At 44.7% G+C, this 71,168-nt stretch overlaps 5 protein-coding genes and 1 long non-coding RNA gene across 8 annotated transcripts in view; 1 reads left to right on the forward strand and 5 right to left on the reverse strand.

The window, feature by feature from the left end:
* The window catches only part of LOC125524239 (thioredoxin-like protein YLS8), a 2,309-nt gene extending 380 nt beyond the window's left edge, over positions 1-1,929 (reverse strand). Inside the window, exons 1-3 of one of the 2 annotated variants that reach the window (XM_048689326.2) lie at positions 1,637-1,841; positions 591-638; positions 1-142 (exon numbers count right to left, since the gene is read on the reverse strand). The exon at positions 1-142 is cut by the window's left edge and continues 380 nt beyond it. In XM_048689326.2, the coding sequence (XP_048545283.1) occupies positions 1-142 (142 nt within the window). In that variant the 5' untranslated portion in view covers positions 591-638; positions 1,637-1,841. Of the gene's footprint in view, positions 143-590; positions 639-1,636 lie in introns of both variants that reach the window. The other variant, XM_048689318.2, reaches the window with a different exon arrangement.
* Positions 1,930-8,484: 6,555 nt separating this feature from the next.
* Positions 8,485-13,995, forward strand: LOC147992124 (uncharacterized). Its single transcript, XM_087527955.1, has 2 exons — positions 8,485-10,484; positions 11,747-13,995. The coding sequence occupies exon 2, from the start codon at positions 12,147-12,149 to the stop codon at positions 13,380-13,382; it is 1,236 nt and encodes a 411-aa protein (XP_087384081.1). The 5' UTR covers positions 8,485-10,484; positions 11,747-12,146; the 3' UTR covers positions 13,383-13,995.
* Positions 13,996-20,172: 6,177 nt separating this feature from the next.
* On the reverse strand, positions 20,173-22,832 carry LOC125524263 (uncharacterized). Of its 2 annotated transcripts, none has more exons than XR_007290645.2 (2): positions 22,159-22,832; positions 20,173-20,505 (listed from the first exon to the last, which is right to left on the reverse strand). It is a non-coding gene; the product is annotated as an uncharacterized LOC125524263 (long non-coding RNA). The 2 variants fall into 2 exon arrangements; XR_007290647.2 differs by lacking the exon at positions 20,173-20,505 and adding an exon at positions 21,404-22,058.
* Positions 22,833-28,791: 5,959 nt separating this feature from the next.
* LOC125524280 (lipoyl synthase 2, chloroplastic) lies at positions 28,792-31,820 on the reverse strand. The gene is made up of 7 exons (XM_048689365.2): positions 30,894-31,820; positions 30,610-30,791; positions 30,443-30,533; positions 30,210-30,367; positions 29,746-29,917; positions 29,511-29,621; positions 28,792-29,328 (listed from the first exon to the last, which is right to left on the reverse strand). Exons 1-7 carry the CDS (start codon positions 31,212-31,214, stop codon positions 29,242-29,244), a joined length of 1,122 nt encoding a protein of 373 aa, XP_048545322.1. The 5' UTR covers positions 31,215-31,820; the 3' UTR covers positions 28,792-29,241.
* Positions 31,821-32,018: 198 nt separating this feature from the next.
* On the reverse strand, positions 32,019-37,606 carry LOC125524273 (protein PAT1 homolog 1). The gene is made up of 5 exons (XM_048689355.2): positions 37,379-37,606; positions 36,957-37,132; positions 35,599-35,655; positions 34,895-34,964; positions 32,019-34,652 (listed from the first exon to the last, which is right to left on the reverse strand). Exons 1-5 carry the CDS (start codon positions 37,443-37,445, stop codon positions 32,569-32,571), a joined length of 2,454 nt encoding a protein of 817 aa, XP_048545312.2. The 5' UTR covers positions 37,446-37,606; the 3' UTR covers positions 32,019-32,568.
* A 4,812-nt stretch (positions 37,607-42,418) lies between these two features.
* On the reverse strand, positions 42,419-45,004 carry LOC125524292 (putative anion transporter 7). The gene is made up of 2 exons (XM_048689371.2): positions 44,676-45,004; positions 42,419-44,024 (listed from the first exon to the last, which is right to left on the reverse strand). The coding sequence occupies exon 2, from the start codon at positions 43,885-43,887 to the stop codon at positions 42,577-42,579; it is 1,311 nt and encodes a 436-aa protein (XP_048545328.1). The 5' UTR covers positions 43,888-44,024; positions 44,676-45,004; the 3' UTR covers positions 42,419-42,576.
* Between the last annotated feature and the right edge of the window lie 26,164 nt (positions 45,005-71,168).

Genomic DNA, 71,168 nt, shown 5'->3' on the forward strand with positions numbered 1-71,168 from the left:
TGTTGCGGAAGAAAAACATCACCGTTGATGGGTCGTACAGCTCGTACATGGTGTTGAAGTCAGGAACCTCCGTGATGTCGACGAGGTAGATCACCGCAAAGTTCTTTATGGTCTCAGCCACCCCTGACAGCACTTCGTCCATCTAAACATGAACAAGCAGATAGTCAGAAACTCATGATGAAGTCAACAACATACAACCATGCTAGATTGATGTAGAACCAAAGACTAATAAAAAAAAGTTAAACTGCAAGTTTGCAATCAATAATTTAGAACAATTGGCCGTCAATAAAAGAAGAAAAGCACACATCGCTTAACTTCCGCTGAGTATAATGGCTAGCTCTACTTCAACAGTTCAACTCAATCAAGCAACCAGTAGTGAACTACTCCAAATATATATGTGAAACGCAGCAAAATATAGAGGTGAGTTCCAACCTAGCTCTCAGTACACGTAGAAGCTTTACTTCAACAACCAAAAATCCTCCAACTTCTACCCTACTCCAAATCGACCAACTAGCTTCTGACGGTATGAGCTTATGATAATGGAAAGGCTGAATGCAAAATCACTTGTAGGATGTGTGGATAGTACATACGGAGAATTAAAAGCATTTGCTCCCATATTAATCAGCTATGTAGCAGCCCTGCACCAGTACACCAAAACAGCAGTTAAGCTATTTGTATTGACACCATCAATCATAACCAGATCATTAACAAAGCTAACATACAGACAATAGATCAAGGAAGCACTCCAAAGTGCAAGAAATCATCCAAGAGCAGCAATAGCAACCACATATAACATAACTACAGATATCCAGATTTACTAGATTGATTTAGAACCAAAACCTAACAAAATTTGAAGGTCAAACTGCAACCAACAACATAAATGAAAAAGACTCCAGAGATGGATTAGTTTGAACAACCATCAAAGAAGTTGCTGAATGAAAGAAAAGGGCAAATCACTCAATTTCCTCAGAACTTTGTGTTGAGGTACATGATGTCAGTACACAATGGCTAGTTCTACTTCCAACTTAACCAAGGAACCAGCTTGAATTACTCCAAATATGTTACAGGCAGAAAAATATATGTGAGTAACTATCTAGCTCACCAAAAATTAGAAGCCATATTTCAAGAAAAACAGTGACACGTGGACTTCCTCCACTTCTACTGCATATCCAAATTAACCGACTATCCTCTCAGGCAATGGAAAGGTGCCTGCAGGATGCGTGGATACTACCTTGGGAGCAGCACAATTGCGAGGCAGTGAGAAAATTTGTTTAACATACTATCAATCATCCAATTAGCAGTGCTGCACCGAGATTCCTAAATACCAAGGTCAGATAATTTGTATCGTAAACATATTGCCACTAGTCCTTACCAGAGCTTGCCGCTACTTGTTAACATGAGGATGAACTGCTCACAGAGACCAGCATGAAGGAGAATTTCTGCCCCATATCCCTAAAACTAAATCTAGCATGATCTAGCGCGTACGGCGAATCCTTGACCGGTTTTAACAAATCCCCGCCCGAATCCGGTGTGCGGGCGCCCCGCACCGAACGACCGGAAACAATCAAACCAAACAGTTGGATCGAGCGAGAATCAAGAAGAAGCTAGGGTTTCGTTGGGGGGGTGAGCACCGTACCTGCATGCACGTCTCGTCCCAGTCGTGGCCGAAGCGGATCATGACCAGCCGCTCCTCCTCGGCGAGGATGGCCTGGTCCACCGCCCAGCCGGAGTGCAGGTGGGGGAGCAAGTAGGACATCTCCGCCCCTCGCCAAGAGTCGAGTCGCCGCCGCCGGAGAGAATAATGTGGAGACGAACTGCCGAGGTGAATCAGCGGCGTGCGCTGGTGCTGGGCGCCTGGGCCTGGTTAAAATAGGGCGGCCTGGCGGAGGTGCCAACTAATCCGAGTCGGCCTGCTACCCGAGTCGGCCTTTTTAAGAAGGGACTGTCTATTCTACATCCGGATGAAATCTAAATATTCTTCAACCAACCAAAGAATGACAAGTGTCCTCTGTCCCATGTCCCATGTTTGCTTTTCTGTCCCGCTTTTATAAACAGGCTAACGGGTCCACACTTCAACCTCAACCCGGACATGCATGGGAGCAGCTAAAAGAGAAGATCAAAGAAGCACAGCGACATAGCCAAAGCTTTTCCAAGATGATGTCACCTAAAAATTACATGGACGAAGAAGTATATTACCATAATATTACCACTGAGAAATTCAGTGTAAATCCACTAAAAACCACAATAATTTCTATCATGCCCACTAAGAATTACAATGTAAGATGCATTAAAATGACACTGTAAAATCCACTAAAATGACACTGTAAATCCACCAATGATCCAAATGGTTTGCACTAAAAAAACTGCTAAGATTAAACACTAAGAATTACAGTGCAAGAGGCATTAAAGATGCAACTGTAAAATCCACTAAAAAGGACATTGTAAATCCAACAATAATCCAAATGATTTGTACTAGTGGTTCTATGTTACATTCTACTAAAAATGAAAACTCATCCACCAATTGAGCTAGGACTGCACACATACTGAACCTCATTTGGCATTGCCTCCCTACACAAAAAAATTAAAGAGGCCATAATAGGTAAAGAAAATAAAAGGTAAAAAGAAGAAAAGAAAATGAAAATGAACTAGAGGACAAGGAAAATAAGAACATACATCGCCAAAGAAATCAGTGACAAAAGATTTGTCGCAGATGCTGAAAAACATATCATTCGCATATTTGATCCTAAGATTTGGAATGTCTATATTGGAGAAAAGATTTGTCATCTGAGTTCTTGGTGTGAAGATCTCCGTATACTTCAGAGCCAAGACACCACAATCATGCCTGAAAAGTTACAAAGAACACAAAAAATTAGAAAAGAAGCCCACAAACAATCTATATAAAATTAATCAAAATCATGTCAGGCAAAAAAACATAATACCGGTTCTCTTGCTTAGGAACAGCTGGGTACAAGACATCAAACTCTTCGAAATTAATTCGTTTGTGCATCATAGGAGTGATATACTCATCCCAAAGCCCAATGAAATATGAATCTGTTTTGGAACTAAAAAATCAGGAAAGTATACCAAACTAATTTACTGTAGAAAACAAAATTAGGTGTGCTGTAGACGATAAGGAGGAGCTATCAGTACAATTAAAGTGCTAGTTACACTGAAATAACTAACACTAAATGCACTAGGCGCAAAGTGGTGAATACAGTACAATGGCACTAAGATTCACGTAGTACAACAACTAAGAATTACGGTGTAAATCCAATGATAATTACACTGTAAAATCAAATAAGATAAATTATAGTGTAAATCCATTGAGAGTTACACTGCAAAATCCACTAAGATAGTTACAGTGTAAATCCAATGGGAGTTACACTGTAAAATGCACTAAAGATAATTACAATGTAAATCCAATAAAAGTTACACTGTAAAATGCACTAATCCAGTGAGAGTTACAGTGTAAATCCAATGAAAATTACACTCTAAATTGCACTAGAGATAATTATAGTGTAAATCCAATGAGAGTTACACTGTAAAATGCACTAAAGATAATTACAGTGTAAATCCAATGACAGTTACACTGTAAAATGCACTAAAGATAATTACAGTGCAAATCCAAAGAGAGTTACACTGTAAAAATGCACTAAAAATAATTACAGTGTAAGTCCAATGAGAGTTACACTGTAAATCCACTAAGATAAAAGGAGAAAACAACTGAAATAAACTAAAAATACATGGAAAAAATGCACAAGAACAGAGAGCGCAGAATTAAAAACTATCTGTGTAGTACATGAAAGTTACACAACTACAAAATCTCACGGAAATATGCATGAAAGCTTACAGAAAAATTACCAGCTCATCACGGATATCTCTGTGCTACGTTGAGTTCTCTCCAAACGCCGAGTCAAGAAACACAAAAGCTCTATCTTTGATACACATGACAAACGAAAACCAGCGACCATCGAGACCAATAGGGAAGTACAACTGAAATTATAAAGATAGAGAGTAAAAAAAATCAGTAACAAATCATGAAGAAGAAATGTTTCTTCGATTTAGAAGGATGACACTTGTTGAAAAGAAATCAACAGAAACATAGAATCAAGATTTTATCTACGTGACCATTTGGGCATAGGGATGCAAGAGAGCGATACGAACAGAATGCTCTATCATATCTAATAGCTTCGTATCTGATAAAAGAAAATAAATGAAATAATCAATGAAAAATGAAAAAAGATGAAGTACACAATCAGCAACAAACAAAAAAAAATGAAAGGTACAAGAGAAAAAGAAAAATCATACTTGCACCAAACATCATGGCTGTCAATGTGATTCATTGCAAAATAATGCTTCCTTTCTTGCTGAAAGAACATGCGGTGCCCCCATTTTTGGTTTTGGTAATTGATGACAATCTTTATGGACTAATGGTTTCCTTGAGTTATATTTGAAGGTTTTGTCCATAGGCTTTTCTTGGAGTACATGTGTTGGTTTCAAGGAGAGTTTGTGTCGACCAAGGTGCTATTCAAGGAATTATCCAAAGATTGGTCATTTGAGAGTTGAGCTTATTGCAAGTATGTCTTGAAGAAGAAGATTGTGTGATCATTCATGTTTACCTTCAAGACATCATCCAAACAAAGAGAGTTGGAAAGATTCAAGGTTGATCAAGACTAAGTCAAGAGTAAATCAAGTTGATCAACTCACAAAGAGTAGAAGATGTACCGAGAGGGATCGAGTGATCCCATGGTATGGTAAGCATTGTTCATTGCACTTTGTGTACTAACCCATGGTCTATGTGAGAGTCTATGTGGGGTTAGGTATGTGTCCATGGGCTTGCGTCAAGAGGATGATGTCATACAACCCATGGGAAGGATGACATCAAGTGGTGATCGTCATCAAGATTGCCGTGTGCAATTTCAAGTGGAGAATCACGAAGAGATCAAGTGCTTGAAGCTGCCATCCATTGTGGTGTCAATGGACTTGTGAAGATGTGCCGAAGAGTGGCTCACCCATAGTGGAGTATGGGGGAGCAATCATCTAGTCTTCATCGACCCAACACAATCAAGAAAGGTGGTCCATCTTGAGGAGGACAAGATCGTCTTCATCTAACTCAAGTGGATCATGTGCAAGGCAAAGGTTTGCCCTTGATAGGTTTTCTATTTTACCGGTCTCATGGTGGTAGTTGGGAGACCGGGTTATAGGATCGATAGCCGTACTATCAAGGGGGGCTCTCAAGTGAGTAGCTTGATCGTATCGTTCGTCGAGAGCTCAAACCATTGCATCCTTGCATCATGTTTCTTGGTTCTTGTTTGGTTCTCTTTGTGAGTCTTAGAGCTTATGGTCATCTTGATGACAAGCTTGGTTTCATCGAAAACGGAGTTCGCATGCGTCTTCTATGATGTTTTCGGTGTTGTAGGTTTTACCGGTCTTATCCGAGGAAGGGTCCTCACCATTTTCTTATGGGCCTTCTCTAATTTTCTTCTTATTGATATTTATTTCAAGATTGTGTTAGCCCTTGTCGCTAGCTTTCCAACAAACTTGGTTTCATCGAATTCGGAGTCCGTTTGCAAAAGTTCTGGCAGTTTTGGTGTTCTGAAAAGGCTGCAGCGGTACTACCGCGAATTGGAGCGGATGTAATTTTTTACTACCGCTCCAGAGCAGTACTACCGCGGCTCCTACAGCGGTAGTACCGCTCCGGACCAAAAACTCGTCCCAAGTCTTGCGGTGGTAGGCCCGGATGTATTTTTTTTAGTACCGCTCGCAAGCAGTAGTACTACTACCATTTGCGGTAGTACCGTGAGATCGAGCGGTAGTACCGTGAGGACGAGCGGTAGTACCGCTCCGGCGGTTCTTCTGGCCTTTTGCCTCCTCGCTGTTGTTTTTCAAAGGGGTACTTCCGCCCTAGCGGTAGTACCGCTCTGTGCGGGCTGTGAGCATAACGGTTGGATTTTTCCCCACCTATAAAAGGGGGTCTTCTTCCCCAATGAACCTAATCTCTTGAGCTCGTTTTTGCCCCCATTGCTGGCCTTTTTTGAGCTTGCTAACTCTCAATCCCTCCATGGATTCTTGCTAGTTTTTGAGGGAAAAGAGAGAGGAGATCTAGATCCACATTTCCACCAATCACTTTCTCCTCTATGTGAGGGGAACCCCTTGGATCTAGATCTTGAAGTTCTTGGTGTTCTCCTTCTTGTTCTTCCTCTCATTTCCCCCCTAGCATTAGTTGCTACGGTGGGATTTGAGAGAGAAGGACTTGGGCACTCCGTGTGCCCTTGCCATTGCATTTGGTGCATCGGTTTGAGTTCTCCACGGTGATACGTGGAAGTGAAGTTTGAGAAGCTTATTACTCTTGGGTGTTTGGGCACCCTAGAGCTTGTTCCTCTTGGGTGCCTTGGCGCCCTAGACGGTTGGTGTTGTTCGGAGCTCAATCATTGTGGTGTAAAGCTCCGGGCAAGCGTCAGGGTCTCCAATTAGGTTGTGGAGATCGCCCCGAGCAATTTGACGGGTACCGGTGACCGCCCCCAAGGGTTGCCAAAGTGTACGGGTTCGGTGGCCGCCCCCAAGGGTTGCCCTTTGTACGGGTTCGGTGACCGTCCTCAAGGGTCCCTTAGTGGAATCACGACATCTTGCATTGTGCGAGGGCGTGAGGAGATTACGGTGGCCCTAGTGGCTTCTTGGGGAGCATTGTGCCTCCACAACGCTCCAAACGGAGTTAGCATCCGCAAGGGTGTGAACTTCGGGATACATCGTCGTCTCCGCGTGCCTCGGTTATCTCTTACCTGAGCTATTTACTTATGCACTTTACTTTGTGATAGCCGTATTGTTTCTTGTCATATATCTTGCTATCACATAGTTGCTTATCATAAGTTGTTGGTGCACATAGGTGAGCCTAGTTGTTTTAGGTTTTGTGCTTGACAAATTAACCGCTAGGTTTATTCCGCATTTGTTCAAGCCTAAATCGTAATTATTTTAAAATGCCTATTCACCCCCCCTCTAGGCGACATCCACGATCTTTCAATTGGTACCAGAGCCTCGTCTCTCTTTATTAGGCTTTACCGCCTAGAGAGTAAAGATGTCGACTAGGGGATTAGGATTCTCTGACACTCTTAGTTTCGATGGCACAAATTTTGATGTTTGGGTAATTCGCATGCTTAATCTCTTTAGGGTCATGGACCCAAATTTAGAACGAATTGTAGATATGGGTTTTTCTCCTCCAAAGGATCCCCTAAGATTATCTTTAGAGGATGAGAAAAACTCTTATCTCAATGCTCAAGCTTCTAATGTGCTTTTCGATGCTTTGAGCAATGTAGTTATATTTCAACTCATGCCGTTCCGGGATGCTCATGAGTTGTGGACAAAGCTTCAAGATAAATATGGCGTGTCCAAGTTTTGTGGGGATGATTGTTCTCCCTCCACATCCGGCCGTATAGTCTTATCAACTTCTTCTACTTCACCTACATGTGGTTTTCCACAAGGTAATGATATGGTGAGTAGTGTTGGTCATTGCAATGATGATCTTATTGTGGATGATCCTTCATCACTATCTTATTGCAATGCTTCTTCTTTGGACTTTAACACTTCGAGCACCATACATGTTTCATATGCTTGTGTTGATAGTCCGTGCATATCTTGTAGAAATTGTTTGACTAAATCTCATGATGATATGCTTGCTATATCTTGTTGCTATGATAAAAATGCTTTTATTTCCTCGAGTTGTGGTGCTAACAATGTAGAGGTGTAACGCCCCGAGACCGATGTGCCAGGTGTCTTCCAGTTATTCGCTGCTGTTGCCAGGTCATTTGCTTGCGTGTTGCATTTCATCATGTCATCATGTGCATTGCATCATCATGTTTTCAAAACTTGCATGCGTCCCGGCCTCCTCGTTCTCTCCGTTGTCCGTTCTGAGCCCAGACACACTTGCACGCGCCCGCGGCACGTCCGAAATATTATTTTATAAGTGGCCGGAAAATGTTCTCGGAATGGAATGAGAGTTGACGTGTGGTCTTATTATAGTGTAGATAGACCGCCTGTCAAGTTCCATCGCATTCGGAGTTCGTTTCATAGCCCAACCGTTAAACTATAGCGACATTATAGTCGGTCTAACGTCGGACGTTTTCGGTCTCCGGAAACAGATGCCGGGCCCTCTCTCTCTCTTCTCCCCCTCGCAGTCTCGCACAGCCCACCTAGTCCATCCTCCTTCCCCTCTTCGCTTCCGGAGTTGTCCGATGCGACCGCACGGTCCGAAACCCTCTCTGCACAGTGCATCGAACCCCTCACGTGCGCGTCCGAAATTGTCTCGGACCCGACCCGGGCTATCGCTACCGTTGTGTCCGGATCATCCCCAAACATCTATAAAACATCTCTGTTTTGTTAATTGGACACCCTCGCCTATTTTTCTTGACCACCCAATTTCGATCGGAGGGTCCAACCTCAATCCTATTTTCATATATATAAACCAACCACCTACCAAAACAGATCAACCCCTAACCCTAGGCTATCCCATCCACTCCTCCCCAATCCCGAAGCCGCCGCCACCCGCTCTTCCTTGTTGTTCGGGAGTTTGTCCCATCATCGCCAGATCCCTTATCTATCGGGATCTTCTCTCGATCCACCCAAACCGTAGCCCTCCACCTCTCGATCTCTCCCTAGTCTGCACCAACCAGCGCCTCCCCTGATCCCCTTGTCCACCTCCTGCAGCCATGAACGCCTGGGGGCCCAACAGCCCGAGCACCGGCCGGCAACCGAAGCTCCATCACCTGCGACCAGGACCGACCTCTTCTGCTCCCCTTCCTCCTTCCCATTTCCTTCTCCTCCTCTCTCTCAACTCCCTCTCCGTCTCTGTACCAGGTACGAACAGGAGAGCACCCGACTCCATGGATGGCCTCAAGTTTTTCCCCAACGCCAGCCATCTCAACCACCTCGCGTCACCACCGGCAGTTTCCTCGCCGGAGACCCACCAGCAGGTCACCAACATCGTGCCCCGCCATCTCCAGCCTTGTGCGTCCAAGCCCGTGGCCGCCGCCTTGCCTCGTCGCCGGAGTCCCTCGCCCGCGCCAAGCTCCTGTCGCCATCATTCCCGGCGCCTTCAGCTCCGCCACTGGCCAAATCGAGCTGCCCCAGGGTCCCTCTGTCCCCTGCTATGTTCGATCCGGAGGATCCCGGCTGGAGCTGCCTGCGTTGGCCCGTCCCTGCCCGAGCCTCCCCTGCATCCTGTTCGCGCCTCCCGCACCTGAGGCCCGAGCTCCTCCTGCGATGCCCGCCGCCGGAGCTCCTCCTTGCCCGCGCCTGGAGGACGCCGAGCTGTCGACGCTCCTCCCCAACCCTCTGCATCGCCTGGATCCGGCTGGGTCCATGCTTCCCTGCCGCCGGCGTCGCCAAGTCCCTGCATCGCCGCTGTTTTACCTGTCGCTGCCTTTCTTCTTCAGAAACGAGCAGCAGTGACTCGCTCGTCCCGAGCATTGACCGCCTTCTCTGCATCAAACCGGGCCGCCCCAACGACCGAGCTCCTCCTGCAAGGCCCAGCGCCGCCTCTACGTCGCCATCACCATGGGCCGCCGGATCCACAAGCCTCTCCGCAAACGGGCCGAAGCCCATGGGTGAGGCCGCCCCCATGCGCCCTTATTTTTTTTCATGTTGGGCCAGCCTGCCAGTTTCGGCCTGTTCATTTTTTTTCAGTTGGCAGCGAATTATTAATTTTCTCAGAGCATCGCATATTTACAGAACGGCCCCTATTTTTTAACTGCTAATAACTTTTGAACCATGCATCCATTTAAAACATGTCATATATGTAACATGGCTAAAATTTCATCTAGTGTAATAATTTGCAACTTTCATCTATGTTTAAAATGTTTAAGCTGTTGTTTGCTTGTTTTTGCATAAATGCCATGCTAAAATGATTTAATTCATAACTAAATAACCGTAGCTCCAAATTTAATAAACTTTATATGTAAATGTGGTAGAAAAATGCCTAGATTATCATGGTGGCTCTACTTTGCATGTTTAATAACTCTAAAATTGTGTTTAGGGCAGAACAGTACCAAACCTAATATATGCATATAAGGAGTTTCCGGACTTGTGGTTTGTTGTTCCGGCCTCATTTAAACTTGCCTAGATAGGTAGTTTTCTTTTGCTTCACCCTCTTGCCATGTTTAACAACATTTAATATTGTTGGGTACATAAACAAGATCGAACTAAATAAATCACGTGGTGTTCCGTCAATATGCAACTCGTTGCATATTGAGCTCCACTTAACTTGTAGTGTTGTTTGTGCACTTTGCCATGCCATGCTTCATTAAACCGGACATGCATCATACTTGATTGTGCATCATGCCATGTCTATGTGGTGGTTGTTTACTATGTTGTGTGCTTCTTTCTGGTGTTGCTTCTTCGGGTTGGTTCCGGTAACGTCGCGTTTGTGAGGAACCGTTCGACTACGTCCGTTTGTCTTCTTCATGGACTCGTTCTTCTTCCTTGCGGGATCTCAGGCAAAATGATCATACCCTCGAAATCACTTCTATCTTTGCTTGCTAGATGCTCGCTCTTTTGCTATGCCTATGCTGCGATACCTACCACTTGCTTATCATGCCACCCATATTGTTGAACCAAGCCTCTAACCCACCTTGTCCCAGCAAACCGTTGTTTGGCTATGTTACCGCTTTGCTCAGCCCCTCTTATAGCGTTGTTAGTTGCAGGTGAAGATTGAAGTTTGTTCCTTGTTGGAACATGGAGATACCGTTCCTTGTTGGAACATGTTTACTTGTTGGGATATCACTATATATCTTATTTAATTAATGCATCTATATACTTGGTAAAGGGTGGAAGGCTCGGCCTTATGCCTGGTGTTTTGTTCCACTCTTGCCGCCCTAGTTTCCGTCATATCGGTGTTATGTTCCCGGATTTTGCGTTCCTTACGCGGTTGGGTAATAATGGGAACCCCTTGACAGTTCGCCTTAAGTAAAGCTCTTCCAGCAATGCCCAACATTGGTTTTACCATTTGCCACCTAGCCTTTTCTTTTCCCTTGGGAGTCGCGCTCCTGAGGGTCATCATTATTTTAACCCCCCCGGGCCAGTGCTCCTCTGAGTGTTGGTCCAACCTGTCAGCTGCCGGTGACCACCAGGGGCAACTCTGGGCTGGCCTACCCGTACCTAAGACAATCTGAGTGTGAAAGAGATATGTGCAGCTCCTATCAGGATTTGTCGGCACATTCGGGCGGTGTTGCTGGTTTAGTTTTACCCTGTCGAAATGTCTTGTTGTACCGGGATACCGAGTCTGATCGGAACGTCTCGGGAGGAGGTCTATTCCTTCGTTGACCGTGAGAGCTTGTCATGGGCTAAGTTGGGACACCCCTGCAGGGATTTGAACTTTCGAAAGCCGTGCCCGCGGTTATGGGCAGATGGGAATTTGTTAATGTCTGGTTGTAGATAACTTGAACCTTAACTTAATTAAGATGAGTCAACTGCGTGTGTAACCGTGATGGTCTCTTTCCGGCGGAGTCCGGGAAGTGAACACGGTGTTGGAGTTATGCTTGACGTAGGTTGTTCTAGGATCACTTCTTGATCATACTTTTATCGACCGTGCTTTGCCTTCTCTTCTCGCTCTCATTTGCGTATGTTAGCCACCATATATGCTAGTCGCTTGCTGCAGCTCCACCTCATATCTTTACCTTACCCATAAGCTTAAATAGTCTTGATCGCGAGGGTGCGAGATTGCTGAGTCCCTGTGGCTCACAGATACTTCCAAAACCAGCTTGCAGGTGCCGATGATGCCATTCCAGGTGACGCAGCCAAGCTCAGGCGGAGCTCGATGAAGATCTTGTCCTTTATGTCGTTTCGTTCTAGTTGATCAGTAGTGGAGCCCAATTGGGGTCGATCGGGGACCTTGTCGCATTTGGGGTTCTTCTTTTATTTTGGTTCCATAGTCGGACCTTGATTGTATTTGGTTGATGTAATGCTTTATTCTTGTAACTGTGTGAAGTGGCGATTGTAAGCCAACTATGTATCTCTTTTCTCTTATGTATTACATGGGTTGTGTGAAGATTACCTCACTTGCAACATTGCTTTCAATGCGGTTATGCCTCTAAGTCGTGCTTCGACACGTGGGAGATATAGCCGCATCGAGGGCGTTACAAGAGGAAACCCAACACTCAATGGAACAAGATGTGATTTTAAATGGTGCTTCAAGGGATCCTACATCATCATCTATTGCTTTTTGCCTTATGGCTAAGGCTTCAAAGGTATCTCCTACTTTGAAACCCAATATGTCTCTTGATGATGATGTTGATGCTAATGATGATAAGGATAATGATGAAGAGAATGATAATGTTGCCTCCTTAAAAATTAAGGGGGAAATGGTTTTTAAAGCTCTTAATAAAAATAAAATTGCTCGTTCCAACTTCATGGAAATCATATCCATTGCCATTGAGGGCAAGAAATATATTGATGAGTTGGAATCTTGTCTTGAGGAGCATGAGGTCACCATTGATAAAATGGAAGGTCATGAGCGTGATTACACTAATGAGATCGCAGACCTCTCCCAAGCTCTCGAACTTGAACAAACCACCAAGGAATCTCTTGAGGAGACTTTTGCTCTAGAATTATCTAGAGTGAGGGAATCTCGTGACAGAGCTCTTAAGGTGGCCAATGATTTTGAAATTAAACATGAGGAGCTTGAAGTTGCACATGCTAAACTCCTTGGGGACTTTGAGCACCTCGAAAATGGCTCAAGGGTCATTAAGAGTGAGCTCATCAAACTCACCGGGTCTCATGCTCAACTTAAAGCTTCGTATTCAAAAGAGCTTTGCAAGGTGTCCTCTCCTCTTGTTGTTAATGATGATACTTGTGCTACTAACTCTATCTCTTGTGAAGCATCCATTTTGAAGGAGAATGTTGAGCTAAGGGCTCAACTTGAGTTGCTATCTAGCAATTATGGGATGTTGGAAGAAAATCATGTAAAGCTCACAAGATCTCATGATGATCTTCTAGTATCCCATAATGTGCTAAAGTTAGCTCATGAGGCCATGCTTGCTAAGGTAACATCTAGTGAGCCTCATGTGGATACTAGCACTACTTTTATTCAAAATGTTATATTGCCTTGTGCTAGTCCTCGCGATTCATCCATGCATAATGTTGGTACATCTTGTGATGAATTGCTTTCCTTGCCTTGTTGCTCTAACGATGAAGCTTATACTTCCTCTAGTACTTGTGTTGAGACTAACCATGTAGAGGAAATCAAAGAGCTCAAGGCCCAAGTCACTTCTTTGAAGAAAGACTTGGAAAAGAGTCATGAAGGGAAATTCACACTCAACAATATCTTGAGTGTGCAAAAATCCCCCAATGACAAAGGTGGACTTGGATTCAACTCCAACAAGAAGAAGAAATCCTAGGTGAACAAAAAGAAGGGCCAAGAACAAGTCAAGAATTCGGCCAAGATTGTTTGCTTCAAGTGCAAAGTAGAAGGGCATCATGTTAGATCTTGCCCATTGAAGAAGAAGCCCATTAGTGACAAGCAACAAGGGAAGCGGCCACAAGTTCACTCTCATTCTCAACCTCAAGTTGAAGAAAAGCCTCTTCCCAGGAAGACTCAAGCTTATGCTTCTCAAGTTGAGAAATCAAGTGAGAAGAAAGTGAAGAGTAGACGTTGCTACCTATGTCGCGAGAAAGGTCACCTCGCTTATTCATGCACTAGTGGTAACTTATGCAACCCAATTATTATTGATGATGTCTATTCTTTTGGGAAGGATAAGGTTGGCAATGTGGTTGCCAAGTTTGTTGGTACTCAAAGTGATTTGAAGCAAAGAACCATTTGGGTAGCCAAGCCTATTGTGACTAACCTCTTAGGACTCAACTTGGTTGGGGTCCAACAAGCTCAAACTTGATCAATAGGTGATGTTGGAGGTCATTGGAGACTTGGCTACATTATGAAGAATTAAGGGGACTTCATCATTCTTATTGTCTCAAGCCAAGTCATTTGGATTATCAAGTTTCTATCTTATATCCAATGTTCCTCCTTGCGGTAACTCGTGCTTAAATTGTTTACATTGAAATTTACTTGCCCCTTTGCATGTTTGGCTTTGTTCCTTGCATGTGTTTGTATATGTTGTGCTTCCAACTTGATTATCTTGAGCAATCAAGTATGTGTGTGTTGGTTTGCACATCATGTACGTGTGTGTCATGCGTTGAGCCTTTTGCATCTTGTTTATTTCTTAGTTGGCTCTTGTGAGAGATTAATGGAATATCCCATTATGGGGGAGTGATGTGCTTTGTGCACTTCACAATCCTATAAAGGTGGGTACATGGGGAATACCACTTAGAATTTATATTGCAAGCTTATCTAGTCGCTATGTGGTATGTCTTCTCATGAGAAATTCAAATTCTAAATAGTCCATTAATTATCTCTTGTTGGATCCTTTAATTGCCTCTTGTTTATCCTTAATTGGTATCACATTATGGGGGAGTAATATGCTATGTGTATATTACTAGCCTAGAAAATGTGTACATTTGAGATATTGTCACCTAGAGTTGATATTGTAAATTATCTTGTTCCTAGGTGGCATGTTAGCTCTACAAGTTACAATTTTCTTTTTGTTTGGTGTGAAGATGATGTCGGATATCCTTGTTATCTACCACCGGGAATTATTTCCAAATACTTCTTGTCTTTTGACAATTGGTACTCACTTATGTGTGGTAGAAATTATTGATCATCTTTACATTGGCCTTTGCTTTTATTTGCTTTATCTCTTGCCTAGGATTGTGTCAACTCCCTTTGTCTTCCATACCACTTGTGGATCTTGTTTATTTCTTGATCTTGTCTAGTGTTTTCTAGATATAGTGAAAGTGGTGATCCCCCCTTGTTCATTTTGTATTCAAATGCAATTTCTCTATAATGCACTAGTCTTGGGGGAGCTATCCTATTTTCTCTAAAACACTCATCTTGTGATCCTTATCAAATGTGTGTCGGTGAAAGGCAAGTCATTTCTTTTGGGTACTTTGTGCCATCATGAAACTTTGTAGAGAGCTCGGTTTGTTTGGAACCATCCTCTCTTTTGGGAGTTTGACATCTTTCTTTTTGAGTGTAGCAATGGATATCTCATTCCTTGATGTATCTTTTATGGATATCCTCCAAGTGATGATTTATTCATTTGGTATCTTCTCTTCGCTTGGTATTTCTTTGTCTTTTGGTCTCGGTTCTTGAAAGTCTTGAGCATGCATATTTACTTCTTGTAGTTTCTTTGGCATGTTTTCTTTCTTTGACCCAATATATAGGGGGAACTCCACCAAGTCTCAAATTGGATGAGATGTGCATGAAATTCATTTTCATATCTATATGCACATATTTATGTGGAGTTTGTCCTATGTGTTGTTGGTTCTCTAACTCTTTGGTCCCAATGAGTTTGGGTACCATTTTGTTTGTGTTGTTGTTCTAGGAACAAGTGGAGATGCATTGGATGCTCGGCTCACTCACAAGGAAGGTGGTGTCACCATGTGCTTATTGGAGTCAAGCTAGGATGATTAATGAACTACTATCTACCTTTAATTGGCATCTACTACATCCATCCAATGGTATTTCGGTAACAAGTATCATCATCTACTTCATGCACACATTTCTTGCATCAACCTTTCATAGGTTGTATCATGGCATGTTATCCATTCTCTCTTGTGATACTTGTTTCCTTTCTCAAAGCATCCCAACAATGATGTCTTGTTGCTAGTTGTGATGTCTTTGATGTTCGTGTGGTTGGAATTCATTTATATGCAATAAGACCATATCTAGCCTTGTGCTATGCTCTCAAGCAAATATCTTATTGGTATATGTATGACTTCCGTTTGGATATCTTGTTCCTTCATGTTGTAACTATTTCGGGTGTACATCCTTCTTTGTAGATATATATCATCATGATTTCGTCTACCTAGAACCTTATACACTTGAGAGAAATTACATCTCTAGATGATATCCTTTCTTTCACGCCCACCTTGCCTTTCTTATGTTATTTCTTTGGTGGCTCCGTGAAAGCTTTTGCCTTGAGTGCGTATCGTATCTCGTTGCATCTTGATGCACTCTTGTGTGGTGAAGATTATTTTCCTCATGCTTATCTCTACGAGGCTTTTTTCCATCTTAATTGGTATCCCTCGTCTTGATGAGGCTTTCATCTTCTATCTTCGCCACGGGTTGTCACAAGCATAGGTTCTTTATATGCTTATTAGTTAGCTTGTGAACCCATTTGCTAGTTGTATGTGGGAATGATAGGCTTTGCACTGTGTTGCCTCATTTTTTCAAGACTTTATTGATACTTAATGCTCATCCGTACATTAGTCTTCTCAAGTGCATTGCCTTGACTCACAACATCATTTTGGTTGAGCCCATTCTTAAGTTGCCTTTTTCACTTATTGCTCAACCATGTGTTTGTTACATGTACTAGGCTTGGTTTCCTATATGCTCACTTGCACTTGTTGTAAGTTTCTATTGATTTTGGGGGAGCTATGATCCTATTTTGTGCACTTTGTATCCAAATACAAAAATTCTTATGTGTGCACAAATCATGGGGAGCTTCTCTAGTTTCTTTAGAACACTCCTTTGCTCTTATCATAATATCCTTTATTCATGTAGCTCGTAGGATCTTTGGCCTAGTTGGTTCAATTGGTATCTTTTGATAGCTTGCTTCAATTGGTATCTTTTGATTGCTTGATTGCTTGTTTCTCTCTTTGTTATGTCCTTGTGGCATATCATTCCTTTAGCAATCTTGGTGCCTCAATATAGTTGGTCTTCCTCCAAGTATTACCGTTGGATATGTGTATTGCATTCCACTCTCTTGTTGAGAAATACACAATTTATGGAGGAACACAATTTATATTGGCCTTCTATGCTTTTCGCCCATTTTGGCAATCAATGCCAATGGGGGAGAAGTTTCAGAGAGTTTTGTGGAGAAGTCTTCAGAGTTTTCTCCTTGCTTTGGTTTTGTTCCTAAGCATTTGCATCTCATACACATGCATTATTGGTTGTTGCATTGCTTGGTGATGCATAATTCCTTGTATAAACTCTTGTGAAAGTGATTGTCATCAATTACCAAAATGGGGGAGATTGAAAGAACATGCGGTGCCCCCATGTTTGGTTTTGGTAATTGATGACAATCTTTATGGACTAATGGTTTCCTTGAGTTATATTTGAAGGTTTTGTCCATAGGCTTTTCTTGAAGTACATGTGTTGGTTTCAAGGAGAGTTTGTGTCGACCAAGGTGCTATTCAAGGAATTATCCAAAGATTGGTCATTTGAGAGTTGAGCTTATTGCAAGTATGTCTTGAAGAAGAAGATTGTGTGATCATTCATGTTTACCTTCAAGACATCATCCAAACGAAGAGAGTTGGAAAGATTCAAGGTTGATCAAGACTAAGTCAAGAGTGAATCAAGTTGATCAACTCACAAAGAGTAGAAGATGTACCGAGAGGGGTCGAGTGATCCCATGGTATGGTAAGCATTGTCCATTGCACTTTGTGTACTAACCCATGGTCTATGTGAGAGTCTATGTGGGGTTAGGTACGTGTCCATGGGCTTGCGTCAAGAGGATGATATCATACAACCCATGGGAAGGATGACATCAAGTGGTGATCGTCATCAAGATTGCCGTGTGCAATTTCAAGTGGAGAATCACGAAGAGATCAAGTGCTTGAAGCTGCCATCCATTGTGGTGTCAATGGACTTGTGAAGATGTGCCGAAGAGTGGCTCACCCATAGTGGAGTATGGGGGAGCAATCATCTAGTCTTCATCGACCCAACGCAATCAAGAAAGGTGGTCCATCTTGAGGAGGACAAGATCGTCTTCATCTAACTCAAGTGGATCATGTGCAAGGCAAAGGTTTGCCCTTGATAGGTTTTCTATTTTACCGGTCTCATGGTGGTAGTTGGGAGACCGGGTTATAGGATCGATAGTCGTACTATCAAGGGGGGCTCTCAAGTGAGTAGCTTGATCGTATCGTTCGTCGAGAGCTCAAACCATTGCATCCTTGCATCATGTTTCTTGGTTCTTGTTTGGTTCTCTTTGTGAGTCTTAGAGCTTATGGTCATCTTGATGACAAGCTTGGTTTCATCGAAAACGGAGTTCGCATGCGTCTTCTATGATGTTTTCGGTGTTGTAGGTTTTACCGATCTTATCCGAGGAAGGGTCCTCACCATTTTCTTATGGGCCTTTTCTAATTTTCTTCTTATTGATATTTCTTTCAAGATTGTGTTAGCCCTTGTCGCTAGCTTTCCAACAAATTTGGTTTTATCGAATTCGGAGTCCGTTTGCAAAAGTTGTGGCAGTTTTGGTGTTCTGAAAAGGCTGCAGCGGTACTACCGCGAATTGGAGCGGATGTAATTTTTTACTACCGCTCCAGAGCAGTACTACCGCGGCTCCTACAGCGGTAGTACCGCTCCGGACCAAAAACTCGTCCCAAGTCTTGCGGTGGTAGGCCCGGATGTATTTTTTTAGTACCGCTCGCAAGAAGTAGTACTGCTACCATTTGCGGTAGTACCGTGAGGTCGAGCGGTAGTACCGTGAGGACGAGCGGTAGTACCGCTCCGGCGGTTCTTCTGGCCTTTTGCCTCCTCGCTGTTGTTTTTCAAAGGGGTACTTCCGCCCTAGCGGTAGTACCGCTCCTTGGAGCGGTAATACCGCTCTGTGCGGGCTGTGAGCATAACGGCTGGATTTTTCCCCACCTATAAAAGGGGGTCTTCTTCCCCAATGAACCTAATCTCTTGAGCTCGTTTTTGCCCCCATTGCTGGCCTTTTTTGAGCTTGCTAACTCTCAATCCCTCCATGGATTCTTGCTAGTTTTTGAGGGAAAAGAGAGAGGAGATCTAGATCCACATTTCCACCAATCACTTTCTCCTCTATGTGAGGGGAACCCCTTGGATCTAGATCTTGAAGCTCTTGGTGTTCTCCTTCTTGTTCTTCCTCTCATTTCCCCCCTAGCATTAGTTGCTACGGTGGGATTTGAGAGAGAAGGACTTGGGCACTCCGTGTGCCCTTGCCATTGCATTTGGTGCATCGGTTTGAGTTTTCCACGGTGATACGTGGAAGTGAAGTTTGAGAAACTTATTACTCTTGGGTGTTTGGGCACCCTAGAGCTTGTTCCTCTTGGGTGCCTTGGCACCCTAGACGGTTGGTGTTGTTCGGAGCTCAATCATTGTGGTGTAAAGCTCCGGGCAAGCGTCAGGGTCTCCAATTAGGTTGTGGTGATCGCCCCGAGCAATTTGACGGGTACCGGTGACCGCCCCCAAGGGTTGCCAAAGTGTACGGGTTCGGTGACCGCCCCCAAGGGTTGCCATTTGTACGGGTTCGGTGACCGCCCTCAAGGGTCCCTTAGGGCATGTACAATGGTTCTATCTTAAGAGTGCCACGTAGGATAAATGATGAGTTGGAGGAAAGAGAAATCATAAGAGAAGGCTTGTCTTCTCTTATTTAAGAAAAGACAAGAGATGATGTCTTAGCACAATTTGTCTCACCACGTTTTTAGGAACAACTAATTATTGAAGATAAGACTAAGAGATGACTCATTGTAGACTTGTTTTTTTGTCATCTCTAATTTACATGCAAAACTTAAGATAAGACTATCTTATCAACCATTGTACATGCCCTTAGTGGAATCACGACATCTTGCATTGTGCGAGGGCGTGAGGAGATTACGGTGGCACTAGTGGCTTCTTGGAGAGCATTGTGCCTCCACACCGCTCCAAACGGAGATTAGCATCCGCAAGGGTGTGAACTTCAGGATACATCATCGTCTCCGCGTGCCTCGGTTATCTCTTACCTGAGCTCTTTACTTATGCACTTTACTTTGTGATAGCCATATTGTTTCTTGTCATATATCTTGCTATCACATAATTGCTTATCTTGCTTATCATAAGTTGTGGTGCACATAGGTGAGCCTAATTGTTTTAGGTTTTGTGCTTGACAAAGTAACCACTAGATTTATTCCGCATTTGTTCAAGCCTAAATCGTAATTATTTTAAAACGCCTATTCACCCCCCCCCCCCCTCTAGGCGACATCCACGATCTTTCACTTGCAAAGTGACAGGAAAACAATTCAACTGTTGAACATAAGGATCTGAATTGAACCTTGCTGCTGCAACAAAAGAATTAGATTCCTTTCTAAAGCACTAACAATTACAGTGTAAATACATTTAGGAAATACACTGTAAATCAACTAAAGAATTACATTACAAGAGCACTAAGAATTACAATGAAGATTCAGTAAAAATTACAATGTAAAACCACTAAAAACATTGTAAATCCACTGAGAAGTACAGTGAGAAAATACACTGTAAATCCAAGTAGAATTACAGTACAAATCCACTAAGGATCCACTAAGAATAACACTGTAATTACACTGTAAAAAAACCACTAAAATACACTAAGAATTACACTGTAAATCCAATTAGGAATACAGTGTAAAATCCACTAAGAAAAGGTAATTCCTGAAAATTCTGAATTAGATTTCATGAATGTACATGCACATATTGAATGGATTTTCCTGAAAATATATACCAAAATGGTTTGGCATTAGATTAACTGAATGAAATTGCACGGAGGAGCATACACATTTACAAAACTACTTCGCTGTAAGTAACACTAAAAAATACTGGAAATAGCAGTACAAATCATTGCAAGTTACACGGCAAATATTACTATAAGTTACACTAAAATACTGGAAAATTTAGAGAAAATCACGGTAAGTTGCACATTACTGAAATTGCAATGAAAATACATTGAAATTACAGTGTAATTATACACTTTAGTTGCTCAAGGTGGTGGTCGTGATTATTAGTAATACCATGGCAGTGGCAGTGCTAGTTCATTCACCAGAAATATGCTAGAAACAATAAAGAATGAGTAGAGCAGAAGGTAGGTGATAGACTAAAGGGAATCACAACCCAATCCCAATCCCAATGTGCAGCAGACTAGATTAGATTGGAGAAGGAATAGAGGGAAAACAGTAGACTAGTTTGGTTGCTAGGTAGATGATGTTGAGCGAGGAAACAAGTCGTTCAAGCAAAGCAAAGGGATCTGAACTGAAACAAAGAGCATCACATCCGATAGGGACATCGACAGGGTCATTGACATGGACAGGGATCTGAACTGAAACAAACAGCACGTTCAAGTGCATGACACCTAGCCGAATTCAACCACAGAGTCTAGACAGTCCCGAACCACTTTAACTTAACTGGAAAAAAAATCAGTTCACGAACGAGAATGACACATTAAACTAGAAATTTGTCCACCAAAAAACATCAACATGAGACTCAATTGACCAGGTGACTCGGCATTTGCATTCAAAATAACGAAGGGTTGTACGTCTACAAAAGCTAGCAGAGGATAAAAGGGGGCATACAAACTTATAGTCCAGAGTTAATTCACAATACAATTCAGACTGTAGTTACACTGATACTCAGTGTAATAGGTGCTGGAAAAAGAGTGGGAAATTTAGAGTAGATCACTAAAACTTAAACATTACTGAAGTTACAAAGCCAGAGAAAAAAGCACTCGAAAGTTACAGAGTAGATCACTGAAACTTACACATTACAGAAGTTACAAAGCCAGACACAAAAGCACTCGAAAATTACAGAGTAGATCACTGAAACTTACACATTACTGAATTTACAAAGCCAGACACAAAAGCACTCAAAAATTACAGAGTAAGATGGACTAATAAAACCTGAAACTACAGTCCAAAATCACTGACGCTTAACTGATAAAATTCAGTCCCGATCACTCCAAATCTGCTCAAAGTTATAATCCAACTCACTGACAAAAACAACCGGCATCATACACATATACAGTAAACATCTAGGAGCTAGATTCAACATTTACATCCACACATCTAGGGGCTGTGCACATATAGGGGCACATGAACAACTACAGAGACATTCGGGAGCAGAAATCAAAAATAGACATGAGGGAACCACCCCTACAACTACATCAAACCAGGCGTTGTTGCATCTACATCTACTAGATGTTGCTCCATCTGCAGCAAAATCGGACATCTAGGAACCACCACAAACAACCTAAAAGAGTTGGGATCCACCACTACACATGGGAACAAACACACCACTAAGCCAGATCTAGCAAAGTCCTACAGAAATTGCAGCGAAATGAAGACATGGGGAAAGGATACTGGCAAACCAACCTCGTTGCGTGAAGAAGGGAGGCACAGGGCTCGAAACACCACAGCAAAAGGAGGGGCGGGACGAAATCAACAGAAGCAGATAAGACACCGCTGCCGAATCACCATGCATCGACCTCTCCTCTGCCTCAACACACTTCAAGGAGAAGCAACAGGGGATGGGGGAGGGGGAGGGGGAGGAGGACCGGGCGCCTAACCACTGGCTCGCTCTCCAGAGATCAGCGACAAAGCTAACCTACCAAAATCGCCATGGCTCTCTCCTCTCTGCCTCCAAGATCTTGCCGCTCCAAATGGGAAAGGAAAACAGACAAAGTCAGCGGAGAAGATAAAAGGAAATTCGAAAATAAAAGAAAAAACCGGCTAGTACACGGACCCGCCAGGATTAACGGGTCTCCAAGGAGAAGATTACGGGCCCGGTAACGAACAAAACAACCCCGAGTCTGGAAAAGAAAAGGAAAAACGCGAATCTTGACACCAAAATCCGACGGGTAGAAAAACGGATGAAAGCAAATTATTTTCATACGGATGAAAATGAGCAATCCCGTTAAAGAAAGTCACTGCTGGCCTGCTACCCGAGTCGGCCTTGAGGGGTCCTGTTTAGTTGGATCGGGAGTCGGACGTGGAGTTTTTCCCTTACGTGTTCGCCGGCAGAAATTGAAAAAGAATCTGCCGCCCTATTGACCATTGGATAGGCATATTAATGACCGTCCGATCTATTAATTTAAACAACCATCCTTTTTGACAACAAGAGTGGTGTTTCCGCAACCGCCTACTTGTTGCAATCACCGAACGTGTTTTTTTTTGCAACAAAGATCTTATTGCAAGAATTTTTCGCAACAAAGATCTTGTTGCAGAAATTTTAAAGATCAACTATGCCTGTCTTTTTTTGATTTTCTGCAACAGAGATCTTGCTTAAGATTTTTTTCGCAACAAAGGTCTTGTTGCAAAATTTTAAAGATCACGCGACACGAGCATGTACTTTTTTATTTTTTGAAACAGAGGTATTGTTGTAATTTTTTGTAACAAAGGTCTTGTTGCAAAAATTTAAAGAATTGATTGGTGTGCTACGCGTCGGCCGGGGGATCCTTTTTAAAGATCCGCCGCCTCGCGAGCAGTCAAATCTGGTGTAATCCTGAGTCAAGGGTCGCTCTTCATTTTTCCCATTTTTGCAACATATGTTTTGTTGCAGAACTTTTTGCAATAGGCGTCATGTTGCACAAAACATTGTAACAAAGGTTGTGTCGTAGATTTTTCTTGCAATAAGGATAATGTTGCAGAATTTCTTTTTGCAACAAAGATTATGTTGCAGGATTTTTTTTGTCTGCATCGTCGCACCGTCGTGTTGCCACTGCAACATTCCCATGTTTCAGAAACATTGAGGTTGCTGCAAAATCATAAGACATACAATGGGTGAGACTAATCGACATGTGGTTGGCTCTCGAGGCCGTGTTGCCACTACAACATTCCTCATGTTTCAGAAACATGGAGGATGTTGCAGAATCCTAATACATATGGTGGGTGGGACTAATCTACACGTAGTTGGCTTCTAAGGACGGCAGATCGCGAGGCGTAGAATCTGTTGGAACACGTGGTTTGTCAGATCAAAAGTGATCCAACGGCTCCACGCACGACGGACGCAAGAGCGTGATCCGTCGGCTGAAAGGTAACATTTCCCTTTTCCCTTTTCCGAGAAAACTTCTATTTTCCTAAAAAAAGAGACAACTTCTATTTATCAACGGTTAAGATGATTCTCAAAAAATAAATCAAAGGTTAAGATAAGATAGTGCAAAGAAAGTCATAAGTAAAAAGTTACATCCAGATCCGTCCTTAGCTCGAGATCACACTGAGGGACTGCGCTACGGTGACATGCACGTGACATGTGCTACGGTAACATGCGGCCCAAATTCAAATTTAAACATTGCGAAAAAATCTGAAAAAGAATCATGCATGTTCACAACACATATTAAAATAACCCCTAAAAATTTCAGATCAAAATTCGAAACATACATCCGAGAAATAAAAAAGAGAAACTCAGATGTGAATAGTCTACAAAGAACCATTCGGGAACTATTCATGACAGATTTCTCTTTTTTGTTTCTCGATGTATGTTTCGAATTTTGATCTGAAATTTTTAGGGGTTATCTTAGTATGTGCTGTGAACATGCATGATTTTTTTCAGATTTTTTCGCAATGTTTAAATTTGAATTTGGGCCGCATGTCACCGTGCATGTCACCGTAGCGCATGTCACCTGATCCCAGTCCCACTGAGCTCTGGAATCCAAAAGTAAATCTAAAAAAATGTATGTTTCACATGCTTCAAAAAGACTGTTTTTCAAACATGTGAAATAAACATTAATATTTGTTGCAAAAAAAAGAATGCACATACATCATTATTTGTTGACAAAAAATACATCATTATTTTTTGGATTTTACTCTTCATCCAAGCTCACGTGAGGTCCGGCTAAAAAGAGGACTTTCAAGTGCAATGCAATCCTTAGGATTTGAATCATACAAATTGAACAACATAGGTAGGAACCTTACGGGGGAGTCCTTAGAAATTCAATCCTACAAATCAAATGATGTACGATAGGAAAAAAATTTAGGTAAGCAAAAATCTGCTAAAAATCATATGAATATCCTTGAATCAAAGGGGCAGTGGCGGATGCACAACTAGGGGGGCGTGCGCCCCCTCCCAACAGTGAAAAATATTTTGAGGGAGGGCTTAGATGAGATTCATTTAGCATTGTGCACTCCCTAGCAGTTTCTACCTCGCTTCGCCAGTGCAAATAAGCCCTTAGACGTGATGGTTGAGAAGTGCAGGTCATACACCGTTCAATGCATCAGGTGACAATCGTGTGCTTAGACGTTGCAGCACATCACAATATCGTTCGATATGTCTGGTGCAAATCACATGTTTGGACATATTGATAATTGTAACACCCTGGATGCAGCGACGCTAGAAGAAGTGCCGAGACCATGCCAAGGCTAAGCGTGCAGCAGCAAAACAATAAGAAAAGGAGAGCAGACTGAAGGTGCTAATTGATGAAACTGGAGAAAGTGCAGGCAACACTTGTGCGGGACAGGTCACTGGATCCAAAGAGAAAGAACAAGATGATGCGCCCCACAAGTCAAGGAGACCACCAGCCTCATCCAAGCGATACGCCTCGCGAGGAATGGATCACATACTGACAGTGGGCCATTGTTGTAACTTGTTAGTGTGTGCAAGTTGCAACATAAATGCCTTTGATTCGTCTATTCTCGGCATCCGGTTGGATCACGAAACTGAACCGACGGACCGTGACAAGGGAGGCTCCTCCTCCTGCTCTCTCTCTCTCTCTCTCTCTCATCCCTCCTCCCTCTGTTAGTTGTTCATGTGATTCATCGGAATTGTTCCTAGTGATTGAGAGAATTGTTCCCTGTAATTGAGAGAAGTGCTTCTGCGGATCTAAGCAATAATAATCTGGAAGCGGCGATGGAGGACATGCATGTGTAGACCAGAACCAGATGGAAATTTTAGTTGAAAAAGAACCAGATGGAATTTTTAGTCTCCATGTTTCGTTAACCTTCTTGCCATTGGATCCGGCTTGCCTGCTCCCTCCCCATGCTTCCATCCGTGCTCCCACTTAATCCTACGGTTGTCTTTTTCCCTTTTCTTTCTTTCTAATCTAATCATCTCCCCCCTTGATTTTAAGGGGGTGGGGCCGGGCCTTATTTTATTCCAATCAAAATAAGCCACGTAGACAGGAGCACGGATGGGCACATGACGGGGGAGCAGGCAAGTCTCGTCCCTTGTCATTTGGCACCTTGAGATGCTACATCATTTTGTCCCGGTCATTCGCCCTCACTTACGTCAATCAAATGTAGACTCGGGCCCCGCCGGTCATTCTCATGGGAAGGACAGATTGTGAGAGTGGAAAATACAATGGGCAAATGATAAAATTTTCCCACAAATAAACTGCATCTTCTGAATGTTGGGTGATTTTAATATTCATGCTTCTCGTCTCATAGTCTTAAACTCTTACGCCCTCTCTAAACTAATATAAGATAATTTAGATCACTATACATTTAGATAACTAGAGTAGTGATCTAAACACTTTTATATTAGTAGTGGTCTATACACTATTATACTAATTTACAGAGTAGTTTTGTACGGTACTCTTCAGGCCTTGCTCTTTGCTTCACTTTGATTGAAGAACACAGGGGATACTGCCTGAAGAAGTCTTTTATGGACTAAAGCAATCAAATGTTGTTTTGGGTTAAAGAAAATGAGAGGACAATTGTATTCATGCAAAGTTATAGAATGGGAAATTCATTTCCTAATCATGTGCATGTGGATGACATCCTACTTGCTAGTGGTGATGTCAACCTACTGCGGGAGGAGAAAAGAAGTTCTTATCCTCAAAGTTCAAAAGAATGTTCTCGGTAGAGTATCTCTCGTTATAAGTATCGAGATTCACAAAGAAAAGAATAAAATGGGGTATTAAGGATGTTGAATGGACATGCTAAGAAAGGTCTCTAAAGTATGCATGCGAGAAACCTACGCCTGTTCTTATAGTCAAGGGTAATGGAACAGGAAACTATGGTGTTCCAAGAGTTGATGAGAAAAGATTCAAAACGGATATGGTACCATATGCTTCAGTTGTTGGAAGCTCATATATTACCCTGACATAGTTCACGTATCCAGGTTGTTTTGGCAATGTCCAGTCCATGTATAGATCACTGGAATGGAGTCAAAGATATCAGCTTCATGCTGAAAGAAATAAGTGTTCTCAAAAGATTGTGAGTACAAAGACAGGACTTGTGAAATGTATAGCGAAATCCACAATTGTCGCTAACTTTCATACTTGGAGATTTTTGTGTGGAAAAGCTCCAAAGAATGAAACAGTTATCATCAATATGATGCAAAGATATGTTATAGCTTGATATGAGGCTGAGGGACAGGCAAAATGGTTATGAAGACCTGTACCCGGAGTTGATAATGGTTGACAACAGCGATAACCATTTTAAGTTTTTCTCTCCTATGACAACGAGTCAAGTGTTGATGCCAAATACACTGACACAGAGTTATGCGTTGTAAAGGAGAAAGTCCGGAATTATGAAGAAATGCTTGAAGCATAAAAGCAATAGACAAGTATTTGCAGATCTGTTTATTAAAGGCTTACCGCCCAGTGTGTTCGGAGAACACACAGTCGACATGGGTTTTATGGTATAGTCTAAAATTTCCGGACAATAAAAGGGCCCAAGGTTAACGAATTTGTTTCAAAACAGAGAGGTATGTTGTGGTTGTCTGATTCTATCGGCAATTGAGTTGTGACGATGAAACATGTTCTATGTATTGATCTGTTATGAAACGAGTAAAGTAAAAGTATAAGATCAAAAGTAAAGTTGAGATCAAGGGGGAGAATGTTAGGATGATCTCCACCGTGTGGGCCCAACGGCCCACCGGACCCTTAGATCCGAGCCCTGATCGGGGGTGATCAACCCACTACGGGTGACGGGCCCCTGTCACCTGCACTATATAAAGAGGTGGGGGCCGGCAGCTCGCATCACGAGGTTCGTCGCAACGCCGTACTCCCACCACATCCCCTACCGATTTAGGTTAGTACAGTGCTGATGGGAAGCACCGCCACCACTACTCTCTGCCATCACTGACACCATGACCGGCACCAGGAGCTCCTCGAGCCACAAGGACAAGGTAGGTTCACCGGATTAATCTACCCTACCCGATCCCACAGATCTAACAGGCCTCCCATACCGTTAAATATGTACTCCCTCCGTTTACAAATATAATATTGACACGAAAAAAAACGAATACTTTTGTAGCTCATCATTTATTGGCAAGTATAGAAAAATAGATTTGCCAACTACTTGTTTCATGGCTTTAATTTAAGCTCCATGCAAAGTCGTAGGCAACACCTAGGATAAAAACACGTCTGAGTCACATGCAGGGAAACTTGCACACGTGTGGTTCTTGACACTGTTATGAGAGAATTATAGAAATTATGGGAATCCAGGGAAGAAAATATGGCGGGGGACAAATTTCTTATGATTGTGAACTGGATAAATATCCTTGGAAGCTAATCCTCTGGAAAGTGCGGTAGTAGCATCCAAATGTACAAATGTTGTGGCAGGGTCGGTCAAATCGAGAGAGGGAATGTGATGAATGCGGTTTTGAATAAGATAACCTTTGCATTTTAGATTTGGGTCTTTGTTGCATTTCAAACTAATGAAGAAGTCAAATAAGAGGTATTCAACTTTTTATGATTCTAGCATAGAGCTATTTTGCCGCTCAGGGTTTTATTTGAAATCCAAATTGAAATGCCTCAACTTGACAAATTGGCGGGCTCTGGCAGGGTTCTAGGTAGTGACCCAAACCGATACCAATAGGGATGAGGGAAGGCTTACTTATTAGTTTCATAATTTCCCTAAAAATAATAGTTTCATAATTGATTATATTCCCCAATTCATAACTACAAAAGTAAGAGGTCAGAAATCTTGGTATCCAAAGGTCCCTAAAGGGTATTCACTCTTTGCTCCTTCTGGATATTTCATAATGGACTACATATAGGCTGAAATGAGTGAAAAACACACTAAAACATGTCTATATACATCCGATTCAGAAAAAAGTACCAGCAAAAAAAAAGAACATATTATATTTGTGAACAAAGTGAGTACTCGGTTTGCAAGGAGCTGGCACACACCAGTGCAAGTGCAACAAATTTTTCAGTTTAGGCACGTAATGGCAACTCTAAGGAACTCCAGCAGACATGCCAAAACACACTGTTTCAGAAACAATCAGGACACCACTATATATAGCACTATAAATCATAGACGAAGCAGCAGATGCAACATCTGCCGGATTTCCATACAGGCACACAACTATCTGTCTAAGCAAGTGATACAAACAAAAATATTCGACACGCGCCAAAGTGCCCAGAGAAATTGAATATCAGGTGTAAGCAATCATAAAACTGACGAGCGCGAAACTTTGAAGGATCAACATCGCCCTAAGCTCTGGAGGCCTCAGAACTAACTCTTCCTGTGTAAAACTCTGGCACGGAACAGAATGGACTGACGAGAATCAGACTAGGATGCAGCAGATACAAGCTGGGCCTTTTTCTGTCTGACAAAATTTTGGACAAATATCTCCCCCGCACGGTAGGAGGACCGGACCTGAAAAAAGTCCAACAATACAAAAGTGAGTTCCTGTAGTTTGCTAACAGCAGCAACCACAAAACTGCAACTAACAAGATGAGTGAGAATTGGTAAAACGTTTGTCTTCTAAAATAAACATTGGCATTCCTTGTCTCAAATATTATTATCTAAAAACATAACCAGCTATATGCAATGCTTACCAGAGGTCCACTAGCAACATATACAAATCCTAAAGATTCTCCATACTCCTTCCAGAAATCAAACTTCTCAGGAGTCACATACTCTCTGACTCTCAAATGTCTTTCTGTTGGCTGTATGATCAAGGAGATTTGGGTGTTACAGCATTTACAAAGGCAGCAGGGTAGTATAAACTATAAACAATACACTGTAAAGTCGATAAACATTCTCCTCAAAGAACTGGGCTAAACATCAAACCTGTAAGTATTGTCCCAAGGTCAGAATGTCAACGTCGATGGCCCTCAAGTCAGCCATGGTTTGCTTTATCTCCTCGTCTGTCTCACCCAGACCAAGCATGATCGAGGACTTTGTTACCATGCCCTTTTTGCAAGCCTTTGCTTGCTTCAGAACCCCTAAGCTCTGATCATATCTGTAGAGATAACGGATTGGAAATAAGGTAGCAGTTGCATCGCCAGATGCAAATATGATGACATTAATGATTTCCCTTCTGTAATTGCTTCTAAAATTATCAGTGAAGATGCAGGTTTTGAAATTACAGATGTCATGTTACCAAATCATTAGAGTACTGTGAATGGGTGTGATGGAGTCAGAGGAGGGTATTGATGATATAGTGCTTTAGGGGGCTCCCCTAGTTAGTATGCACAATGGTGGGAGCACAATAGACTGAGCAACGTACAAAAGAAGTCGGATAATCTTATTACCCTGCTCGGGGATCTCTAACTATTCTCTGCATACTCCTCACAGTTTCGATGTTGTGCGCATACACATCTAGACCAGAGTTTGCCAGAGACGCAACTGCCTCCAGGTCGCCTCGAAAATCTGAAGTTAGACACTCCACCAATATCGTAGGCTTCAACTCCTGAACAGAAGACCCAGAACTATCACATGGTAGATTCACCAACTTAATCAGCAAGCTAAGGCGCCAGAGACAAACCTTGAGAGCCCTGACTGTTTCGGCGAAATGGCCACTTCCACCATCCGGGATGTCGTCTCTGTCGACGCTTGTCAGCACGACATAGTCCACTCTGCAAAGAAACACCGTTTATTATCAGATACTAATTTGTAACATCTTAACATGCCGATAATTGTCAGTGATTGTACCCCCAACTCGCAATCGCGATGGCCGTTTTCAGAGGCTCGAGGGCGTCAGGCGGCAGGGGCTTGTTACTGGTCTTGACGGCGCAGAACCGACAGCCCCGGGTGCAGGTGTCGCCGAGGAGCATGATGGTCGCGGTGGCGATGCCGTCCCCTTCCCCGCCGGCGCCACCACCTCCGTTCCAGCACTGCAGCAGCAGCAGGCAAACCATCACCAAATCGCTGAAAGCATTCGCCCGAGCCACGAACACGGCGGCTCCGTGGCAAGAGGTTCGATGGGCTCCACCTACCTCCCCGATGTTGGGGCACTGGGCCTCGACGCAGACGGTGTTGAGCTTGAGCTCGCCGAGCGACTCCCTGAGCCGGGCGTACTTGTCCCCCTGCGCCGCCCGCTGCCGCAGCCACGCCGGCTTCTTCGCCTCCGGGTCCCTCCCCGTGAACGGCGTCGGCGGGGCCCATCCCGACGCCGCCGCCGACGACGACGCGGGCTCGCCGTGGCATCTCACCGCCGGCAGCGCCTGCCTGGGCCGAGCGAGGAACCTCGCGCCCGCGGAGCCCCGCGCCGAGGGGGGCGGGGGCGGGGGCGGAGGCCGGGCGAGCGAGCTCTGCATTGTGGCGCGCGGAGGGATCGAGGCGGGTTGAATTGAACCCTAGGGCGCCATCGCTGCCGCTGTGTAGCGCGGCGCGGGGGCGATGGTTCCGAAGCTGGGGGGAGAGGGCTTCTGGCTGTGACGGATTTGCCCCTGAGATCTGGTGGACTGCACAGGGTGGTGGGGAGGGCAGGATGGGTATCTCGCGGGAAGACGGCGATCGCACCAAAGCCAGCCTCGCCGTGTTTTTAACTGAAAACACAGTGGTTGGTAAGCTGTTTTTGACCTTGTGTGGTGGTGGGTGCGACGGTGCCAACGCCGTGGCGTGTTGGACGCCGGCGTGGCGGGTGGGGAGAAGGCGACGGCGGCTCTGCGTCGAGCTCCGGGGGACCTCGCCGGCCGGACTGGAGGAAGAAGGTTTCGGTGGCGGTGAGATAATCCGACTGCTGTCGAGACTTCACCTGTGAGTAGCAGTCTGCTGTTGCTGCCAAAGTTCTTCAGTCATTTGCTCTGCTTGCACATGATAAATTCACCTGTACATACAAATTTCCAGGAACAAAAGCCGTTGCTCTGCTTGCACATGATAACAGCGTGCCAAATCCACCTGTACATGCAAATTTCCAGGAACAAAAGCCCGGCTTTGCAGCGCAAAGCGAATGAAATTCGCCTGTACATGCAAATTTCCAGGAATAAAATCCCAGTTTTGCAGCGCAAAGCAAATGAAATTCGCCTGTACATACAAATTTCCAGGAACAAAAGCCCGGTTTTGCAGCGCAAAGCGAATGAGCACAACACTAGATGAAAAAATGATGCAACAATACGAAATGAGAGAAGGCACGAATCATATAACCAAGCTTACAAAGATAAGATCTCACACACATGTGTGGATCCATCTCATATCACACCAATGCATATAGAAATATAGATAAAGCAAACTGAGCTTCAACACTGCCACCACTCACACAAGATCCCCCACCCCACCCATCCAACACCAAGAAGCAGCAAACACAAGATATAGCTTGTACAAACTCTACTTGCACAGCCATTGCCACCCCCCACCACCTTGTTTTTCACCGGGAGAAAATAAGGGTTAAAACTAGGTTTCCATCTGGTCCATCACTGCACAGTTACAACACAGGGTACATACATGGACAATCTGTCATGGATATATAGCCATCAGGCGGGTATTATACACCCACCTGAAGGGGAATGCTGGTTCTATTAAATTAACCTCCATCCTAGTCACAGCCTCACGAACGCTAACTTTGACATGGAGCCAACGGAACTTCTCCAAGCTCACACATCTTGCGAAACAGGAAGCTTGTCTATCCCAATTCTGCAATCACCATCTGAAGGACAAGCAGCACATGTAGTTTTAACCGGGGACAGGTTCGGAAGTAGTAGAATGCCCGCCGCTAGCGCCGGAGTGGTTGTAGCTGATCACAGGCATAGATTTCCGAGCAAAGTCAAGAAGCATCTGGCGTTGTTCTTCGCTGGTGTGCGGAAGGCTTGCACGTAGTAGCTCGACGGGCATCTCCCTGCTGACGGCCTTCGAGGCTTCAGGTCCAGCCATTGAGTTGGATCCCTGCATGCTGAACCTCTGCAGAATGCTCCCATACTTGCTGTCGCAGTATTTCGTCAGAAGCCCAAAGAAGGCATCGAACGACGCCTGCCAAAGAGAACGGGTTGACCTGCTGTAGTTGGCTGCAGAATGGGGGTCGGCCAGTAGCTCAGTTGCTCTGTCCAGTACTGATTTGATGATTAGAGCAGCACCGTCACCAGCAGAGCTGCCAAGAGGGCGGAGAGGTGGCTGCTGCGACGAGCAGACAACAGCTGCGAGGCAGGCGCTGAGGGCACTGAGCTCCATGTGATGCACGCAGGAGGACACGGTCTTGGCAAGACTAACTGTTGTTTCTGCAGCACCAGAATCTGACGGCAAACCCCCAAACAAGCTCCTAAGATGCCGAAAGATAGCCATGCAGACTATGCGGGTCAGCTCACTTCCAGGGGCAAGAAGTCGGAGATACCGTGCCAAGAGCTTGCGTCCTTTAGGGAGAGAAACAATACGGAGAAAAATAAGGTCATCCGTCGGGGCCAATCCAGATGAATTGCCAGGTTTGTTGGGGCCAAAAGGGTCGACAAGCTCAAGTGATGTAGCTAAGCCTTCAAGGAGGACCTGTCGCCTTCGCCTCAGTTGGAAGCTGCTGTCCTGTGCCTGGCTAGACTGTAACACACGGTCAATATCATTTACATCTAGAAGAAGACATATACCATCCTCAACGGTAATTCTTGCTGCCAGCATTGGCTCTTTCTCCAGTGGCCTCGTAGATGACTTGTGGCCATCACCAGATGCAGGAATATCAACTTCAAGAAGAGGGCGAGGCCTACGTATGGAAGAGAATGACACTCTTCCAAGAGAATCAACCTTCAGATATGAATGCTGATCACCACCAGACCTAGACTTTGAGTGGGAGTCTTTTATTGATGCGGGGGAGAAATTCACCTTCCGCTGAGAGTTGACAGATCTTTTGGCTATACAAGCTTGGTGGTAGTAGTCATCGACGTAAGGATCACTGCTGTGACTACCAGAGTGCTGCATTCTTAAAATAGTATCAATCTCTTCAGATGACATATACTTTGATCTGAATTTTGTTCCTCCAGTGTCAACATTCTGGCCAGCTGTATCAGATTGTTGTTGAGAAAAGCGCATACTGTGTTTTCCTCTTCCTGACCTTGATCTCTTGTCCCTTGGTGAAGGCACACTAGGAATATGATCAAACCTGCCTATTATCTCTGGGGAATGATGGTGATACAAGTGAGGCTGCATGTTTAGGTAATTGTGATGAGGCGGCTGAACTAGTGACAACCTCTGCTGCTGCTGTTGCTGCTGAGAAAATAGCAACGAAGACATTGAACTACTCGGAAAAGATAGTTGTTGCTGCAATAAACTGGGCTGTAGATTAAGATGCTCAAAAGCATGCGAACCAGCTTGACTTGGCCATTCATTTTGTAGGAAGTTGTTCGCGTATAGATCTGCAGAAGTGTAAGACATGCTTCGCCCCAATCGCAGTCCATGAGGTAGACCAGGCATGTTATATGGAGAACCAGTAAGCGACGAACTTGGAGAACCCATTTGGTAACCAGCACCTGGTGATGGAATGCTCGAGTGCCGCGTAAGACCTTGTGCAGGATAAGATAATTCACCACCACCTGGTGGAGGATAGGATGTAAATGAAGGAGATCTATGTCCCAGAATAGGTTCACTGGAGCGGTGTTGTAGTGGCTCCAGGGGATAGGATGATGTTCGGCTCAATGGCTTCGACTCTCCAAACTGAGGCAAATACTGTGGCTGTGGACACAATTGTTTGCTGTCCTGCGATTCATCGCTGCCCAGTATATCATGATCTACCCAATTCGAGAACTCTGCTTCCTGAACCCAGTCGGTGGTAGTCAAAGAACCTACAGAAACACAATATTTAGCTCAGGAACTCAGGCACATTTTTAGGAAAATAAAGAAATGAAAATCTAGACAGATGTATGGACAATATTTAGGATTTGATTTATCATCTTTCATATTAAACATGTCTAAGTAAGGTTGCCAGCACAATGTTAAGTATACCTATGTTTAGACTGCATGTAACATAAATAAACTTTTCCAATATCAAGCTTCAGGAGTAACTGGAGGCAGAAATGCAACTTACTTTCCCTGGAAATCGATCGTCTATCACCAATAACACCAGGATTCCTTGTTCCGCTAATACTTCGGTTCAACTGAAGACAAGACATTTTTTTTCAGTAGGCACTCCATGATAAATAAAAAGGGAAAAACATCAGGTGGCCCATGACGCCAGGGCCTAAATTGAGTTTCAACTCACAAGGCTCAAAGATTTTGACAAAGTACTATACCTACTCCATTAATTTACATATTGGTACATTTTAACTTTGGTATTTAGTAGATATGTAAAAGTGCAATCCCGAGATTCATGACATATTAACTTGTGTGACCAATTAAATCTGGGCATATGGTGTGTTTTTATCAATCTATATATGAATGGCTGAAACTGGAAAAGGAAGGAGCGCCCCCTAGTATATAGTAACACGGAGTACTCCAAAATCATTTTCAGGATTGTATAATTTGACACGATAGATCATCTTTTTCACAACATATTTTTAATAGGTTTTTCACAATATAGCAGTTGACTATATTATATGTTAGAAAGACTCATGAAATGGTGCGGGAAAAGAACTGCATTGAGCATGAAGTAATAAGCCTTCAAGAGCATAATCCTGGACATACTAAATCATTTGAAACTATAGATGATAAGATGTATTATAACCAAAGGTATAAAACACATGAAATATAAAACAACTAACTGAAGTAATGGAGTTGGTATAGGCTGCTAACCTTTGCAAACGTGCTTGCAAGATCATCAATTTCAGACAAGTTACTCATGCAATCAATCTGCAAGAACATAAGAAGACGGCAAATTTTGATCATGAAAAATATAGGGAACATGACTACAGGAGTCAAAAGAAAGCAACGCTGAAAGAAAAGTGAGCAAAGTTACAAAGTAGGCAGGAAAAAACTTGCAGAATAAGGAAATCTAGGAATTACTTATGAAACACTAAATATGAAATTGGTGGAAATTGAGCTATTTCAGAATGTAACGTGGAAGGTTTGACAGGTCAGTCCTATATCATTATACTTACTACGAAAGTCTATAGTGGGCAATCAACTACAAAGAAAGAAAATAGAACATGTTGATCTCCAGACAAGCCTGGTAGCAACAGATTCTTCATTCCAGTATAACAGCTACAGCCTATAGGCCTGCACACTTATAGGCACTGACTACAAGTAGCAATCCCTTAAGTTGCACTTGGTGACCAGATCTTCTCGATAAATGGATGTGGGTACTCAAATCTAAGTCCTGATGGCAAAAACACTGATAGTGTTTGTGTATGTGGTGTGGCGTAGTGCAGAAGAAGAGAAAGCTTGTACCAACACCCCTCAAAGGTCCTGGTCTGTAATTTTAAACATTCCAGAGAAAAATATAACTTATTGATTACTAAATCCTGATTCCACGGCGAAACGCATTTCAGCTACAGAGCAATGGAAGCTGAAACTAAACAACAGGAAGGCAGCTAAAAGAAGGAATTTTATTCGATCCAAAGACACATCCTACCATCACGTCTTTTCCGGCTGACAATTGCCCAATTTACATTTCTCAGTACTGAGTTATTATTATAAAAAAAACACTCATAGTTGACAATGTATCCTCCATTTTCTAAGAGAACAATTTTGTTCAGTCAAGTCCTAACCAGTTGGAAAGACCAACTAAAATAGTTTTCTTAGGTACATTTTGGGGAGATCATAATGCTTAGGGACGCAATTTACTATTTTTTTATCATATTAAATCAGATTCACCGCCCTCTAAAACTAGAGGGGCAAATCTCTTTCTATTGCATCCAAAGTCCACGATCCCTCCTTGCAAAAAAAAAAAATCGAATGTACCTAAAAAGGACAGAGCTATCATCCTACTGCACAAAAGAGCATCCACTCATGAGCCATGACTCATCCAACAGTGGCAAGCAGCAACAAACACAGTCAGGACCGTGTGAAACATGCAATGCGCATAATTTCACAGCTTTCGAACAGTAGCGAGCACCAACTCACAATCAGGACTCTACGAAGCATGCGGCAGTGCAGCACACAATCGATAGCAACAGCAGGGAGGCCGGATACAAAGCCGGTGAGAACCGCACCTCTTCCCCCACAGGAGACAGCTGGTAAGAAGCCCCGTCATCGTGCCCACCGAACCCGCCGCCGCCATAGCCGCCGTCCAGGCCCCCGTCATCCGCCAGGCTGCCGCCGAGCTCCAGCCCCTCCAGCGGCGCCTTGCCGAAGAAGGAATACTGCCCCGAGTCGAAGCGCGAGCTCTCTGGAGAGGAAGCAAAAAAAAAACACATAAATCTCCATTGGTGCCACGCGAAAACGAGAAAATCTGCCAAGGCCGCGCGCGAGGGACACGAAATTCGGCGGAAGCACGCGGAGAAGCGTCGTGTGCAGCACAGATTCGACGGTGAGGCCGCTGGGGTCCGAGCCCGGGCAGGCGGATCAAACTCAACAAACTACAGCCCGCCAGAACATCACTAGGCAGCGCCGCAGCGGAAGGAATCGCGATCACCTGCGGTGGAGGCCGACGAGGAGGAGGATGCGCCGCCGCCGCCGGCGTCCGCCCGGAGGCCCCTCATCGCAGGCGGCGCTGCTAGGGTTTGGATTCCGGGGGCGGGCACGCGCTTGGGTTTTGGATCTGGGGGGAGCTGCGAGGCGGGGCGGAGAGGGGTACAGCCGGGGAAAGCTCGCTCAGTAGACGCGCCTTGGCTGCTTTACTTCCCTTCCCTTCCCTCTTTGGACTCGACAATAATAAAAAATATAGGCCGAAAATGATAGTCCCCGCATTATTTATATTTATTGATTGATAGATAGATAGATAGATATTGATGTATGGCGTGCCGGTGTGGACAAAGCAACTGCTGGATGGCACCGGAAAAAACTGGCGGAGTGATCACAGTGCTGCGCTGAGAGGAGACTTTGGCTTGGCTTGGCGTGTGTGCTACTCCACCTGCCCCTTTAATGGCCCCCTTTCTGTGTGTTGATGTGGCGATGTAGTACCTCATGTCTTCAAATAAAGCTTTTTTTTTATTTAGCTTTGCTTTTGTTAGTCTCCAATGATCGTTTGCCACGTTGATGGTGCCCTTTCTGTTGGTAACAACTGGCGGAGCATGACGGCACTATTTCATTGGCTTAAGGCTAGGTGTGTGGTATGGTTGTGGAAAAGGTTTTGCTAGGCATATATTCCCACAGCGAATTTTATTAGAACAATGGTCTCACATGCACCGGTCATCATCATTGTGTTGTCGGATGAAAGCAAGGGCCCGTTTGGAAAGTGGCAGGAAACCTTGGGTGAACTTTTGCATAAATTTGGTGCCCTTGCGAATTTCGAATTGTTTAATTGTGTGTATGAGTGAATTTAAGTTGCCAAGAGAAACTCAAAGGAAGTTACTCTCACGCTCTCTGTGCTGAGAATTACTGAAAACCACGAAAGCAACGCTCTGATTGAGTCGACTTCTCTCTCAATATCTCTCACTTTCTTATCTCGTGATTCGGGGACCATCACCATCTGCAACCACCCCTATCATTCGACCATCTCTCTCTGTGTGTGCGCGCGTGTGTGTGTGTGTCTCACGCGTTCATGTGAGACCGAGCTCACACTATCAGTTCCTTTTAGACCTAGTATTTTTTTAAACCAGTTGAAACTGGTGAGCTACGAGGTTCGATCCTCTTGAAATATTGTTTAGCCAAAATAAAATTTTGGCCCATTCCGCCGCCCGTCGTCGTCGCGATGGATCTGTCGGGGCCCATCACATGGTTCGTCGCCATGACGGACCAGAAGAAGTCGGATCGCAAGAACGGCACATGTAGGAGAGGGTGAAGAAGAAGGCGCAAACGGCCGCTCAGACTGGAGCTCCTCCTCCACATCAGATCGTCGTGTCGGTGCTGCCTGGCCCGCCCAGTACAAGAAGTCGTATTACTTTGCCGCCTAACAGTACAGTTAGCCCGACACGCAACACTCTGTTGCCTCCTTCAATTCTGGCCACCCTCCACCGTACACATTGACCTCAACAGAGACTACGCGTTCACTGAGTCATCGATGCTCGTCTGGTTGCGGTTTCCTTCCGAGGACCCTCATCCGGCAATGTCTGGTCACTGTGCCTTGCAGAATGCACCCCCCAAGATCAACGGTGGCTACCGACGAGGCGATGATAAACATGATCAACAACGGCGGCATCCACGTGGACAGGCAAGTCGATGACAACTACTCACCACAATTGGAGCAAGATACGCCGATAGACACCCAACAATTATATGTACCCAATGTAGACGCAAATAAGAAGAGGGGTTTGTCGTACTCAAGCAAGAGGATGAATTGTTGTCTTTGGCATGGTTGGGTACAAGTGTTGATCCCTTCAAGGCACGGAGCAAAAAAGGCTTGGCTTTTTGGCAAAGTGTGCACGATTGGTTTCATGAGAAAAAGCAATGTACCTCCACAACAAGGAAGTGATTAATGATCGAAATTCAAAGTCGCTAAGCACCGATGATGCACCATTCAAGAGATCGTCAACAAGGTATTGTAGTGTGTACACACAAATGGAAAACTAGTGGCCAAGTATGGCGTCACTTCTCGAGCTCGTAAGTTTTGCATCGTATTGCTCTATGTGTTGGGCATTTGATTAAATGGCTCTATGTTGTAACTTGTTTTATCATATCATTGTATCGCTTTGCTAGCCCGGATGCCGAAACCAACTTGGAAATGGGAGAACAAAAGGAGAAAACGAGAAGGGCGGCGACCAAGATGACAGAGAAGTTTGAGAATATCATGATGAAGAAGGAGGAGGCATGTATCAAGCGCGGTGAGACTAGGAAGAAAAAAAGAGTGAAGAGGTTTAGCTTGTTCATGGAAATCCAAAAGAAAAAGATCCAACTCGAGAAGAGGAAGCTTGCGACCAGGCAAGCGTGTGAGGAGCAAAAGATCTTGTATGTGAAGGACAAAGATTTGGATTACAATGTGGGCAAGTTTGTTCAAGACTTGGGTGATATCATTTGGATTACGCTTTGTTTAAAGGAGTGAGGAAACACCGAAAGTTGATGCTTTTGGCACAATTGGTTCTTTTGCTTTTGGGTTTGATAGTTGTAAAAACCTTTTTGCACATCCGATGCATTTGAAGTAATTGCATTTGTTTGCAACTATTTAAATGTATGGTCGAATTATTATTGATATGGACAATTTGACAAAGGGAGGAGGTCGGATAAGTATGAAATATTTGGAAGACGTAACGCCTATGCGAACATTTTATAAGATCTGTTAGGTCATCTCCGTTGGACATGCCTGCATACTCCTCCCCGTTCTCTCTTCTTTCCTGACCAACAGGACGTAGGGATGGCCAAGGGTGCGTGTGTCGGTCAAAAGTGTTGGCAGGGGTAGGCGCCAAAGAGGGAATGTGAGTAGTGTGGTGTTGCAGAAAGTGCCATAAGTTAATATGTACCTCCGTCTCAAAATAAGTGTCTCAACTTAAATATAACTTTGTAATAAAATTAGTATAAAATTGAGACAATTGTTTAGTACTCCCCTGTTCCATAATGTAATGTGTATATATTTTTTTCAAAAGTCAAACCTTATAAACGTTGACCATATTTATAGACAAATATACATATATTTATAATACAAAATGCATATCCTAGAGACATTATGAGTTATATTTCATATTACATATATTTATTATTGTAGATACAAATAGTTTTCTATATAAAACTTAGTCAAAGTTTGTTTGGTTTGACTTATCAGAAATCTATGCACACTACATTATGGAATCAAGGGAGTATGCGCCTTGAGTGATCGTGACGGCGTGAATACTGGTACGCTCTCGGGCCGAGGACGGAGATGGGCCCAGTGATCATGTCCAATCAAGCGATGTGGATGCGTGAAGGGTTCTATAGTTGGTCGAAGTGGGTTTGGGGTAGGTCCGTGGTATTGGAGTTTGACGTGGCGAACGTGTGAAGTCCACAAGAGCTACCACCGATTTGGAGCCGACCTGAAAGATTTGAACATCTAGACTGGTTTAGCCTGTTTTGTGGTCCGCATTGGATGGCTAAAAGTGTCCGGACCGTTCAGTCTTAACATTTGTGGGTGTTTTGATCATCCACGTGAAGATGCCCCAAGGCCTTCGGCTTTATGCTGAATGGCGACATAAAGATGGCATTTCTCAGTAAACATAGAACCTTTCCAGGCATGTATCAGTTCTATTGCATACTCCGACCAACACGAATTGTGAAGTTAAGGCTCCAGAGTGGCACTACCTCTGTACTAATTACTAAAATATAAAACGTTTTTGTAGGCTAAACTGATATGGTGGGAGTACCGTCTTATTTTATTTTTGCAGACACATATTCTCCTATGCAATCATCATTTCTAGCACATCCACATGATATTTTGTTTTAGGTAGTGGACGTTTCTTTTGCGTTTTCCTAGTCTTTTTGTTTGTTAATGGATCCTGTATGGATCACTATCCCGCTGCTCATCTTGTTCAATAATAATAATAATCAAATCCACAAGTGGACACAATGAGCAGCAGGATATGCAATGAGTACTGGTTGCAAAGCGTAGTTTTCTTTCAGACTTTACATTCATTGACTGCTGGTCTCTCTGATTCATAAGAAAAGTGTAGGAAAAACCATAGGAATAGGATTTTCCCACAATTTATCCATTTGATCCAAAGCATTGAACCATAGGAAAAAATATAATAATTTTTCTTTGGGTTGAGTTTTACAGGAAAACCGAAGGAATTTTACAATCCTGTGAAATTTCTCTTTTACATTCCTATGCACAAAGAACGAGGCAAAAGGCTAGGCCTCCTTTGGTTCATAGGATTAACAAATCATAGGAATAGGAAAGTCATAGAAAATGAGATGACATGCATCTCAAATCCTATGCATAGGAATAGAAAAGGAGATGCCCTTTGATTCACACCATAGGATTTTTTTCCATTGAGTCTAGGCTAATGTTTATTTTCCTATGAAATGTGAAGGATAGGAAGAATTCCTCCATAGGAATAGGATTTCATTCCTACGAACCAAAGAGCTCTAAAGGAATTTTTCCTATAAAAATCCTATCCTATGAAAATCCTACAAAATTCCTCCATGGATCAACAAGCTGGATCTGACAAACTCCGAAACCTGGAAAATAAGGCCTCCTTTGGTTTAGAGGAATTTCATAGGAATTCTAGAGGATAGGATTCTTATAGGATTTTTTCCTTTAGAGCCCTTTGGTTCATAGGAATGGATTCCTATTCCTCCATAGGATTGGTTCCTATCCTCCACATTTCATAGGAAAATAAAAAAGAGCCTAGACTCAATGGAAAAATTCCTTTGATGTCAACCAAATGACATCTTGTTTCCTATTCCTACTCATAGGATTTGAGATACATGTCATCTCATTTCCTACAAGATTCCTATTCCTATGATAATCCTATCCTATGAACCAAAAGAGGCCTAAACATTAGCCTAACATAACATAATGGAATAACATAATAGTTGTAAATAGGCCAATCAACAAGCTGGAATAACATAGTCGTAGGATCATTCCAGAAAACACAATTTACCACAGAGAAGTGTTATTCTTCCTAACATAACATAACTTAATATGTGTGGGATGCAGTCTGAGCTCTGAAATCTTACAGATAATGAATAAAATATATGTGAGATTCCCGTTTTTCTATCCTGCCTCGCCGTAATGAGAAGAAAAGAAAAGGCAAAAATAATCATCCTCTATTCGAAAATCTTCTCACCAGTTGAGAAGATCAAGAAAATGACTGAACTAAAAATACAGAGGTATGCTGGAACAAAGAAGACTGTTTTCCAGGTTTCGGAGTTTGTCAGATCCATGTTAGAGGCCTTTGCAGCCTCCAGAATATTTCCCGTGAGGCCAACGCCAACTATCCCAGCCAATGTCCCAGCTGTATTTGAAACCCCCATCACTATGCCGGCGAACTTTGGAGCAACATCCATGTGATTCACCGCAAACCCTGCTCTTCCTAGAGCCAGAAAACCAAGGGATACAGATGAACAGATCACAGTCCCTGAGGGCGTCCCGAATGAAGGAAGGGCCATAAGTGCAACAGCCGAGACAACAAACCCAATGGTGTTAAGGAGCTTCCTTGTCTTGGTAACTGATAAGATTCTCTTTGTAATCAAGTGATCAGCAACCACTCCACCAATGTTGGAGAATATAAACATGTTGAAATAGGGAAGCATCTTTGACGATCCCATATCCTGGAGGCTAAGCTTAAGGGCTAGTTCGAAATAGGTAGGCAGCCAGTTCATGATAACATACAAGGCATAGTGGAAGGTGAAGTTGTTCACAACAATTGCCCAAACAGGTAGACTGAAGATAATCCTTCGCCATGGTATCTTTACAGTGCGAGGTGCAACAACCCCTGTTGATTGTGCCTTAATCTTCTCCCGGGATGCTACTTTTGGCATTGCCACTTTTGGAAGGTCAGTGCGAGGTGGCTCACTGGAGAACTTCAACCATATTACAGACCATGCCACTCCAAGTACTGCTTCGACTAAACATACAGATTGGGGTCCCATGTGCTTCACCAGACTTGGAAAGAACAGCATGCCACAAGCTGCCCCGAGGTACATCCCTGAGGTTGTTAACGACACTGAGCGAGAGCGCTCCTGCGGTGGCACCCATTGTGCCAGGACTGTGTGAATGGCAGGAAATATGAAACCTTGTGCTACACCAACAAAAAGGCGAGAAAGGACCAGAATGACTACTCTGTTGGGGTCCAGTGGAATTAGACCGCATATCAAAGACCACAACAGAAATGACAGCAGCAGAACACGTCTCCCTCCCAATCTCTGAGCTGCCCATCCACCAGGAATTTGCGACAGAACATAGCCATAATAGAACATGGAGAGTATCAGGCCCTTGTTTGCTTGATTCACGTTGATTGCATCAGCTGCTACGGTGTACGCAATCGAGAAACCCACACGCTCAATGTAACAGACATTGGTGCAGATGAATGTCAGCAACACTATGACATAACGCTTTGGGACCTTCATTCTCGGCATCACCAGTTAATTGGAGATGAACCTCAAAGTGTTGTAGAAGTCTTAATCAGGCCGCCACTTGCTGACCTCCCAGGAATATTTACCAGGGTTTACCATGAATCTGCCTTTCTTCCTTCCATCTCTAGGGATACTAAGATCTGAAACAGACAAAAACACTGATCATTCACCGGTATGAAACAATATGGGGCTTCTTCAGCTGCACTTCATATATCCATAGCAGTTTATTGATCTCATGAGCAATTTAACACAGGAAAAGCACTATATGCTGCACAATAACTCAAGCTACCTGCTCTGCTCAATGGAGATGGAAAGACCAACATCGCTCAGTTAGATGAATCAGGACATGAACTATGCCTACCATTATGCAATGTGCGAAAAGGTTTGGAATCCTACACTATCATCAACTATGGTTGAAATGCAAACTGCAATTCGCAGGACATGTGGTTTTGGCTGTCACAGCCTTTACATCCCAAGAACTAACTGTAAGCAAGAATTAACTACACATTGGCAACAATTCTAGAGATCCGGGTAAGCAGGCCCAGGTAGGTCGGTTCGATATTTTCCCACCTCTGACACAGATTCGCATCTAAAAAGATCCCAACTTGCGAGACCTCAACCGAAAACTTGCAGCATTCACCACCAACCTCCGGTGCCGGACCAGATCGCCCAGAGATATGATACTGGAAGCCCCAAATCCTAACCAAAATTCGTCACACTCTCCCGCCAAACAAGCGAGAGGGAGGAGAAAAGGGGGGAGAAAGCGTCGGAAGCGGGGAGCGGGCAACTACCTCGAGATCCCGGAGTCGTGTGGCGCCGCCTCCTGTGGGGGCTGGCGTGCCCGGCCTCGCACTTGCCGTCGCGGGCGGCGGCGGGCGGGCCGCGTCGGTGAGTGCGATGCCCTGCTGCTGCTGCTGTGCTGGGCTCGGCTGCGGCGGTGTGGTGTGTTCAGTTTGGAGCCTCGTTTAACTGAACCGCGCGGAGGAGTGGAAATAGGAAAAAAGGGAGGAGGGTGGATCGAGAGCGAGAGGTCAACTGTTCATCGGCACCATTTTTTTTCCTCTCTCGCCTGCCGGAAGCACGTGCGTTTTGGTTTAACCGGACATGTTAGTTGAGGAGGTATTAATCGAAGTTGGAGAGAATATCACATGGAAAAGTTTCGGTGAAAACCTCGTGGAAACGATGTCTTGAACTTTAGAAAAAATCTCAAAAAATACGAGATGTTAAGAGTGTGATGTTTTATTGGCATGTGAAATTTCCAAGGTCAAACAGATTACAAAATCAACATCGAATAGTGTCGAATGGAAAATGTTACTGAATTTGTTCTTTTCATGGCTTGTAATTGGTAATGTGTTTGAACCTGGAATTTCGCATGGCATTGGAACACCACCCTCTTGACATCCTGTATTTTTTTAGCTTCTTTTTTTGAAACTTCCAAACGTGATTTTCATGATTTTTTCCTTGAAACTTGGTTTTCATGTGATATTATCTCATCAAAGTAGTAGAGTATACGATCGTGATGGTACATTGTCGTCGTAATAATTTGATCTTTCATTTTTTAGCTCTTAGTCGCACGGAAATTACACGCAGATGTCATCGGATGTACCTCACAATCTTTTTTGCATTGTGGTTTTCTTTCTTTTTGGTCTCCCCCACCTGATCTTGATCTAGATGAGGGGTTGCCACCCATCACGTTCCTTATCGCCGGTTGTGGATGAGAGATGGAGGTAGAGAGCAAAGAGGAGCACCATGGTGCTCACGGTCATGGGAGAGATTGTTAAGAGTGTCTCCTTTTGCGCGCCCTAAACGTCGTGGGTGTGATGACATGGCTGTTGTCGCCGTCGGTGATGACCCGTTCCACGCATGAACCGAGCTCTATCTTGACACAGCCACACATCGCCTCCCTACTCATGTGCTCTTGCCTTCCTTCACTCCAACACCATGACGTGCTTCACCTACAACTTCCCTTCCTCTCCTCCCATGTCGTCAACGTTTCTCTTTAATGTCGCTCTGTCTACCATGTGGAGGCATCGAGCTAGACCCCTCGGGGCATGATGGTTTGGACGTGCGCGCGCACGCTTATATTTCCTCTTTCTCCTTCCTATGATTCTTGTCTCTCTTTGGGTTTTTGTAGGATCGAAAGTAGGTCTAGAGGAGGAGGGTGATTAGACTACTTGACCAAATAAAAATCTAACATTTTCCTAATTTTAATTGTTGGCAGATTTTAGCAACTAGTACAAGTCAAGTAATCAACCTACACATGCAATTCTAAGAGTATAGCAGTGGAAATTAAAACATTGCATATGAAGGTAAAGGGAAGGGTTTGGAGATGGCAAGCGCAATGTAGACACAGAGATTTTTGGCGTGGTTCCGATAGGTGGTGCTATCGTACATCCACATTGATGGAGACTTCAACTCACGAAAAGTAACGGTTGCGTGAGTCCATGGAGGGCTCCACCCATGAAGGGTCCACGAAGAAGCAACCTTGTCTATCTCATCATGGCCATCGCCCACGAAGGACTTGCCTCACTCGGGTAGATCTCCACGAAGTAGGTGATCTCCTTGCCCTTACAAACTTCTTGGTTCAACTCCATAATATTGTTGGAGGCTCCCAAGCAACACCTAACCAATCTAGGAGACACCACTCTCCAAAAGGTAATAAATGATGTGTTGATGATGAACTCCTTGCTCTTGTGATTCAAATGATAGTCTCCCCAACACTCAACTCTCTCTCATAGATTTGTCTATGGTGGAAAGATGATTTGAGTGGAAAGCAATTTGGGAAAGGCTAGAGATCAAGATTCTTGTGGTAGGATTGGAATATCTTGGTCTCAACACATGAGTAGGTGGTTCTCTCTCAGAAAATGAGTAGTGGAAGTGTAGGCACGTTCTGATGGCTCTCTCTCAAATGGAGAAAGGGGTGGAGGGGTATATATAACCTCCACACAAAATCCAACCGTTACACACATTTGACTCAGCTCGGTCAGACCGAATAGAGGAACTCGGTGAGACCGACTCAGTTCAAAATGTGAACGTTAGGAATCTCGGTGGGACCGACTGGGACAACTCGGTGGGACCGATGTGCTAGGTCTTAGGGAAAACATAAACTCGGTGGCTGATGACCCACAAGTATAGGGGATGAATCGTAGTCTTTCGATAAGTAAGAGTGTTGAACCCAACAAGGAGCAGAAGGAAATGACAAGTGATTTTTAGCAAGGTATTCTCTGCAAGCACTGAAATTATAAGTAACGAGTAGTTTGGTAGCAAGATAATTTGTAACGAGCAAGTAACGATAGTCGTAACAAAGGTGCAACAAGGTAGCCCAATCCTTTTGAGGCAAAGGACAGGCCAAAATAGTCTCTTATGATAAGCAAAGTGTTCTTGATGGTACACGGGAATTTCATCTAGTCACTTTCATCATGTTGGTTTGATTTCTGTTCGCTACTTTGATAATTTGATATGTGGGTGGGCCGGTGCTTAGGTGTTGCTCTTACTTGAACAAACCCCTTACTTATGATTAACCCCCTCGCAAGCATCCACAACTACGAGAAAAGTATTAAGAATAAATTCTAACCATAACATTAAACTTTTGGATCCAAATCAGTCCCTTATGGGATAGCGCATAAATTAGGATTTAAGCTTCTGTCACTCTCGCAACCCATCATCTAATAATTACTCCACAATGCATCCCCTTAGGCCCATATATGGTGAAGTGTCATGTAGTCGATGTTCACATGACACCACTAAGGGAATCACAACATACATACCATCAAAATATCGAACACATATAAAATTCACATGATTACTCGCAACAAGATTTCTCCCATGACCTCAAGAACAAAAGTAACTACTCACAAATGATAATCATGCTCAAGATCAGAGGGGTATTAAATAGCATATTGGATCTGAACATATAATATTCCACCAAATAAACCATATAGTAATCAACTACAAGATGTAATCAACACTACTAGTCACCCACAAGTACCAATCTACAGTTCCGGTACAAAGATTGAACATAAGAGATGAACTAAGGTTTGAGAGGAGATGGTTATGTTGAAGATGTTGATGGAGATTGCCCTCCCCAAGATGGGAGAGTTGTTGGTGATGATGATGACGATGATTTCCCCCTCTGGGAGGGAAGTTCCCCCGGCGGAATTGCTCCGTCGGAGGGTAAAAATGCTCCTGCCCAAGTTCTGCCCCGAGACGGCGGCGCTTCATCCGAAAGCCCTCTCCTTATTTTTTTCTAGGTCAAAATGATTTATATACCAGAAGAGGGGCACCGGAGGTGGGCCGAGGAGGGCACAGCCCACAAGGGCGCGCCTGGGCTCCCTGGCGCGCCCAGGTGGGTTGTGCCCACCTGGTGGGTGATAATTCCCAAGTGCAAGGAATCATCGTAGCAATTTCCAAAGGTAGAAGTGATAAGTATGGAGTGTCGAACCCACAAGGAGCTAAATGTAAGATTAATATTCTCTCAAGTCCTATTTGCCACTGATACGACTCTACGTACACCGAATGTTTGCTACCATCTAGAAACAAGAAATAAAACTACGTTGTGGGTATGAACAAGATAACTTTTCATGATATCGGAGAACTAAAATATAAAAATAGGTGTTGTTTGTTGGAAATATGCCCTAGAGGCAATAATAAAATGGTTATTATTATATTTCCTTGTTCATGATAATTGTCTATTGTTCATGCTATAATTGTGTTATCCGGAAATCGTAATACATGTGTGAATACATAGACCACAACACGTCCCTAGTGAGCCTCTAGTTGACTAGCTCATTGATCAAAAGATAGTCATGGTTTCATGACTATGGACATTAGATGTCATTGATAACGGGATCACATCATTAGGAGAATGATGTGATGGACAAGACCCAATCCTAAGCATAGCTCAAAGATCGTGTAGTTCGTCTGCTAGAGCTTTTCCGAATGTCAAGTATCATTTCCTTAGACCATGAGATTGTGCAACTCCCGGATACCGTAGGAGTGCTTTGGGTGTGCCAAATGTCACAACGTAACTGGGTGACTATAAAGGTGCACTATGAGTATCTCCGAAAGTGTCTGTTGGGTTGGCACGAATCGAGATTGGGATTTGTCACTCCGTATGACGGAGAGGTATCTCTTGGGCCCACTCGGTAATGCATCATCATAATGAGCTCAATGTTACCAAGTGGTTGATCACGGGATCATGCATTACGGTACGAGTAAAGTGACTTGCCGGTAACGAGATTGAACGAGGTATTGGGATACTGACGATCGAGTCTCGGGCGAGTAACGTACCGATTGACAAAGGGAATTGTATACGGGATTGATTGAATCCTCGACATCGTGGTTCATCCGATGAGATCATCGAGGAGCATGTGGGGGCCAACATGGGTATCCAGATCCTGTTGTTGGTTATTGACCGGAGAGTCGTCTCGGTCATGTCTGCGTGTCTCCCAAACCCGTAGGGTCTACACACTTAAGGTTCAGTGACGCTAGGGTTGTTGAGATATTAGTATGCGGTAACCCGAAAGTTGTTCGGAGTCCCGAATGAGATCCCGGACGTCACGAGGAGTTCCGGAATGGTCCGGAGGTGAAGAATTGTATATAGGAAGTCCAGTTTCGGCCACCGGGAAAGTTTCGGGGGTCACCGGTATTGTACCGGGACCACCGGAAGGGTCCCGGGGGTCCACCGGGTGGGGCCACCTATCCCGGAGGGCCCCATGGGCTGAAGTGGGGAAGGGAACCAGCCCCTGGTGGGCTGGTGTGCCCCCCTTGGGCCTCCCCCTGCGCCTAGGGTTGGAAACCCTAGGGGTGGGGGGACGCCCCACTTGGCTTGGGGGGCAAGCCACCCCCCTTGGCCGCCCCCCCTTGAGATCCAATCTCAAGGGCCGGCGCCCCCCTAGGGGCCCTATATATAGTGGGGGGAGGGAGGGCAGCCGCACCCTAGCCCCTGGCGCCTCCCTCTCCCTCCCGTGACACCTCTCCCTCTCGCTGAGCTTGGCGAAGCCCTGCCGAGATCACCGATGTTTCCACCACCACGCCATCGTGCTGCTGGATCTCCATCAACCTCTCCTTCCCCCTTGCTGGATCAAGAAGGAGGAGACGTCTTCCCAACCGTACGTGTGTTGAATGCGGAGGTGCCGTCCGTTCGACGCTAGGTCATCGGTGATTTGGATCACGACGAGTACGACTACATCAACTCCGTTCTCTTGAATGCTTCCGCTCGCGATCTACAAGGGTATGTAGATGCACTCCCCTTTCCCTCGTTGCTAGATATCTCCATAGATTGATCTTGGTGATGCGTAGAAAATTTTAAATTCTGCTATGTTCCCCAACAGTGGCATCATGAGCTAGGTCTATGCGTAGTTTCTATGCACGAGTAGAACACAAAGCAGTTGTGGGCGTCGATATTGTCAATTTACTTGCCGTTACTAGTCTTATCTTGATTCGGCGACATCGTGGGATGAAGCGGCCCAGACCGACCTTACACGTACGCTTACGTGAGACTGGTTCCACCGACTGACATGCACTAGTTGCATAAGGTGGCTAGCGGGTGTATGTCTCTCCCACTTTAGTCGGATCGGATTCGATGAAAAGGGTCCTTATGAAGGGTAAATAGAAATTGGCATATCACGTTGTGGTTTTGGCGTAGGTAAGAAACGATCTTGCTAGAAACCTATAGCAGCCACGTAAAAACTTGCAACAACAATTAGAGGACGTCTAACTTGTTTTTGCAGCATGTGCCATGTGATGTGATATGGCCAAAAGGATGTGATGAATGATATATGTGATGTATGAGATTGATCATGTTCTTATAATAGGAATCACGACTTGCATGTCGATGAGTATGACAACCGGCAGGAGCCATAGGAGTTGTCTTAATTTATTTATGACCTGCGTGTCAACATAAACGTCATGTAATTACTTTACTTTATTGCTAAACCATTAGCCATAGTAGTAGAAGTAATAGATGACGAGCCAACTTCATGAAGACACGATGATGGAGATCATGGTGTCATGCCGGTGACGACGATGATCATGGCGCCCCGAAGATGGAGATCAAAAGGAGCAAATGATATTGTCCATATCATGTCACTATTTGATTGCACGTGATGTTTATCATGTTTTACATCTTATTTGCTTAGAACGACAGTAGCTTAAATAAGATGATCCCTCGTAATAATTTCAAGAAAGTGTTCCCCCTAACTATGCACCGTTGCGAAGGTTCGTTGTTTCGAAGCACCACGTGATGATCGGGTGTGATAGATTCTAACGTTCGAATACAACGGGTGTAAGCCAGATTTACACACGCAATACACTTAGGTTGACTTGACGAGCCTAGCATGTACAGACATGGCCTCGGAACACGGAAGACCGAAAGGTCGAGCATGAGTCGTATAGAAGATACGATCAACATGAAGATGTTCACCGATGTTGACTAGTCCGTCTCACGTGATGATCGGACACGTCCTAGTTGACTCGGATCATGTTTCACTTAGATGACTAGAGGGATGTCTATCTGAGTGGGAGTTCATTGAATAATTTGATTAGATGAACTTAATTATCATGAACTTAGTCTAAAATCTTTACATTATGTCTTGTAGATCAAATGGCCCATGCTAATGTTGCCCTCAACTTCAACGCGTTCCTAGAGAAAACCAAGCTGAAAGATGATGGCAGCAACTATACGGACTGGGTCCGGAACCTGAGGATCATCCTCATAGCTGCCAAGAAAGATTATGTCCTAGAAGCACCGCTAGGTGACGCACCCATCCCAGAGAACCAAGACGTTATGAACGCTTGGCAGTCACGTGCTGATGATTACTCCCTCGTTCAGTGTGGCATGCTTTATAGCTTAGAACCGGGGCTCCAAAAGCGTTTTGAGCAACACAGAGCATATGAGATGTTCGAAGAGATGAAAATGGTTTTCCAAGCTCATGCCCGGGTCGAGAGATATGAAGTCTCCGACAAGTTCTTCAGTTGTAAGATGGAGGAAAATAGTTCTGTCAGTGAGCACATACTCAAAATGTATGGGTTGCATAACCGCTTGACTCAGCTGGGAGTTAATCTCCCGGATGACGCGGTCATTCATAGAATCCTTCAGTCGCTTCCACCGAGCTACAAGAGCTTTGTGATGAACTTCAATATGCAGGGGATGGAAAAGATCATTCCTGAGGTATATTCAATGCTAAAATCAGCGGAGGTGGAGATCAAAAAGGAACATCAAGTGTTGATGGTAAATAAAACCACTAAGTTTAAGAAAGGCAAGGGTAAGAAGAACTTCAAGAAGGACGGCAAGGGGGTTTCCGCGCCCGGTAAGCAAGCTGCCGGGAAGAAGCCAAAGAATGGACCCAAGCCTAAGACTGGGTGTTTTTATTGCAAGGGAAGTGGTCACTGGAAGCGGAACTACCCCAAATACTTAGCGGACAAGAAGGCCGGCAACACTAAAGGTATATGTGATATACATGTAATTGATGTGTACCTTACCAGTACTCGTAGTAGCTCCTGGGTATTTGATACCGGTGCGGTTGCTCACATTTGTAACTCAAAGCAGGAGCTGCGGAATAAGCGGAGACTGGCGAAGGACGAGGTGACGATGCGCGTCGGGAATGGTTCCAAGGTCGATGTGATCGCTGTCGGCACGCTACCTCTATATTTACCTACGGGATTAGTTTTAAACCTCAATAATTGTTATTTAGTGCCAGCTTTGAGCATGAACATTGTATCAGGATCTTGTTTAATTCGAGATGGCTACTCATTTAAATCCGAGAATAATGGTTGTTCTATTTATATGAGAGATATGTTTTATGGTCATGCTCCGCTGGTGAATGGTTTATTCTTAATGAATCTCGAGCATAATGTTACACATATTCAGAGTGTGAATACCAAAAGATGTAAGGTTGATAATGATAGTCCCACATACTTGTGGCACTGCCGCCTTGGTCACATAGGTGTCAAACACATGAAGAAGCTCCATGCATATGGACTTTTGGAGTCTCTTGATTACGAATCATTTGACACGTGCGAACCATGCCTCATGGGTAAAATGACCAAGACTCCGTTCTCAGGAACAATGGAGCGAGCAACCAACTTATTGGAAATCATACATACTGATGTGTGCGGTCCAATGAGTGTTGAGGCTCGTGGTGGCTATCGTTATGTTCTCACCCTCACCGATGACTTGAGTAGATATGGGTATGTCTACTTAATGAAACACAAGTCTGAGACCTTTGAAAAGTTCAAGGAATTTCAGAGTGAGGTTGAGAATCAACGTGACAGGAAAATCAAGTTCTTGCGATCAGATCGTGGGGGAGAATACTTGAGTCATGAATTTGGCACACACTTAAGGAAACGTGGAATAGTTTCACAACTCACGCCGCCTGGAACACCTCAGCGTAATGGTGTGTCTGAACGTCGTAATCGCACTCTATTGGATATGGTGAGATCTATGATGTCTCTTACCGATCTACCGCCGTCATTTTGGGGCTATGCTTTAGAGACTGCCGCATTCACTTTAAATAGGGCTCCGTTGAAATCCTTTGAGACGACACCGTATGAATTATGGTTTGAGAAGAAACCTAAGCTGTCGTTTCTAAAAGTTTGGGGATGGGATGCTTATGTCAAGAAACTTCAACCTGAAAAGCTCGAACCCAAGTCGGAAAAATGCGTCTTCATAGGATACCCTAAAGAAACTATTGGGTATACCTTCTACCTCAGATCCGAAGGCAAGATCTTTGTTGCCAAGAATGGATCCTTTCTAGAGAAAGAGTTTCTCTCGAAAGAAGTAAGTGGGAGGAAAGTAGAACTTGATGAAGTATTACCTCTTGAATCGGAAAGTGGCGCAACTCAAGAAAATGTTCCTGAGGTGCCTGCACCGACTAGAGAGGAAGTTAATGATGATGATCATGAAACTTCAGATCAAGTTGCTACTGAGCTTCGTAGGTCCACAAGGACATGTTCCGCACCAGAGTGGTACGGCAACCCTGTCTTGGAAATCATGTTGTTAGACAACGATGAACCTTCGAACTATGAGGAAGCGATGGCAGGCCCAGATTCCGACAAATGGCTGGAAGCGATGAAATCCGAGATAGGATCCATGTATGAAAACGAAGTATGGACTTTGACTGACTTGCCCGATGATCGGCGAGCCATAGAAAATAAATGGATCTTTAAGAAGAAGACATGCGCGGATGGTAATGTAACCATCTATAAAGCTCGGCTTGTCGCTAAGGGTTATCGACAAGTTCAAGGGGTTGACTACGATGAGACTTTCTCACCCGTAGCGAAGCTGAAGTCCGTCCGAATCATGTTAGCAATTGCCGCATTCTATGATTATGAGATATGGCAAATGGACGTCAAAACGGCATTCCTTAATGGTTTCCTTAAGGAAGAATTGTATATGATGCAGCCAGAAGGTTTTGTTGATCCTAAGAATGCTGACAAGGTGTGCAAACTCCAACACTTGATCTATGGGCTGGTGCAAGCATCTCAGAGTTGGAACATTCGTTTTGATGAGATGATCAAAGTGTTTGGGTTTACGCAGACTTATGGAGAAGCCTGCATTTACAAGAAAGTGAGTGGGAGCTCTGTAGCATTTCTCATATTGTATGTGGATGTCATACTGTTGATGGGAAATGATATAGAATTCTTGGAAAGCATAAAGGCCTACCTGAACAAGTGTTTTTCAATGAAGGATCTTGGAGAAGCTGCTTACATATTAGGCATCAAGATCTATAGAGATAGATCGAGACGCCTCATTGGTCTTTCACATAGTACGTACCTTGACAAGATATTGAAGAAGTTCAATATGGACCAGTCAAAGAAGAGGTTCTTGCCTGTGTTGTAAGGTACGAGATTGAGCACGGCTCAATGCCCGACCACGACAGAAGATAGAGAAAAGATGAGTGTCGTCCCCTATGCCTCGGCCATAGGGTCTATCATGTATGCTATGCTGTGTACCAGACCTGATGTAAACCTTGCCGTAAGTTTGGTAGGAAGGTACCAAAGTAATCCCGACATGGAACACTGGACAGCGGTCAAGAATATCCAGAAGTACCTGAAGAGGACTAAGGATATGTTTCTCGTTTATGGAGGTGATGAAGAGCTCGTCGTAAAGGGTTACGTTGATGCTAGCTTCGACACAGATCTGGATGACTCTAAGTCACAAACCGGATACATGTATATTTTGAATGGTGGGGCAGTAAGCTGGTGCAGTTGCAAGCAAAGCATTGTGGCGGGATCTACATGTGAAGCAGAGTACATGGCAGCCTCGGAGGCAGCACAAGAAGCAATCTGGGTGAAGGAGTTCATTACCGACCTAGGAGTCATTCCCAATGCGTCGGGCCTGATGACTCTTTTCTGTGACAACACTGGAGCTATTGCCCTTGCCAAGGAGCCCAGGTTTCACAGGAAGACCAGGCATATCAAGCGTCGCTTCAACTCCATTCGTGAAAGTGTTCAAAATGGAGCCATAGATATTTGTAAAGTACATACAGACCTGAATGTGGTAGATCCGTTGACTAAACCTCTCCCTAGAGCAAAACATGATCAACACCAGAACTCTATGGGTGTTCGATTCATCACAATGTGACTAGATTATTGGCTCTAGTGCAAGTGAGAGACTGTTGGAAATATGCCCTAGAAGCAATAATAAAATGGTTATTATTATATTTCCTTGTTCATGATAATTGTCTATTGTTCATGCTATAATTGTGTTATCCGGAAATCGTAATACATGTGTGAATACATAGACCACAGCACGTCCCTAGTGAGCCTCTAGTTGACTAGCTCGTTGATCAAAAGATAGTCATGGTTTCCTGACTATGGACATTAGATGTCATTGATAACGGGATCACATCATTAGGAGAATGATGTGATGGACAAGACCCAATCCTAAGCATAGCTCAAAGATCGTGTAATTCGTTTGCTAGAACTTTTCCGAATGTCAAGTATCATTTCCTTAGACCATGAGATTGTGCAACTCCCAGATACCGTAGGAGTGCTTTGGGTGTGCCAAACATCACAACGTAACTGGGTGACTATAAAGGTGCACTACGGGTATCTCCGAAAGTGTCTGTTGGGTTGGCACGAATCAAGATTGGGATTTGTCACTCCGTATGACGGAGAGGTATCTCTTGGGCCCACTCGGTAATGCATCATCATAATGAGCTCAATGTGACCAAGTGGTTGATCACGGGATCATGAATTACAGTACGAGTAAAGTGACTTGCCGGTAACGAGATTGAACGAGGTATTGGGATACCGACGATCGAGTCTCGGGCGAGTAATGTACCGATTGACAAAGGGAATTGTATACGGGATTGATTGAATCCTCGACATCGTGGTTCATCCGATGAGATCATCGAGGAGCATGTGGGAGCCAACATGGGTATCCAAATCCCGCTGTTGGTTATTGACCGGAGAGTCGTCTCGGTCATGTCTGCGTGTCTCCCGAACCCGTAGGGTCTACACACTTAAGGTTCGGTGACGCTAGGGTTGTTGAGGTATTAGTATGCGGTAACCCGAAAGTTGTTCGGAGTCCCGGATGAGATCCCGGACGTCATGAGGAGTTCCGGAATGGTCCGGAGGTGAAGAATTGTATATAGGAAGTCCAGTTTCGGCCACCGGGAAAGTTTCGGGGGTCACCGGTATTGTATCGGGACCACCGAAAGGGTCCCGGGGGTCCATCGGGTGGGGCCACCTATCTCGGAGGGCCCCATGGGCTGAAGTGGGGAAGGGAACCAGCCCCTGGTGGGCTGGTGTGCCCCCCTTGGGCCTCCCCCTGCGCCTAGGGTTGGAAACCCTAGGGGTGGGGGGCGCCCCACTTGGCTTGGGGGGCAAGCCACCCCCCTTGGCCGCTGCCCCCTTGAGATCCAATCTCAAGGGCCGGCGCCCCCCTAGGGGCCCTATATATAGTGGGGGGAGGGAGGGTAGCCGCACCCTAGCCCCTGGCGCCTCCCTCTCCCTCCCGTGACACCTCTCCCTCTCGCTGAGCTTGGCGAAGCCCTGCCGAGATCACCGCTATTTCCACCACCACGCCGTCGTGCTGCTGGATCTCCATCAACCTCTCCTTCCCCCTTGCTGGATCAAGAAGGAGGAGACGTCTTGCCAACCGTACGTGTGTTGAACGCGGAGGTGCCGTCCGTTCGGCGCTAGGTCATCGGTGATTTGGATCACGACGAGTACGACTACATCAACCCCGTTCTCTTGAACGCTTCCGCTCGCGATCTACAAGGGTATGTAGATGCACTCCCCTTTCCCTCGTTGCTAGATAACTCCATAGATTGATCTTGGTGATGCGTAGAAAATTTTAAATTCTGCTACGTTCCCCAATATTGTTATCATAAAGTTATAATATATTACTATATATTATAAATAGCGAGTGTGGAATAATGATGGATCGGTGTGCGGAATTGTCCTAGGAAATTGTTAACAAGATCGGTATTCGTCATTACAATTTTATATGAGGGAGAGGCATAAGCTAACCTACTTTCTCTTCTTGGATCATATGCACTTATGATTGGAACTCTAGCAAGCATCTGCAACTACTAAAGATCATTAAGGTAAAACCCAACCATAGCATTAAAGCATCAAGTCCCCTTTATCCCGATTTTGGTTTCTTTCTGTAGTTTTCTCTATTTATAGGAGCTTTTGGCGTCGAGGACAAGTCAAGGGGGTCCACGAGGTAGTGACAAGGTAGGGGGCGCGCCCCCACCCTTGTGGTTGCCTCAGACTCTTCTCTGGTATCTTTTCGCTCCAGTATTTTTTATATTTTCCAAAAATATTCTTTGTAAATTTTCAACCCATTCCGAGAACTTTTATTTCTGCACAAAAAACGACACCACGGTAGTTCTGCTGGAAACAACGTCAGTCCGGGTTAGTTCTAATCAAATCATACCAAAATCATATAGAATTGTTGTAAACATGGCATGGATACTTCATAAATTATAGATACGTCGGAGACGTATCAGCATCCCCAAGTTTAATTCCTGCTCATCCTCAAGTAGGTAAATGATAAAATAATTAATTTATGAAGTGTGAATTCTAGCATAGTGTATAAGTTTGATCAATGATAGTTCCAAACACTTTTTCTAGCTTTATTCTTTATCATAAATGGTAGATCATCTCATAAAACTTCTCATGATCAAGTAGAAAGCTATTCACATGTTAAAGTATAGACCATAAAGTTTCTTGAGAACTAACAAACTAGGCTTTCAGTCACCAAACAATTGAAATTCATCTTATTTTCAGGAAGGGTCTATGTAAGAGCTTTGATTTAGCAAAGTCCACATACTCAACTATCATATAGTCTTCCATGATTGCTAACACTCAAAGCATATTTTTAGAACAAATAGCATCCGTCGAACACAGAGAAAGATAGGGGCTTAATGTTTCGCCTCCCAACTTATGTACCATGTAGACAATTGTCAACAATAATAATTCATGATCAAATATATTTGAATGGCCATATATGCTTGGATATTTCTCCACCACATGATGCTTTCCAACTAAAGAATAATTGAGATTGAAATAAGAAGGAATACTACCGACTCTTGCATAAAAGTAAATACATGAAAGTAAAAGATAGGCCCTTCGCAGAGGGAAGCATAGGTTGTCATGCGCTTTTTAATTTTGGTGTGCAAACCCTTAATGCAAAGGAACGTCACGTTGTATTGCGCTTTGTGATAGCAACCTTTATTATGTAGTCCGTCACTTTTATTTCTTTACCATCACAAGTTCGTACGACGCTTATTTTCCCTTACAATAAAATATCATACATATTTAGGAGCATTTTTATTGCTTTTTGCACCGATGACAACTTACTTGAAGGATCTTATTCAATCCATAGGTAGATATGGTGGACACTCATGGCATGAAACGGGGTTTAAGGGTTTTGGATGCACAAGTAGTATCTCTACTTAAGTACAAAATTTTGGCTAGCAAAAGATCCTAAGCAAGCACCACATGTTAGAGGATCCATAACAATATAACTTCTATGCAAATATACCCAAACATAACTCATTTCGTTGTCTTCCTTGTCCAACTTCAACTAATTTGCTCAAGTTTGAAAATAATTAATTGGGCTCACAATCATAGAAGATGTCCAAGATAGTAAATTTATATGTGAAATCTCTCTTCCTTCAATATCCTTTCATGAATTTGTTCAAGTGACCAATGTTGTGTTTGGTAACTTTTAATAAATTTTACCACCTATACTTCTTATAAGTGAAGTCATTACTCCCCATTGGATAAGCATATGAAGCATATATAATTTCAGATCTATGATATTCAATTCATTCAACCATTTACTCATAGGATATAAGTGAAGCACACGAGTGAATGACAAATTACTCCAAAAAGATATAAGTGAAGAACAACGAGTAGTCAAATAATTAACTAGCCATGGGAGGACTCTGTCTCATTCAAGATTTCAGATCCAATGATTTTATTCAGACAACAAGTAAAATGAAAATACGCTCCAAGCAAAACACATACCATGTGACGAATAAAAATATAGCTCCGAGTAAGGTATATCGATGGTTTTGAAGACGAAAGAGGGGATGCCTTCCGGGGCATCCCCAAGCTTAGGCGCTTGAGTCTTCCTTGATTATTACCTTGGAGTGCCTTGGGAATCCCCAAGCTTAGGGTCTTTCCACTCCTTATTCTCCTCATAATGATATCCCACCCAGAACTTGAAAACTTCAATCACGCAAAACTTAATGGAACTTCGTGAGATGGGTTACTTTGATAAAGAGTAAATCATTCACTTTGGTACTGTCAAGATAAGATTCATAATTGTTCTCACACAATTCCTACTGCACCATATCATTTCTATAATTTATATTTAGCAATATAAGCCATAGAAACTAGAAAACAAGCAAACTATGCATTGAAAACAGAATCTGTCAAAAAAAAAGAACAGTCTGCAATGATATGGACAACAACCATACTTCTGTTACTCCAAAAATTCGGAAAAATTAGGACAACCTAGGCAATTTGTATATTAATCATTTTCAAAAAGAATCAATATTTTATCGCGCTTCTATTAAAAATGTAAATTATTTTACTGGGCACAAAAGTTTCTGTTTTTCAGCAAGATCAAATCAACTATCCCCGTAAGCCATCCCAAAGGTCTTACTTGGCACTTTATTGAAACAAAAGCTATAAAACATTATTACTACAGTAGCTTAATCATGTGAACACACAAAAACAATAAGGATAAATATTGGGTTGTCTCCCAACAAGCGCTTTTCTTTAGTGCCTTTTTAGCTAGGCATGATATTATAATGATATTCTTACAAGCCCAATTCCGATGATAGTCTTATTCATACTCCAAAAGATATAAGTGAAGTTCATGGATCATTCTACAATTTAATATAGATTTACCAACATCCAAGCTCAAAATATATAAGTGAATCACACAAAGCATTCTATAAAGCCATGCTCAAAAGATTTAAGTGAAGCACAAAGAGCCTTCTATAAAGCCATACTCAAAAGATTTAAGTGAAGCACATGAAGCATTCTATAAATCAATGAAGGATTATCTCATACTGCATGGTGCGTATGTTGGAAATATGCCTTAAAGGCAATAATAAAATGGTTATTATTATATTTCCTTGTTCATGATAATTGTCTATTGTTCATGCTATAATTGTATTAATCGGAAACCGTAATACATGTGTGAATACATAGACCACAACATGTCCCTAGTAAGCCTCTAGTTGACTAGCTCGTTGATCAATAGATGGTTATGGTTTCCTAGCCATGGACATTGGATGTCGTTGATAACGGGATCACATCATTAGGAGAATGATGTGATGGACAAGACCCAATCCTAAGCATAGCACAAGATCGTGTAGTTCGTTTGCTAGAGCTTTTCTAATGTCAAGTATCATTTCCTTAGACCATGAGATTATGCAACTCCGGATACCGTAGGAATGCTTTGGGTGTATCAAACGTCACAACGTAACTGGGTGGCTATAAGTGTGCACTACAGGTATCTCCGAAAGTGTCTGTTGGGTTGGCACGAATCGTGACTGGGATTTGTCACTCCGTATGACGGAGAGGTATCGCTGGCCCCACTCAGTAATGCATCATCATAATGAGCTCAATGTGACTAAGGAGTTAGCCACGGGATCATGCGTTATGGAACGAGTAAAGAGACTTGCCAGTAACGAGATTGAACAAGGTATGGGGATACCGAAGATCGAATCTCGGGCAAGTAACATACCGATGGACAAAGAGAATTGTATACGGGATTGATTGAATCCCCAACATCGTGGTTCATCCGATGAGATCATCGTGGAACGTGTGGGAGCCAATATGGGTATCCAGATCCCGCTATTGGTTATTGGTCAGAGAGGTGTCTCGGTCATGTCTGCATGGTTCCCAAACCCGTATGGGTCTACACACTTAAGGTTTGGTGACGCTAGAGTTGTAATGGGAATAGTATGTGGTTACCGAAGGTTGTTAGGAGTCCTGGATGAGATCCCGGACGTGACGAGGAATTCCGGAATGGTCCGGAGGTGAAGATCGATATATTGGATGAAGGGTATTGGAGTCCAGAATTGTTCTGGGAGTACCGGGTGATGACCAGCGTGACCGAAAGGAGTTCCGGAGGCCCCGACAAGCACTGGGGGGCCTTATGGGCCAAGGGGAGGGGACACACCAGCCCACTAAGGGGCTGTGCGCCCCTCCCACCCCATCTCATGTAACCTGGAGAGGTGGGGGCGCCTCCCCCAGGGCAGTCGCCACCCCTCCCCTAGGGAAACCCTAGGGCACCTCCTCCTCCCCCTCCCCCTATATATAGTGAGGGAGAGAGAGGGCAGCAACACCGCTTCCCCAGGCGCAACCCCTCCCCCCTCCAACACCTCCTCCTCCGTAGTGCTTGGCGAAGCCCTGCCGGAGAACCGCAAGCTCCGCCACCATGTCGTCGTGCTGCCATAGCTTTCCCTCAACTTATCCTCTCCCCTTGCTGGATCAAGAAGGAGGAGACGTCCCCGGGCTATACGTGTGTTGAACGCGGAGGCGCCGTCCGTTCGACGCTTGGATCAGATCTTCCGTGATTTAAATCACCGCGAGTACGACTCCATCAACCGCGTTCTTGTAACGCTTCCGCTTAGCGATCTTCAAGGGTATGAAGATGCACCCCTCTCTCTCGTTGCTAGCATCTCCTAGATTGATCTTGGTGACACGTAGAATTTTTTTGAATTATTACTACGTTCCCCAACAGTGGTATCAGATCCAGGTTTATGCGTAGATTCTATGCACGAGTAGAACACAAAGTAGTTGTGGGCGATGATTTGGTCAATTTGCTTACCGTTACTAGTCTTATCTTGATTCGGCGGCATTGTGGGATGAAGCGGCCTAGACCAACCTTACACGTACTCTTACGTGAGACTGGTTCCACCGACAAACATGCACTTGATGCATAAGGTGGCTAGCGGGTGTCTGTCTCTCCCACTTTAGTCGGATCGGATTCGATTAAGAGGGTCCTTATGAAGGGTAAATAGAAAGTGGCATATCACCGTTGTGGCAGGATAACATCAAGCTAGCACCACAAATCTCCGGGAGAACGAACAAGATTTAGAGGAAAACTCTTCTTCGGTCTTCAAATGTTGAGAATGACGACGAGGAACACCACCAAAATTGTTGAGATACTCCGGGAGAATGAAAAGCGAAGAGGTTGAGACAAGAATGGAAATAATTTGAAATCGATCTTGGAAAAGCATCTGACTGATGAAATTCATTCTTACGTCAAACTTCGAAAAAGAATTTGAGAATAACTTCGGGAAAATTAGAAGAGTCGGGTAAGATCCTGGGAAAAGACCTGTGGGTTAGGTGAGGGAGTCCTGGATTAGGGGGTCCTCAGGCATCCAATTTATGGTACGTGGGCCGGACTGATGGGCTGTAAAGATACCGGACCAAAGATTATCTCCCGTGTCCGGACGGGACTCTCCTTGGTGTGGAAGGCAAGCTTGGCGTCCCAATATGAAGATTCCTTTCTCTGTAACCGACTTTGTACAACCCTAGTCCCCCCGGTGTCTATATAAACCGGAGGGCTTAGTCCATAGAGACAAGGAATCATACTCATAATCAGATAGGCTAGACTTCTAGGGTTTTAGCCATTACGATCTCGTGGTAGATCAACTCTTGTAACCCCCATACTCATCAATATTAATCTAGCAGGACGTAGGGTTTTACCTCCATCGAGAGGGCCCGAACCTGGGTAAACATTGTGTCCCCTGTCTCCTGTTACCATCAACCTCAGACGCACAGTTCAGTACCCCCTACCCGAGATCCGCCGGTTTTGACACCGACATTGGTGCTTTCATGGAGAGTTCCGCTGTGTCATCATCAAGAGGTTCGATGGCCCCGTCAATCATCCACAACAACATTGTCCAGGGAGAAACCTTCCTCCCGGATAGATTTCCATGTTCGGCAGCTTCGTACCGCGGGCCAACTCGCTTGGCCATCTAGAGCAGATCGATAGCTATGCCCCTGGCCATCAGGTCAAATTTGGAAGCTTGAACTATGTCACGGACATCCGCGGCGACTTGATCTTCGATGGATTCGAGACCGCGGCAGTAGCCGCTCCTTGTCACCGCGATGAACATGACTTAAATCTGTCATCAAACCACACCCAAGAGATAGAACCTGCAACTGCTCTGGCTCTAGATCCGGAGCAGATCACGCCATCCGAGGACGGGAGGCTCAACCCCGCCACGGAGGCCGCAAACTCAGCGGTGTTGGAGCCACACACAGACCCAACCTCAAGTGAAATCTGTGTTACTAGAACCTCGGACAAGTTTCTGGCTACAGGTTCCGAAGCATGTGCGTCCGTGCACGACGAGCCCGATCGGGCGTCGATCATTGAATTCAGCTCCGCGGACATCTTCCAGCACTCGCCTTTAGGAGACGTGCTAAACTCATTAAAAACACTCTCCTTAGCGGGGGACTCACAACCGAATTATATTCGGTTCGAACTAGAGGCTGATGACGAAGAATTTTGCTTCCCGCCCCCCGCCCACTTAATAGCCATTGTCGAAGACTTAACTAACATGCTCGATTATGGCTCCGACGACATCGACGGTATGGACGACGATGCTGGAGAAGAAGAGGCCCAAAACCCACCGTTTATCGGACGCTGGACGGCCACTTCCTCGTATGATGTATACATGGTGGATGCACCAAAAGAGAATAGCGGTGATGACAAGGAAGATCCAATTGAGGATAAACCTCCCGAGATACAACCAAAACGCCGGCGTCAGCGGCGCCGCTCTAAGTCACGCCGTAGCAAAGACAGCAACACCAGCACAAGAGAATATAACACTCCGGACGGTGCCGAAGACAATAAAGACCCCGTTGAGGCAACTTCCGAACAAGATGAACGGGAAGACGGGCAAGTTAGCCCTGATGAACAGGCCACACACGAAGACTCGGAGGACAGTAGTTATCTTCCGCTCTCCGAGGATGAGGCGAGACTCGACACCGAGGATTTTATCGTGCCTGAGGAACCTCTCGAGAAGGAGCGCTTCAAGCGCCAGCTAACAGCCACTGCAAGGAGCCTGAAAAAGAAATAGCAGCAGCTTCAAGCTGATCAAGATCTGCTCAATGATAGATGGACTGATGTCCTGGCAGCCAGGAATACGGCCTCAAGCGCCCAGCCAAAAGTTACCCGAAGTGCAAATTGCTACCTCAGTTCGATGACGAGGCGTTGGAGCCCATACCATCATCGCACAATACGGCTGACCGACCAGTACGTGATCGGAATAAAGCGACAACTCAAGCCGAACACCAGCCTACCCTACCTCACCGTAAAGGCAGAGATAAAACAGCTCAGAGACACACACATGGCCTACGGCAGGACTTGGACAGTAGAGCAGCTCAGAACAGATCGATCTATGGATCACGAGGACGTGCCCCAACAAATTCTTAGATGGTCTCTTTAATGATCACTCTACCTGCTTTCAGGACCCGCATGCAGCTCTCCCTTGGTTGTGGCATGTTAAATAGTCCAGTTGCTTATCGCACCATGCTACCTCTTGAGCACTACGTTGGTTTTCCCTTGAAGAGGAAAGGGTGATGCAGCAGAGCAGCGTAAGTATTTCCCTCAGTTTTTGAGAACCAAGGTATCAATCCAGTAGGAGGCCATGCACGAGTCCCTCGCACCTACACAAACAAATAAACTCCTCGCAACCAATGCGATAAAGGGGTTGTCAGTCCATTCACGGTCACCTACGAGAGTGAGATCTGATAGATATGATAAGATAATATTTTTGGTATTTTTTATGATAAAGAGAAATAAAGATGCAAGTAAAATAAATGGCAAAGGAAATAACTAAGTATTGGAAGATTAATATGATGGAAAATAGACTCGGGGGCCATAGGTTTCACTAGTGGCTTATCTCGAGAGCATAAGTATTACGGTGGGTGAACAAATTACTGTTGAGCAATTAACAGAATTGAGCATAGTTAATATCTAGGTATAATCATGTATATAGGCATCACGTCCGAGACAAGTAGACCGACTCCTGCCTGCATCTACTACTATTACTCCACACATCGACCGCTATCCGGCATGCATCTAGAGTATTAAGTTCAAGAGAACAAAGTAACGCTTTAAGCAAGATGACATGATGTAGAGGGATAAACTCATGCAATATGATATAAAGCCCATCTTGTTATCCTCGATGGCAACAATACAATACGTGCCTTGCTGCCCCTACTGTCACTGGGAAAGGACACCGCAAGATTGAACCCAAAGCTAAGCACTTCTCCCATTGCAAGAAAGATCAATCTAGTAGGACAAACCAAACTGATAATTTGAAGAGACTTGCAAAGATAACCAATCATACATAAAAGAATTCAGAGAAGATTCAAATATTGTTCATAGATAAACTTGATCATAAACCCACAATTCATCGGTCTCAACAAACACACCGCAAAAGAAGATTACATCGAATAGATCTCTAGAGGGGGAGAACTTTGTATTGAGATCCAAAAAGAGAGAAGAAGCCATCTAGCTAATAACCATGGACCCGAAGGTCTGAAGTAAACTACTCACACTTCATCGGAGAGGCTATGGTGTTGATGTAGAATCCCTCCGTGATCGATACCCCCTTCGACGGAGCTCTGGAAAAGGCCCCAAGATGGGATCTCATGGATACAGAAAGTTACGGCGGTGGAATTAGGGTTTTGGCTCCGTATCTGGTAGTTTGGGGGTACGTAGGTATATATAGGAGGAAGGAATACGTCGGTGGAGCAACATGGGCCCCACGAGGGTGGAGGGCGCGCCTGGGGGGGGGGGGTAGGCGCGCCCCCTACCTCGTGCCTTCCTGGTTGATGTCTTGACGTAGGGTCCAAGTCATGTGGATCACGTTTGTTCTGAAAATCATGTTCCCGAAGGTTTCATTCCGTTTGGACTCCGTTTGATATTCTTTTTCTGCGAAACTCTGAAATAGGCAAAAAAAGAGCAATTCTGGGCTGGGCCTCTGGTTAATAGGTTAGTCCCAAAAATCATATAAACGTGTATAATAAAGCCCAATAATGTCCAAAACAGGATATAATATAGCATGGAACAATGAAAAATTATAGATACGTTGAAGACGTATCACACCACTTATACAAATACGCTTTGACATATTAATCAAACTATAATGGAAACAGTTTGCGGCCCAACTTCTGCGGCACTAGCTTACTACCCTTTTTCCTTTTTCTTTGATGATTTTTCTCAAAATTGCGACTGTACACTTTGGTACGCTTTAATCTGCCAGGGGCTTCATCGCGACCCATAATACGGCAACAAAGTCCGAACACTTTCTACAACATAGTCCGGCACCCCGAATTTAGCATTATATGCATTGGCTCCAAATCATGTCTTTGGTCAATAGTTGGGTTGCGCTGCTCCTGTGCTTACTACCTTACGTTCTGCTATATCGGCTAGGGTAGTAAATGGAGAACTACTGCGATTGTGTCCTGGTTTATCCAGATGAGCACCTCAGTAGAGAAAGCCGAAAAATGACTGTCGTGATGCGGCGAGAGCCGGTCAGCTCTTCGGAGGTTTCAAATCTTTAGCGATTTTTTCCGCATTATGCGATGAATCGGCTTTTTACCCGATCAGGTGTTTACAGCACCCTAGTTCGGATACTAGGGGATGCACCTAAATTTTCATTGTAGAACTCCTATGGCTAAGTGAGGGTGATAAAGCCACATAGTCCGATAGCCTGGTTCGTTGCGCTAAACACCTCCTTTAAGGAGCAAACAAATTGGACCAAGAGTGTTTAGATTCCATCCCGAACACCCCCGTACTACCTACGTGGGTGCTGAAGCCGATGACCGGACAACCCTCAAAATTTCATAAACACGGTCGCACAGGAGGTAAAATATTGAACAAACATTATATTACATAGCCGAACTTTTTTTTATAATACAGGGCGAGACAATATAACTGTATTCATTCGAAGATTACATCCTTCGTACACTGCTCCGCCACAATGCAGGATCCCTCAAGGACTTTGCTAAAATATCGCTCAGGCGTGCGGTGCTCCTTGCTAATGGGCGGTCCCTCGGTTGCGACCGTGGCAGCATTCATCTTCGCCCACTGCATCTTGATACGGGCGAAGGCCAGCCGCGCACCTTCGATACAAACCGACCGCTTGATGGCGTCAAGCCGAGGGCAGGCGTCGACTAGCCGCTTCACGAGACCGAAGTAGCTGCTGGGTATAGCTTTGGCTGGCCATAGCCGGTCTATCAAGTCCTTCATGGCCAGTTAGTCCACCCTATGCAGTTCGACCAGCTGTTTTAGCTGGTCGCTCAAGGGCACCGGATGTTCTGGCGCAAGGTATTGCGACCAGAACAGCTTCTCCATCGAGCTCCCCTCTTAGGCTCGGAAGAATTCAGCAGCGTCAGAAACGCTGCGCGGCAGATCCGCAAACGCCCCTGGAGAACTCCAAATCCGGGTCAATAAGAGATACCTCTTCTTCACATACTTGCTTTGCATAATAAAAGCCTTACCCGCCGCGATCTTTTTGGCCTCCTGGATTTCCTAGAGGGCGCCTTGGGCTTCGGTCCGGGCCTCTTGTGCGCTCTGGCAGGCCTTCAAGTTCGGACTCTTGGTCCGCATGCTGACGCTCCAAGGACTCATATTTATTCAAAGCGTCTTGGAGCTCCTGCTGGACCTCCCCAACCATGGCCTCAAGCTTCTCCCAGACGGCTTATTCCTTCGCTGCCCTCTCCTCGGCCTCGGCCAGCGCTTTCTTGAGGGTTTCAACCTCAGTCGCCGCTCCTACAAACATCACGTCACTACAATCAATATACATCATTTATTCTTTCCGAATATATAGCAAGTCTCCACATACCTTGCTTGTCCTCCAGCTGCCTTTTCACAAGGCCGAGCTCTTCTTCCGCCCACTCCAGACTCTGCTTTAGTCCGAAGACCTCAGCGGCATGAGAAGTGGCGGCCAGCAGCGACGCCTGTGTTCATAAGACATATTTAGTTAGTTTCCTGCGAAAATTACTTGATCCTCTGTCCGACTTTTCTTTCTGAACACCGGACAGTGTCTCAGGGGCTACACTATCTATACTATGACCTTCTCTTTCGCATCGCTTACCTCAAAGCCTGTCAGCAGGCTGGTGCAGGCTTCGGTCAGTCCACTCTTGACGGACTGAACCCTCTCAACCACTGTACCCATAAGGATACGGTGTTCCTCCACAATGGAAGCGCTTCGCAGCGCTTCCAGCAGATTATCCGGTGCCTCTGGCTGGACATAGGTCACCGGCAGAATAGGCACACCTCCTTCTTTCGAAGGAGGCTACTTGCCAGATTCCGGAGCCGTATAGGTCTCCGAAACCGTATTTGGCTGGGGTCCGAACTGGACGCGGCCCCCATCGCCAGTCTCCATGGGGGTTCTCTCTCCAAGGTGTCCGGCGGTCGAAGGGTCACCCTCTGGCGCCACCCGGACAGCCTCCTGAACCTCCCCTGGCCTGGGAAGGTCCTTTGGGACAACACCTCGTCGTCGCCCTTGGCTGTGGGAGATTGAGTGGCTGGCGGTGACTCGCTAGCCATCGCCTTTGAATCCAGCGAACCTCCTGATGAGGATCGCAGGGAGCTGTTGTGGGCCGGACTACAAGCGCATGATTTAGCGCGTTAAAACTACGAACCAAAGAGGCCAAATATAGGAATATGTCAGAGTCTTTTAAGTACTCACGATACGGCTAGGGGCTTGTTTCGGCGGCGCGGCTCTGGGCTGTTGTCGATGTCCCACGCGGAGTTATCCGCGAGGGAGCTCTTCCTCCTCTTGGACGCCTCTGCCTCCAGATTTGTGTAGGCCGCCCTCTTCTTCTCCCCCCCTCAGGGGGATAGCTGATTTCCTCCTCATCCTCATCGTCGTCTTCGGCGGCGGCGGAGGGAGTCTTGTTGTCTTTAAACATCCTGTCCGAAGCTCCTTTGCGACGGAGGCCACTCCGGGCCCCCCTGGCCTTCTTCTCCGGCGCCTGGTAAGGCGTCGGAACCAGCATCTTTGTCAGAAGATGGATGGTTGGTTCCTCGGGCAGCGGAGCCGGACACTTAATCCGCTCCGCTTTCTCTGTCCATACCTGAAAAAAATAACTAGTGGAGTTTAGGTATCTTCCTTGAATAAGCAAGTAGAGGATACACCTTGAAACGCGAAAGACTTACTGCACTAGCAGGATGGACCAGATCATGCTCACGGTCCTCGTCTGTCTCTGGTGGTGTCTCGTTGCCCTTGAAGAGCAACTTCCAGATATCTTCATGCGTGGTTCCGAAGAGCCTCTCCAAGGTCTGGTGCTTCTCCGGATCAAATTCCCACAAAGGGCAAGTACGGCTCTGACATGGAAGGATCCGCCGAGCTAACATCACATAGATCACGTTGACGAGCTTGATGTTTTTGTCCACCATGCTTTGGATGCGCGTTTGTAGCACGATCATCTCATCCGACAAGGACCAATTTGGGCCCTTCTCTATCTAGGAGGTGAGCCGCATTGGAGCTCCGGACTTGAATTTGGGAGCCGTGGCCCAGGTGGTATCACGGGGCTCTGTGATATAGAACCACAGTTTCTGCCACTCTTTGACGGTCTCCACAAAAGTACCCTTGGGCCATGTGACGTTGGGCAGTTTGCTCACCATGGCGCCTCTGCACTCCGCGTGTTGGCCATCCACCACCTTCGGCTTCACGTTGAAGATCTTGAGCCACAGTCCGAAGTGGGGTGAAATGCGGAGGAAAGCCTCACACACGACAATGAATGCCGAGATGTTGAGGAAAGAGTTTGGAGCTAGATCATGGAAATCTAGCCCATAATAAAACATGAATCCATGGACGAAAGGGTGGAGAGGAAACCCTAACCCACGGACGAAATGGGGGATAAACACCACCCTCTCATTGGGCTTCGGGGTGGGGACAATTTGTCCCTTGGCCGGAAGCTGATGGGCGATTTCCTTCGCCAGATACCCGGCCTCCCGAAGCTTGGTGATGTCCTTCTCCTTGACGGAGGAGGCCATCCATTTTCCTTGCGCTCCAGATCCGGACATGGTCGATCTTCCTTGAGGCGGAAAAGATGAGGACTCGGGTGCTGGAGCTTGAGAATGGGAGGGCAAAGAGAAGGAGAAGGTGTGGGTGAAAGAAGGGAATCCTTATCTCCTTATAAAGGCAGTGAATATCAAGCGCCTCCCCACTCACCTTGAAACTCGCCTATTCCCAAGGGCCGTGCGAACGGCGCGGTTGGATTACCCACGCCCGTATTGATGAGGATCACGCAATAAGGGGCACGATCTCTGCTTTGACAAGACGTGCCAATGAGACCGCGTCTCGAAGAGGCATGCCAAACAACGGTTCGAAATAATGACCGGGTGGTGACATGGTGTCACATTACCAATAGTTGTCAGCGGATTGGGCTCAAGATATATTATACTCTCTGCGGTTGTATGTGGAATTTGTTTTGCAGAGCCGGACACGTTCGTTGCATCCGAAGACTGTGTTGGAATATTCAAAGGAGGAACCCGCCTTGCAATGCCGAAGCCAGTTCGCGCGCCGGACACCTCGTCATTGAAGCCTGGTTTAGGGGCTACTGAGGGAGTCCTAGATTAGGGGGTCCTCGGGTGTCCGGAGTATGGTACGTGGGCCAGACTGATGGGCTGTAAAGATATCGGATCGAAGATTATCTCCCGTGTCCGGACGAGACTCTCCTTGGTGTCCCAATATGAAGATTCCTTTCTCTGTAACCGACTTTGTACAACCCTAGTCCCCCCGGTGTCTATATAAACCGGAGGGCTT

This window comes from Triticum urartu, chromosome 1A (assembly GCF_056163025.1).
Source record: "Triticum urartu cultivar PI428250 chromosome 1A, HENAU_Tu73, whole genome shotgun sequence".
In the NCBI taxonomy this organism is placed as follows: Eukaryota; Viridiplantae; Streptophyta; class Magnoliopsida; order Poales; family Poaceae; genus Triticum; species Triticum urartu.

Bases quoted from the DNA above. Each gene is read 5' to 3' on its own strand.
- LOC147992124 (XM_087527955.1), top strand. From the start codon at position 12,147: ATGGAACAAGATGTGATTTTAAATGGTGCTTCAAGGGATCCTACATCA.
- LOC125524280 (XM_048689365.2), bottom strand. From the start codon at position 31,214: ATGCAGAGCTCGCTCGCCCGGCCTCCGCCCCCGCCCCCGCCCCCCTCG. The intron at 30,534-30,609 runs GTACAATCACTG...GTTTCTTTGCAG, and splicing joins ATCGCGATTGCGAGTTGGGG to AGTGGACTATGTCGTGCTGA. The intron at 29,329-29,510 runs GTAAGCATTGCA...GACTTTTTTCAG, and splicing joins ATGTTGCTAGTGGACCTCTG to GTCCGGTCCTCCTACCGTGC.
- LOC125524273 (XM_048689355.2), bottom strand. From the start codon at position 37,445: ATGAGGGGCCTCCGGGCGGACGCCGGCGGCGGCGGCGCATCCTCCTCC. The intron at 37,133-37,378 runs GTGATCGCGATT...CTTCCTCTCCAG, and splicing joins CTCGTCGGCCTCCACCGCAG to AGAGCTCGCGCTTCGACTCG. The intron at 34,965-35,598 runs GTTAGCAGCCTA...TCTTGTCTTCAG, and splicing joins TTGCAAGCACGTTTGCAAAG to TTGAACCGAAGTATTAGCGG.
- LOC125524292 (XM_048689371.2), bottom strand. From the start codon at position 43,887: ATGCCGAGAATGAAGGTCCCAAAGCGTTATGTCATAGTGTTGCTGACA.